This window comes from Diabrotica virgifera, chromosome 10, assembly GCF_917563875.1.
Source record: "Diabrotica virgifera virgifera chromosome 10, PGI_DIABVI_V3a".
Lineage (NCBI taxonomy): Eukaryota > Metazoa > Arthropoda > Insecta > Coleoptera > Chrysomelidae > Diabrotica > Diabrotica virgifera.
In genome coordinates, this window is record NC_065452.1 from 140,502,771 (window position 1) to 140,574,859 (window position 72,089).

The 72,089-nt window shown below is 33.2% G+C and overlaps 2 protein-coding genes across 3 annotated transcripts; one reads left to right on the forward strand and one right to left on the reverse strand.

Moving 5' to 3' along the window:
* Positions 1–346: 346 nt before the first annotated feature.
* On the reverse strand, positions 347–60,314 carry LOC126893225 (probable maltase-glucoamylase 2). 2 transcript variants are annotated; one of them, XM_050663197.1, is made up of 16 exons: positions 60,030–60,314; positions 54,863–54,922; positions 38,953–39,012; positions 38,789–38,848; positions 38,627–38,686; positions 38,429–38,488; positions 38,235–38,324; positions 38,102–38,161; positions 37,941–38,000; positions 37,777–37,836; positions 37,614–37,673; positions 37,420–37,509; positions 37,287–37,346; positions 33,616–33,675; positions 33,457–33,516; positions 347–565 (listed from the first exon to the last, which is right to left on the reverse strand). In XM_050663197.1, exons 1-16 carry the CDS (start codon positions 60,252–60,254, stop codon positions 494–496), a joined length of 1,197 nt encoding a protein of 398 aa, XP_050519154.1. In that variant the 5' UTR covers positions 60,255–60,314; the 3' UTR covers positions 347–493. The 2 variants fall into 2 exon arrangements, with proteins under 2 accessions (XP_050519154.1, XP_050519155.1); XM_050663198.1 differs by lacking the exon at positions 33,616–33,675.
* LOC126893227 (uncharacterized) lies at positions 22,807–43,386 on the forward strand. Its single transcript, XM_050663199.1, has 2 exons — positions 22,807–23,184; positions 43,047–43,386. Exons 1-2 carry the CDS (start codon positions 22,892–22,894, stop codon positions 43,303–43,305), a joined length of 552 nt encoding a protein of 183 aa, XP_050519156.1. The 5' UTR covers positions 22,807–22,891; the 3' UTR covers positions 43,306–43,386.
* Positions 60,315–72,089: the final 11,775 nt, after the last annotated feature.

Here is a 72,089-nt window from a genome sequence, read left to right on the forward strand (position 1 = left end):
TTGTAGAGAATGTTAAGGTCTACAACTTTGGTTTGATGTTTTTTTTTGATAAAACTTAACGTTTTCGAGAAAAATCAAAAAAATCTCAAATTTTGACCTTTGACCCCGAATAACTTGTTGCACACATGGGATCGATGGGGACTTTTAAAACTTTATTTGTTATGGTAAACTCTAGCTCTCCACCAAAATTTGGCTCTCCGGCAATTTTTGTTATTTGCCAACTATTTTGATGTCTAAGTTGACCGGCTTAGTACTCGTAGTCGATTTCCAGTACAACGGGTTTTTAATTGAAATAAATTTAGATTCTCATAAGAGTTTATTTGTTTATGAGATACATTTTAAAATTTATAATGATGGATAACAGTGACATAATAGTATGGAACATTACAAATAAGTTATTAAGTATATCTAGCTCTATTAAAGTTAGCTTCTAGCGAGTAAATACATTTAATTTTTCGTCCGCGTCTTTTGACACGGCGGGGCGTCGCTTCTGTCAAAAAAGGGAACGAGAGTTTCGCGATTTCGCGACGCTTGACGTCAAATAGCTGTCAGATTGAATCCGTGTCTGTAATGTGAAAGAAAATTATTAAAGATCTGTCATCTATATACAGGGTGTAACAAAAAGGCAGGTCATAATTTGAATCACATATTCTGGTAAAAAAGTGTTCGATCTGACCTAACTTACTTACTTACTACGTGCCGTTACAACCCTTCGTGAGTTCTAGCCGACTCGACAACATGCCTCCACTGTTATCTGTTTTGAGCAACCTCCATCCAATTCTCCACACCCATAGTGTTTAGGTCTCCTACAGTGGCGTAGCTGAAGATTGGGGGGCCCCCCGCGACAATTTTTGTGGCCCTCCCGCGACAATTTTTGTGGGCCCTCGTATTATAAGCATAACGACAACTAATAACAGTATAATTACTAAAATATGTGTAAATGACAATATTTGGCATTTCTTTAAAGTCTTCATCAGTAGATTTTTTGGGAACAGACATGAAAACCTATTATACCTACATGTATCTTAATAGGTGAAATTTTTTACTATCTTAAACGGCTAGACCCTATAGTTTTATTTAGTGTACTACTTTAACTACTTATTTATGAGTAGTGTATTAATTACTAAACAAGCAGATTTGGGTCCCAATTTTTTTTATTTATTCTAATCTTCATATTTGGCTCTTTGGCTCGTAAGTTTGTCGACCACTACAAACAGATCGGTGCAGGTGCAGATAAAAAACAGCTTACGGGGCATGAGAGTCAAATCTGTTTATGAAATTAAATTTGTTTATGTTTCCTAGTATCAATTACTAGAGTGTGAATAATCGCTTTCCTGTCAAGAAATGTGTCGCCTGTTTGTTTTGGTTCGATAATATCAGATATTTATTATTAATTTTTATTAGGAGCAAAAATGTTCCCCAGATATTTTTATGCGTTAGTAAATAGAATTGTAATTTTCGTTGTATTTATTATATTTCCAATATCCCGTCAATAAAAAAATTATAAATCGGACAAGTTTCTTCTGACCTTGTCTAGATTTATAAACTTTTGTAATAAAACTTTTATATTTCCTCTCTTTTTTATAGCTTACTGCATTGAATGGTCATTAATCAAGTAGTGAATCAAATTTCATTGTACTGATCTCGAAATAGGACACTGATACATAGCGTTACGAAAATGTGCAGTAATTTCAGTACATTAGTTAAATGGGAATAAGTGTATTACAAGTCATTATTTTTAATTTTATATTTTTGTTTATTGCGATTTACATAAAAAGTTTTATATTTCATCATATTTAGGAGAAATGATTCGGCAGAAACTAATATTTCAACGAATATTGAATAATAAACATGTAACGGCAACTAAAAAACTGAATATCATTTAAACCACATATCTACGACTAATTTTTGGAGCCTTGAGCTTTAGAACGACTCCAATAAAAAGCCTTTAAGTTCTAGCAGGAGAAATACCCACTATACCTCAGGAGACAATACCTATCATTATACTACATTCTAAAAATTCTAAGAGCAAAGAAAAATATTTTTCTTGCAAGTTTAGTATCGAAAGAACCACCAGAACAATACACAAATACCAAGGCAGTACCATTTTACGAACGCATTAAACGAATACCGTATTACATCAATCAAAACACCTTAGCACCCATAAAAAATACAGACACCCCTCTGGACAGTTTCTTTACCAACAGTAGACCTCTTCTTACTTAATCTTAATAAACATTCACACACTTCTGCTGAGATCAGACATCGGCATCATTCAAATTTACTCAAATACTCTACCTACAATTTTACTGATGCCTTCAAAATTTGCAACGGAATAGTTGCTGTGCTGCTACTGTATCAGAAAATGTAATTTTAGATTAACAACTGACGGCTATAGTTTTTACATCGCAGACCTTCAAGCAATATTGGCGCACTAAACCATTGTAAACACACAAAAAAAATCAAATTCCTCCTGATATTATCAGAATTCCCAAGATTTTAGAAGAAGATGACCTCAGTTTTATGATGAGAAAACTGGAACAGGAATATACAAAGAATGGGAAGGGAATACTCCTAAAGAAAACTGAATATCTAAGAACGGAGAATGCAGCAATAAAACAGCTGGAAGTAGACGAAGGTAAACAAATCAGAGGAACAGACAAGTACAATTTAGGTTTCATAATATCAAACAAAAGAACAACTGAAGAAAATATAAAAAATAGACTATAGACGAGGCAACGAAGCAATAAACCTAGGAATTTTGTGCAATAAGATGAATCGTCATGAAACTTTTGGCATTCGATTCGAGAGATTGGTAGGCAATTTTGTGAACTAAATTGATCTCTGGCAAAAAATTTTGTGCATGAGAAAATGTCTCTTTAAAGTGCATCTCGAAGAGATGGAAAATAAAAAATTTAGGACTCAGGAAATATTGACGGAAATGAATTCAATTTTTATACTTGGGGGTTTTGGAGGTCACTGAACACGAATTTCATGACGTCGATGGTCTCCGAGGTACCTGGTGCCCAGGGTGGAACTCGTCGCCTGGGACGACCGAATAATTCGTGGGACGATCGAATAATTCGCGAAATGAAGATTGGATCGAAAAATTGAAAAATACGTGTTCAATATCAAAAATCTACCGAATGACACTAAACACGACACCCCCCCCCCCATTCCACCATCTGGAGATTGGGTGGGGGTAACTTTAAAATTTTAAAGAGAAACCCCATTTGTTATTGCAGATTTGGATTGCTTATGTAAAAGTAAGCAAATCTTATTCAAGACATTTTTTCGAATTGTAGATAGATGGCGCCAGGCCGCCGCTAAGGTGTTGGCCGCCCGTGTGCATCTTAATATTTGCCGCCCTCCTTCCAATTTCAACACTTTAGAAAAATGTACCATACTAGTATTTAAAGAAATGTGCAGAAGTAATGTGTTAAGTAAATGTCTTGTTTCTTTGAAAAGTCGACTTCATTGTCTTGCCAAAGAGACGTTAATTGTATCTGAACGTCTGCTGTCTTTCTGGTGAGTACCGATTCCACAAGGATAGAAACTATTTTCACCTATTATTTTTAATAAATGTAATGTCTCTGTCTGTACCCTTCTCCCTCTTTTTCTCTTCCTGTTCTCTTTCTTTCTTCTTCTCTCTTGGTTTGCTGTTTCTCTCTTCCTTCGCTCTTTTCCCTCTTATCTTCTCTGTCTTTTCCATTGCTTTTGATTGCATTGGTTCTAGATCCGGTTTATTCCTTTTCATCCACTTCTCGCCTCCAGCTTTTCTCCCCTCGAGTTTCGTCCCTTCCTTTTCCCTCCCTCTTTTATTTTATCTTTCGTCCCCGCTGCTCTCTCTTCCGCCTTTATTGTTTTTCTTTTTTCGTCCCATTTTTCTTCCTACGAGTTGGGTCGTGCTGATCGGTTCAGCGGTGCAGTGGGTGTCGTATGATAGTTGGGAGTATTAACTATCACACAGGGACAGGTTAGGAACTTGGCTAGACGAGAGCGGACAGCTGCTCCAATTTGTTGACTTTTACGATGAGCTGGAGAAGCTGTGGAGGTATTCTACTTGAGCGGCCCGCCTCCACACGGGGACGAGAAAAATATCTAAAAGTCCGAAACCCGCCAGCCGCTTTGAATGAAAAAGTATTCCCGGAACTGCTTTATGACTATAATTGCAAAACGGCAGTACATACAATAAATAATATTTTCTGATATTTTTGTTTAGATTAGGATGAAAAAAAAGAACTATAAATGATAAATGAAACGCATTTTAGTATTATCAGGTAATAGTTCACAGAATTATCTGAATCATTACTATCTAATTATTTGAATTTATTTTCGTGTTAAAAAAAGTATTATTATCAGTAGCCTGCTTTTGGCCGCCCCTATTATTGGCCGCACGTGTGCGATGCACACTTAGCACACATGGTAGCGGCGGCCCTGGATGGCCCTATAATCGGAAAGAACGATTTTTTCGTGATACCATAGGTAAATTATAGAAACGGTATATATCTCGAGAAATACACTTCCAAATATAAAACCAAAAAATACGTATTTAATATTTTTCAAGAACCTATCGAATAACATAAAACACGACCCTACACTCCACCCCCTGGAGGTGGGGTGGGTGGTAACTTTAAAATCTTAAATAGGAGCCCCCATCTTTTATTGCAGATTTGGATTCATTACGTAAAAATAAGTAACTTTTATTCAACACATTTTTTCGAATTATGGACAGATGGCGCTATAATCGGAAAAACACTATTTATTAGTGCCATCTATCAACAATTCTAAAAAATGTTTCGAATAAATGTTACTTATTTTTTCATGAGGAATCTAAATCTGCAATAAAACATGGGGATTCTTATTTAATATTTTTAAGTTACCCCCACCCCACCTCCAGGGGGTGGAGTGGAGGATCGTGTTTAATGTTATTCGATAGGTTCTTGAAAAATATTAAATACCCATTTGTTTGGTCTTTCATTTGGAAGTGAATTCCTCGAGATATTAGACCGTTTCTATAATTTACCTATGGTATCACGATAAATAGTTTTTCGATTATAGCGCCATCTATCCACAATTCTAAAAAATGTCTCGATTAAAAGTTGCTTAAAAGAGACTGCATACGAAAATTAAACGGTATTGTGGGATTAGAACATCAGCATAAAAACAAAAAGAAGAATATAATACCATGACCAAGAAGTATCCTCACTTATGGGTGTGAAAATTGGACAATAAATAAGAAAACCTAAAACAAAATAAGAGCAACAGAGATGGAATTTGTAAGGAGAAGCTGCAGAATAACAAGAAGAGATAGAATAAATAATAACATAGAGATTAAGAGAAGAATGAGAGTGATTTTAGACATAATAGACTACAGCGAACAGAAGAGATGGACCTGATACGGACATGTCAGAAGAGCAGAAGAGCAGAGCAGAGCCCGATAGGAATAAGGAAGAGAGGACGACCCCTAAGGTCCTTCAGAGATGAAGTGGGCGAAGCAATGGAGAGAACAAATCTACAGGAAGAGGACTGGCAAGATAGAAAGAGCTGGAGAGAACGGTTGAGTGAAGGAATACAGTGAAAACTGTACCCATATCAATTTGTTTCTAATTAAAAACGCGTTCCATCAGCTCCAATTTTCTGGGAAAACCATCTCATTTCAAACAAGAAATCCTATTAAGAATTACAAGATCAGACCTTGGTCTCAGAATCCGGATGATCAGATGTTACGTTTTTTCTGTCTCGCTTTATGGGTGTGAAAGTTACAATAGGACTTTGAACTAGAAAAAATAACAGATGCCTTTGATATGTATATATTCAGCGCTGAGAAAATGCTGAGAATTCCATGTGGACAAAAAGTTAATAACGATGAGATGTACTTCGGCGCATGGGCGAACAGAAAGAATTACTAAGAATAATCAAAAAGAGGAAAATACATTACTTGGGTTCTTGTGTAGTGTACCGGGTGTCCCAATAAGAATGGCTCTCGGCCATATCTCAGGAACCGTTTATAGTACAGCTTTGGGAAAAAAAAATTATAACAAAAGTTGCCTCGAGAAAAGCCTGGAAATTATTTTCATATTTGTAAGTCCATCGCTAGAGGGCGTAATTGAATATCAAAAATTTTAAAATCAAAATTTACAAAATTTACATAATGAAAGGCCACTGAAAATCCGATCATCGTATTCTGCGCAAAATTCTGCGAATATTTGATTTCACAAGTGTAACTCTACCTTTGCAAATAAGAGGTGGGGGTGAGTGGGAACCTTGTTATGAAAAATGGCTGTAAGTCCGGTTCTGCTTAATCGATTTTTGCAAACTTGGACTCGTTGAAAACAGATCTTTTTCGTTAATGTAAGAGTTATAATTACGAAACAGCCTAATAAGTAATATGCCAGCTAGGGGGCGCTATTTTATGTTTTCAGAAATCTAGTTTTCTTTGGAAAATATTAAATACAAGTATGCACTTTTAACCCTGTATTACAAAATTAGACCAAATTATCAACAGAATATCGAAAACCGCATGTCGATACCTTTTTTCTATCTCGAGATATCTTAAGAAACGTATAAATTGTAAACAAACTTATATTGTCACCGGTAAACGAAGTTAAGGAAATCAAAGTGAAAACAGGTAGTGTGCTATGGAAACAAATTAGAGCGGGACACTTGCGGAGTGCCGACAGAAGTGAATATTTCTCATAGATTCAATTATATTCGGTTCGATTTAATTCGATTCCATTTAATTGGATTTAATTTTATTTATTATAATTAGGCTTATAATTTAATATATTTAAAATATACCCAATTTAATACATAATATATATGGTTTGTCAAACGTAGGAAAGAGTTTGAAAATCTTACAATCGCCGAAATTTTTAAACTTTTTGCTACGTTTTACAAACTGTACTAGTGATTTTACCCATTAATTTTAGAATTAACAAACTTTCAAAAGAAGTTTTACTTCAAATTTGATAGTGAATTTAATTATTATAAAATGAATAGGATGTTTAAAAATACAATTTGAGGATAAGTAGGTTGAAAGGAATAATGTAATCAACAAATTTAAAAAAGTCACTTTTGTTAACGGCCTCCCCTTTAATGAGAGTATCTAAAAATAAATGAACTCTTCCATGCATTAGTTACGATTAAAAGTTACACGACGTATTTACTATACTTCATCAGTAATTAAATTTTTAAATTAAAAAATATCGGTTACATTATTAAGAAAAATAATAATTTAAAGCTTTATGTATCTTTATATCTTATTAATCCTAATTTTAACGGGTAAAATCACTAGTATATAATATTATGTTTTAAATTAGGTATATATTATATATTTATATTAAATTATAGATATAATATATATTAAATAAAATTAAATCTAATCGAATGGAATCTAATTGAATCAAACGCATATAATCGAATCTATAATAAGTATTCACTTCTGTCGGCATTCCGCAAGTGTCACGCTTTAATTTTTTTCCACAGCACACTACTTGTTTCCACTTTGATTTCCGTAACTTCGTTTACAGGAGACATCATCAGTTATGTTTAAAAATTAACACGTTTCCTAAGATATCTCGAGATAGAAAAAAGGTATCGACATGCGGTTTTCGACATTCTGTTGATAATTTGGTCTAATTTTGTAATACAGGATTAAAAGTGCATACTTGTATTTAATATTTTCCAAAGAAAACTAGATTTCTGAAAAACATAAAATAGCGCCCCCTAGCTGGCATATTACTTATTAGGCTGTTTCGTAATTATAACTCTTACATTAACGAAAAAGATCTATTTTCAACGAGACCAAGTTTGCAAAAATCGATTAAGCAGAACCGGACTTACAGCCATTTTTCATAACAAGGTTCCCACTCACCCCCACCTCTTATTTGCAAAGGTAGAGTTACACTTGTGAAATCAAATATTCGCAGAATTCTGCGAAGAATACGATGATTGGATTTTCAGTGCCTTTTCATTATATAAATTTTGTAAAATTTTGATTTTTAAATTTTTGACATTCAATTACGCCCTCTAGCGGTGGACTTACAAATATGAAAATAATTTCCAGGCTTTTCTCGAGGTAACTTTTGTTATAAATTTTTTTTCCCAAAGCTGTACTATAAACGGTTCCTGAGATATGGCCGAGAGCCCTTCTTATTGGGACACCCGGTATAAAAGATCAGTATGAAGATGCCAGAACTCGTGACTGGAGAAACTGGTTTGACCGCCCATCCGCAGAAATTTTTCGTGCAGCAGGCGTCCCGAGAGACTTTTTCGGGACACCGGGACAAATCGTTAAAAAACGGGAAAATATCGTTTTTTCAGGACGTTCGGCTACCCTATTGTAAGTCATTGCTCATATTGTCATAAATATGACAACGCGAAAGTTAATGATACTTGATTATATGAAAGTGTGCCAAAAAACCCATTGAAAGTGTGCGAAAAAGTAAATCCCATTTAAAATACATTGTTACTTCACGCACACTTTAAACCCTTCACGCACTGCTGTTTATAATGACAGTTTTCACAAACTAAAAACTTATACATAATATGACATAAAAAGTAGATAACAATTATTTTGAACCTCCCAAATATAAGTTTTTGTAATTATGTATACATGTATTATATGCATGTAATAGGTATAACAATAAATAATAAACAAACTAAACAGATTATTCTACAATAAAATTAACATCAAAAATAAACAAGTAGGGAACAGAACATATTTTGAAAACTAGTGTTTATATATTTTAAATCTTCTATTTTCAATAATTTCATTTTTTTCTTCAAAATTATATATAAAAAAAATATACAAGGATAATGACTTTTCAAGTAGTTGCTCGATTACGCAGCAACATTCTTCCATGTTCAAATTCAAATGCACGAATAGCTACTAAACTAACGTTACCATATTGTAAAATGGTGACAATACTGATATACACAGCGTGCCCGCGCCGTCTCTGGAGCCGTCATTCCTTCAAAATTTTCAGTCTCGACCGATAGCGAGAATCATCTTTCGTTACCAGAACTAGAAGTGGTAATAACGGAATATAATGACGTGCAACCCTGCAACGGATTCAAATGTATTCACATGTAATCTCGCCAATATTTTCGTGCGTCTAATTGGCTATTTACTGAATTTGGTAAGTACTACGTATTGACAAATATTTCTGTTGGTAAAAAATATAAATGGAATTATTGCATAGTAGTCATAAAATATTTATTTGCAAGATTTTTAACTGTTACCAATGGTAACAGTGGTTACATGGACGCTTCGCCAGTGTTACCCTGGACTAAAACACTTACCTTAACAAAAGCCTCGACTACCAAACTGAAAGTCACACAGAGAAGAATGGAGCGGTCCATGTTATATTAGGAATAACTCTGCGAAACAGAATAAAAAACGGGCATCAGGAGTGATTGACGTAATTGAAAGGATAGCCAGACTAAAATGGAGATGGGCAGGACACATAGCTAAAATGACATATGGGCGATGGACAAAGAGGTTATTGGAATGGAGACCAAGAGAAGACAAGGAAAGCATCGGTCGACTAGCTACAAGATCCCACGGACCCACGACTTAAGAAGGCTAAATAAAAACCAGATGAGAGCGGCGCAAGGTGGATGGTGTTGGAAACAGGAAGGAGAGGCCTATGTTCAGCAGTGGACTTTTGAGACTGGATGATGATGATGATGATGTAAATAAATAAATAAAAAAATATTGTAAATACACTCACCGGCAGAGAAAACGGGCGCCCCAAAAAATGGGTCATTTTTAATGTCTTGTATTTCCTAAACCTGATGTCCGATTTAAGTAATTTTTTTAATATGTTATAGCCTTATCCTTTATCAATATCGCTGTAATAATATTGTTGCTAGACAGGTACATTGTCATTGTATACAGGGTGTACGAATCAAACTGTGTTTTTTTCTCAAACTTTGGAACACCCTGTGGAATGTTCTAGCTTTTATAAAATACTAAAATTAAAACCCAACTATAGCCACAGATTTTCTTAACATTATATTTTTTATTCATTCGCTTATGTTGGATAATAAAAAAGTTAGGCACTTTAACAACTACCCCTGTTTTTCGTCAATACAGGGTGTTTTTCAATAAGTACGGCAAGCTTTAAGGGGTAATTCTGCATGATAAAATAATGACAGTTTGCTTTATAAACTTATGCCCGCAAATACTTCGTTTCTGAGATAGGGGGTGTTGAAATTGTTGTTACAAACTGACGATTTATTTATTGCTCTAAAACGGTTTGTGATATGCAAATGAAATTTGGTAGATTTTAAGACCTAGTTATTGCGCATTTTTTGGCATAAAATTGAGAATTTTATATTCACCATTGGCGTGCATACGGGATATATCTAAATATTTATACCCGTATGCACGCCAATGGTGAATATAAAATTCTTAATTGTATGCCAAAAAATGCGCAATAACTACCTCTTAAAATCTACCAAATTTTATTTGCATATCACGACCGTTTTAGAGAAATAAATAAATCGTCAGTTTGTAAGAAAAATTTCAACACCCCCTATCTCGGAAACGAAGCATTTGCGGGCATACGTTTATAAAGCAAACTGTCATTATTTTATCATGCAGAATTACCCCTTAAAGTTTGCCGTACTTATTTAAAAACACCCTGTATTAACGAAAAACAGAAGTAGTTGTTAAAGTGCTTAACTTTTTTATTATCCAACATAAGCGAATGAATCAAAAAACAGAATGTTAAGAAAACCTGAGGCTATAGTTTGGTTATAATTTCAGTATTTTATAAAAGCTAGAACATTCCACAGGGTGTTCCAAAGTTTGAGAAAAAACACAGTTTGATTCGTACACCCTGTATACAATGACAATGTACCTGTCTAGCAACAATATTATTACAGCGATATTGATAAAGAATAAGGCTATAATATATTCAAAAAATTACTTAAATCTGACATCAGGTTTAGGAAATACAAGACATTAAAGATGACCCATTTTTTGGGGTGCCCGTTTTCTCTGCCGGTGAGTGTATAAACAATATTATTGCAATATTAACTAATAAACAAAATACTATTCAAGATAAAGTAAGATTTAATCACAAAGAGTTTCCTAAAGATTTGAGTTTTATCTAAAGATGTAACACAAAAGTCTATTTAAAAAAATATTCTATATATTAAACATCTAGCTTTCTCATTTATTTCTTAGTAAATTATTAATTAAGTTTTTACCTTATTATACAAAATTACTCCAGCGCCCAAAAACAGAATCAGCAAAGTCGTCAATGCACGGTAACAATATTTCTGATAACGAAGTAACAGAGATGTTTTATAACGAATTTGCAACGTTCTTGTCAATCCAGATTTAACCTACTAAAAATGCTGTCAAATACATCTTGGGGGCTGATACAACAACCTTACTTAATCTATAATATAGATCATTAATACGAAGTAAATTAGACTCCGGCTGTTTACGCTACGATACTACTAACAAAACATCTTAAAAAAAACTTGACTACATTCAAAATACGTGCTTGAGATTAGTTTTAGGTTCCACAAGAACTAGTCCAGTAAGTAGCTTACAAGTTCTGGCTAATGAACTCCCTTTAAGCCAACGAATGCAACTTCTATCACTAAATTACGTTGCCAGAATTTCAGCAAACAAAAGCAACGTAACCTACTCAACAATATTCTACAAAACAAATATATCTTCCGATCATTACGGAAACAGTGCAAGAAACATGCTACCATTTCCTGAGCGAATAAAACGTATTGGTTTTAAATTAGAACAGTTCAGTCTTACTATACCCATTCATGTAAATTTTCCTCCCTGGATGATCAAACCTTCAAAAATAGATACGCCTCTAAAAGATCTCCCTAAACATTCCACACATCTTTTCCTTATCCAGCAAGCTTTTAAAAATTTAATTTCCAAATACCTAACATCCCATCGAATCTTCACTGATGCTTCCCGTACGAATCCCAATAAGTTGTTGTATATATACTGGAGAACTTACAGCAATTCACCAGGCAATGAAAAAATGTGGTTCTATCCATGAAAGCAAATTTGTGATTCTCACCGATTCAATGAGAGCATTACTTGGGATAAAACAGTTATATACAACTCACGCTATACTTCTCAAAATCAAAGAAGAATTATCTTATCTACAGGCTCAACAGAAAGATACCTATTTCCTTCATCTGGGTACCTTCCCATAAGGGAATAAGTGGCAATGAGGAAGTGGACTCTCTAGCAAGCAATGCAACTGCCGACCAAAGTATTGCTATCATAGATCAAATATCTTGGACTGATCACAAAGTATACATAAAAGGCCACATCCACAGAACGTGGCAAACTACTTGGGATCAGACTAACAACAAACTAAAAGAATGCCTAAGTCAAGTAGGAACCAAATTCATATTACCAAGTAACAGAAAAGACCAAGTCATCATCAACCCACTCCGAATAGGACATACATTACTTACACACAATCATATATTCCACAAGGAGGCTGCTCCAATGTGTACCAAGTGCAACACGCAACTGACAGTGAAACATATCGAGTGCCCAGTGTACCAGAAAGAAAGGATCGCGTGTGCTCTTAGTGACAATCTTAAAAGTGTATGACTTCAAACTTAAAATCCTTATTAAGTTATCTCAAAATGACTAAACTATATACCAGATTGTAAAGCATTTTTATGTAATAATAATATGTATCTTACTGTTTGTGTATGTCTCCCCGCTAATAACCCTTAATGGTTGAGTTGATGCGGGTTTATTTGTGTAAATAAAAAAAGAGATGTTTTATAAGTATCTTACCTTCTATAAACATCTTCATCTAATAGGGCTTTTCATTCACAGTAATTTGTTTCGAGCTTCTGTCATATGTCGTATAATCCGTGTATATTAATATTATACAGAGATTATACAACATATGATAGAAGCTAGAAACAAATGACAATCGATGAAAAGCCCTATAACCGACCGATATATTAAGATAACGACTACTTTTCTTGGAATGAAAGCTAATCTTAATATTTTCTTGGATTGTTTTCATAGTTATTAGCACAATGCACTAGCAGTAATAATTGATAGGTACCTCTGTATTCACTGTTACACATTCGACTGAATAATATGAACTCTAAACAAGGAAATAAAAATTAAAACACCTCAAGTAACTCATGTTCTTATCAGACTATTAAACATTATTAGATTTCTAACAACTCTTTTGCGTTGATACGTTTCCATTGTTTAGATTAGTCACCAAAGCTTATGATATAATCCAGTCGTTCATGTCAAAAATGCTACTGAACATATAAAAATCACAACAAGTTAAATTTTACTTCTTCTTCTTCTTTTTTTTAATAGGACTATATCTCCTGTTTCTTCTGTTTTACGCCTCTGATGCGATCCGGAGCTCCAGTTCTCGTACTATCGTTTTTTGGGTCTTCCAATGGGTCGCTTGGTATTGGGCTTCTGTGTCTTCGCCCATTTCGCCATACGTTCATGGTCCATCCGGTCTACATAGTCTCTCCACGTGCGTCATCGTGCTCTGGTCCATCTCACTACGTCTTGAACGCCTAGCTCTCTCAAGGTGCTTTCGTTTCGTATCCTATCTCTTATGGATCTTGGGGTTTTCATCTCTGTTGTTCTCTTTATTTGTTTGTTCTTTGTTGTTTCGGCCCTTGTCTCAGTTGCGTATGTCAGTACGGGTCTAACACATGTCACATGTCTTATAAATGCGGAATTTTGCTTTCATACTCATATATTTATTCCGCCAGATTATATCCCTCAGGAAACCAGATATTCTCGCCGCTTTCGTTGCCTGCTGTTTTTTTTTCATGCCACAGATGCCTGTCGTTAGATATTTTCACACCCAGATATGTACAATCCGTTTCCTGTTCGATTAAATGGTTACCTGTTCGATTAAATGGTAGTCCACTACTAATTTGCACCTAATTGGGTTCTTGGATATTACCATCGATTGGGTTTTCTCTGTTGATAGTCTCAGGTTATACTTTTCGGCGGTTATTTTAAATAATTTTGGTAGTAAGCTTTGTAGGTCATCTTAGTTTTCGGCTACTAAGATATCATATCTGCGTAGCCAAGTATTCTCATGGTTCGGTTACCCATTCTGTATTCTTGATTCATTTTGTTAACACTAGGTATAACTCCATCCATTATCAAATTAAATAGGCATAGGCTGAGGCTGTCACCTTGTCTTATGCTGACAATGATTCTCTGGTTCTTATTCTTGTTTTGTTGGATCGATTGAGCTCTTTGATTATGTTTGTATATTTCTGACTTACGTGTTTTCGTAAGTAAGGACGTCTTTCAATCGTACTCTGTCGAATTCCTGTTTCAGATTCACAAAGCATGTGAACATAGGCTTATCGAATTCTATTGATTTTTCATGTCATTTGTTTTCACATTTTTCATGTCACAGCAAAAATTAGAATGGAGAAAGGAGACCTGAACATCATCGGAGTATACGGCCCAGAAAATAGTAAGTCCCAAACAACAAGGGAAATATTCTATGATCAATTGCAACAAGTATTAGATCAAATTAGAGGAAAGTTGATAATACTGGGCGATTTTAACGCTCGAATAGGCAACCAAGTAATACCTGGAATTAAACAAAAACATAATGAGAATGTCAAAAACGAAAATGGAGAACTGATGATAAACTTCTGCACGAATAACGAACTTCGAATAAACAACACCTTCTTTGACCACAAAGACCAACACAAATATACATTCAATAATACCCGTGGACAAAGATCTATGATAGATTATGTTGTAACTAACAGAGATATACATCCATCAAAAATAATTGACGGAAGTTGCCTCAACTCAGCAGATGTAGGTAGTGACCACAGCCTAGTATTATGTAAAATTAGAATCGCCATGAAATGCTTCAAACCTAAGAGAGTGGCACCAACACAAACAAAAATCAAAGTCGAAGGACTAAGTACGGAATCCACGGAGTACTTATATAGAAAAAGAATATCAGAGAAGATTGCTGATAATGAAATACTAGAAAACGATAACATCGAGGAAAGCTGGGAAAAACTCAAAAGTAACATAATTAACGCAGCAACCGAATCACTTGGAGAGAGGAAAGTAACGAATACCAATATATCAAAAAAGAAAACCCCATGGTTTCGAGAGGAAGTGAAGATAAAATGTGAAGAAAAGAAGAAAGTCTTTTTACAATAGAGAACACAACAAACACAACAGGCATACAACCACTATAAAAGAATTAGAAACGAAACAAACACTCTAGTCAGACAAATAAAAAGAGAACACTGGGAGACTTTCTCAAAACAGATGGAACACGACTTCTACGGAACACAAAAGGAAATATGGAGAATGATCAGAGGATAAAGAAAAGAGATGAGCGAACTAATAAAAACGAAACACATTCAGAAGGAAACTTGGGCAGACTATTTTCGATTTCTGTTTGCTAAAGATAACGATAACGAACCACCAACACCTGAAGTGACAACAAACGAAGAAACAAATATTGAAGAAGCAGAGGTAACGGAAGCATTAAGGAAATTAAAAAATAGAAAATCACCAGGAGAGGACATTATATCAAATGAACTCCTAAAGTATGGAGAACAAGACCTGACCAAACAATTATTAAAACTAATCCAAAAAATAATAGAACAAAACAGAATACCACAAGAATGGAGATCAAGCATCCTAATACCTCTCTTCAAAAAGGGAGAAAAATCGGACCCGGAGAATTACAGAGGAATTCATTTATTAAACACAACACTAAAATTAACGACCAAAGTGATAACAAACAAACTGAATAAAATTATGACATTAGCAGAAGAACAACAAGGTTTTAGGTCGGGAAGATCATGCACCGACGCTATATTTATAATGAGGCAGATTCAAGAAAAATCGTTAGAATACAACAAACCGGCATATTTATGTTTCATGGACCTTAAGAAGGCATTCGACAGGGTCAAATTAAAGGACGTTATCCATTTATTGTACGCAAGAGAGGTACCTCTAGGAATAATTAAAACGATCGAAAATATCTACCAGAACAACACAATAAAAGTAAAAGTAGATGATGAACTAACTGACCCAATTGAAGCTGGCAATGGGATAAGACAGGGAGATTCCCTGAGTCCTCTGTTGTTCAACCTGATCATGGACGAAATAATAAAAAAAGTAAGAACAAAAAAAGGATACCAATTGGGAGAAAAACAACTTAAAATAATCTGCTATGCAGACGACGCAATACTAATCTCTCAAAGTGAAGATGATTTACAACGTATGCTGCACGAATTTAATATAACAACTAGAAAATTTAACATGTTAATTTCCCCAAAAAAGACTAAATGCATGGTTATAAGAGCAGATCTAATAAGGTGTAAATTAGAGCTGGAGGGTCAAATAATAGAACAAGTCATGGAGTTTAAATATCTAGGCATCACACTATGCAGCTACGGAAATCTCGAAACAGAAGTGGAAGATCAGGTGAATAAAGCAAACAGAGCCGCAGGTTGCCTGAATGAAACAATATGGAGAAATAAAAACATCGGAAAAAAAGTGAAAGCCAGAATTTACAAAACAGTCATCAGACCAATAATGACATACGCGGCAGAAACACGACCTGATACAGAAAGGACAAAAAAAATGCTAGAAACAGCATAGATGAAAACATTGCGAAAAATCGATGGTAAGACGATGTGGGATAGAGCTAGAAGTGCAGATATACGAAGGAGATGCAAGGTGGACAACATTAATAACTGGGTGAAAAGCAGAAGAGTAGAATGGAACGACCACATAAGCCGAATGACAACAAATAGAGTAGTAAGGACGGCGAGTGACGGTTCCCCAATAGGAAGACGATCAGTGGGAAGACCACGAAAAAGATGGAATGACAACTTACTAGAGGCACATTGAAAAACAGACAGAGTAATGTCTATATAAAAAGAAGAAGAAGAAGAAGAAGAAGATGTTGTTTTCAATTTTGTGGAATAATGTCATCTCTTCTATTATTTTCTACACCCGTATTTAATTAATTCATTTGGTGTATTGTCCTGACCTGGTAATTTTCTATTTTTTGATCTTTTGATTGCTTCGTGTATTTCTTCTTGGGTTATGTTGTCATTTTTTGTTTCTTCTTAGAGAATGTTTTATAGGTCATATATTTTTACTTCATTACTATCGTTATTTGAGAAATCAACTTTGAGAACCCCAAAAGGATGTAAAAAAGTTTGCGAATCCTGTTTCCAGGCTTCCCCCTAAAACACCCCGTGCAGGAGTAAAAACCGGAAAACATCGTAATTAAAATAATTTTGAACAAAAATGTTTAATAACAATTTTTGTGTCGAATAAACCAACCGTTCTATGAGAAACAACGCTTGAAACGACCGGCGATTGTGAATGTTTATTACGCAATTGAAATCAATGTTTTAAATAAAATTTATATCAACTCGACGGTTTTCTTCTTCTTACGGTGCCTATCCGTTCCGGTCATCATGGTTATCATAACTTTGCTTGCTGGTATTGGGCATAGTCCAGTTGTATACGGGTGAGTCATAAATATAGGGACATATACTAAGGACAGGTTATTTGGACCAAAATATGGCTATTGGGCCAAATATGCCTTAATAAAATGTTGCTGAGAAAAAAGATACAGGGTGTTAAAGTTAATTTTTGTTTTTCATTTTTTGCTAATAGTTTCCCTGTATATTTATAAATTGCTATCAAAATTGGCACAGAGGCATAATCTTAGACAAGAAATAGTATTTTATCTACAATTTTACGTTTTGTCATAGAAGGCGCCACGTGGATCATTCCTGATGATCAAATTGAGTCTAAACTTTTTCTGATGGAACTTTTTAGTAATTTTTATTAGAAAATATGACGTAAACATCATTTTTTCGTAAAATTGGTACTCTTGTATAAACATGATAATTTCAACCGTTTTCGATAAAAACGCAATTGAAGATTTCAGGAACTCAGAAGGGGATATCAAATACCAAACTAATAAACAAAGTTGCAACTGACATGATTGTGACGAGGCATTTCAATCAAGAAAGTAATGATTACTTTTAAAAAATGCAACACTACACTACACTGTCACATCAAAAATAATTTACTCTGAACAAACGACATTTACCAACAACAATTATCTGACAGTCCAAAGCATACTTTTCATAAATGAAATAATATTTGAAATCCTTTTTTAAGACTCTAAGCAGTTCGACTGCGTTTTTATCGAAAACGGTTGAAATTATCATGTTTAAACAAGAGTACCAATTTTACGTAAAAATGATGTTTACGTCATATTTTCTAATAAAAATTACTAAAAAGTTTCATCAAAAAAAGTTTAGACTCAATTTGATCATCAGGAATGATCCACGTGGCGCCCTCTATGACAAAACGTAAAATTGTAGATAAAATACTATTTCTTGTCTAAGATTATGCCTCTGTGCCAATTTTGATAGCAATTTATAAATATACAGGGAAACTATTAGCAAAAAACGAAAAACAAAAATTAATTTTAACACCCTGTATCTTTTTTCTCAGCAACATTTTATTAAGGCATATTTGGCCCAAAAGCCATATTTTGGTCCAAATAACCTCTCCTTAGTCTATGTCCCTATAGTTATGACAGACCCTGTATATAGGGTTAGGCAGATAACTGGCCTATTAGAAATATCTCGAGAACTAAAGGCAACAGAATCATGAAAATTGAAATGAAGGAGTTTTGAAGGATGATCTATTAAATGAAAATATTTTCATCTCTTTCTTATAACTTCGTTTTTTTAAATGGGACACCCTGTATATTTTTGCATTTTTGGATTCTCTTCGATGTCTTCTTTCTTAAAATATGAGGTTTTGTAATATTATACAGGGTATTTTAAAAGATAATTACGTTTTTTTATTAATTTCGTAGCAATATTCACACCCTGTAGAATTGTAGTAGTTTGACATCTAAAGCTCTACTTACGTTCAAATGATTTTTAATATGATCTACTATTGTTAAGAATCATTAGTATAGCTAAATTTTTAATTTTAGTATACAGGGTTGGTCGAAACTCGGAATGAGTATTTTCTGAGTTTTCTTAAATGGAACACCCTGTATTTTTGTATTGTAATGAAATGATATTTTATAGTTCTTTTTTATTTCTTAAGCATTCCCTATACCTAACTGCTTTAATTTGTGAGTTATTGGTGATTCAATCTAAACATTAATTGCAACAAAAAATACGTAAAATTTTATTAGGTTGGCCGTGAAAATACTCAATCCCAAATAATTTTTCAGAAATAAATACATATTAATCCAGACTAGTCCTTAAAATTACCAATAATGGTTTAGCTATCAAAATACCTACATAGTTAAGATTGTTGGTGCGATTAACAATTAAGCACAAATTAAAGCAGTTAGGTATAGGGAATGCTTAAGAAATAAAAAAGTACCATAAAATATCATTTCATTACAATACTAAAATACAGGGTATTCCATATAAGAAAACTCAGAAAATACTCATTCCGAGTTTCGACCAACCCTGTATACTAAAATTAAAAATTTAGCTATACTAATGATTCTTAACAATAGTAGAGTATATTAAAAATCATTTGAAAGTAAGTAGAGTTTTAGATGTCAAACTACTACAATTCTACAGGGTGTTAATTTTGCTACGAAATTAATAAAAAAACGTAATTATCTTTTAAAATACCCTGTATAATATTACAAAACCATATTTTAAGAAAGAAGACATCGAAGAGAATCCAAAAATGTAAAAATATACAGGGCGTCCCATTAAAAAAAACGAAGTTATAAGCAACTTCCGGTATAACCGGAAGTTGCAAAGAGATGAAAATATTTTCATTTAATAGATCATCCTTCAAAACCCCTTTATTCCAATTTTCATAATTCTCTTGCCTTTAGTTCTCGAGATATTTCTAATAGGCCCTTTATTTGCCTCACCCTGTGTATTAAACCCTTTTCTCAGATTTTGAAGCCAAAATATTCTTCTCCCTGGTCCTTTCTTTCCAAACACCTTGCCATGAAGAATGAGTTGAACAAGCCACATTTTTGTTCATTCCTTGTAACATGGCCAAGATATTCTAATTTGCTCTCTTTTATTGAGTTAATAATCTCATAGCTAGCCCATTCTACGTAGGACCTCAACATTAGTCACACGATCCACCCATGCAATTCTTAAAATGCATCTGTAACACCACATCCAGAAGGCCTGGAGTTTTATTAAAGAAGCTTCAGAAAGTGTCCAGGCCTCTCTTCCGTATAATAACGTAGATCCGTATAATAACTTCGTATAATAACATAGCCTCTGATGACAGAGATTTTGGTACCAAGTGGTAAATCGTGACTTCTGAAAGAAGACTTCATCGTTACGAACGCTGATTGTAGACTGCTACTCTAGTGAGTAAAGAATAAATCATATATTACAACAGACGCCAACACTAACCAATAGAGAAGCAACAACAATAAGAGTCCAGATAAGACAAGGAGAAATAAGGATTGCTTCAGTATATGTAAGGCCAACAAAGTCTTTAAACGAGGACAACCTGGATGCAGTCCTGAACATAGAAGATCTGGCCATAATAATAGGAGACCTAACCGCCAGATTGTTTGTGTGTGTTGGGGAAAGAAAAATCCTAGGGAAGATCTTTAGGCCTGTCCTTGATGAAGCAGCAGGACAATATTGGATAAGAACTAACAAAGAGCTTGAATAACTATACCCAGACGCCAACATAATAAAAGAAATAAAGTCCAGGAGACTCCAATGGGAGGACACCTCAGAAGACATTCTGACGAAACACCAGTAAGGCTGGTATGGGAAGAAGTCCCAATTGGAGGAAGACCACGTGGACGCCATCGACTCCAATGGCGAAATAATATAGCAGGAATCCTGAAAGATATGGCGTGGAGAACAGGATGGAGATTTCTCAAGACAGAGAGCAGTGGAATGCTGTTGTCGAATCAGCTAAAACCCACGAGAGGTTGTAACACCACGGAGCAAGTAAATAAGTAACCGCCAGATCTCTGACGGAGAAAAATTGAATAATTGTCTGGTGGTCAGCGAAGACACTATGGCAAAAGGGTCCATCGAACCAACCTTTTTTCCAAGAAATGTTCTCTCAACCCATTTGGATATAGTAGTGGCTAGAAACCTAGGACTCTATCATGATAAGCACTCTTACTGATCAGTAAAGGGTTAAAACACATTTTGATATTTATGGATAGGACACTCTGATCAAAAGATATTGAGTTTTTACCCTCGATTTGATAGAAATTTTATTAAAAAAATTGATTTCGCAAGTGTAAATAACATTTAAAATCTCCGGTTGCTCCAAGCATTGTTTCTGCATTCTACTCAAAGAGTGCTAATAAACATATTTGTTAAAAATTAACTCTAATAACAAACCTCTATTACAATCAACGAGCAATAGTAAGAATTGAAAAAGAAACATCTGAAGAAATGGAAATAAAGTGAGGAGTCAGGCAAGGCTGTATTCTATTACCTCTATTATTTAACGCTTATTCTGAAGAGGTAATTCGAGAAACTCTGGAAGATGAAACAGTCGGCATAAAAGTAAATGGAGTCTTAGTTAACAACATTTAATTAGATATGCAGATGATACAGTATTAATAGCCGATGTGGCAAGAAAATGTGGATATATAAAAAGTGGCAAGAAACCAGATCCGATACAGATCTTTAAAACTATATGTTGGCGAAAAAGGAAGCGAAAGTAGCAGTAGCAAAAGCCAAATCAGAAGCGTATGCAAGCCTATACGATCAACTTGATAACAGGGAAGGCGAAACGAAGATATAAAAAATAGCCAAACAGAGAGCAAAGAAAGCAAAAGATTTTAATCAGATTAGATGTATCCGAGATGAAAATAATAAAATACTAGTTCACGAAAAGGATGTCAAAAAAAGATGGAGAAAGTACTTTGACAGCTTATTAAATGAAGAATTTGACAGAGAGCCTGTACAGTCAACGGAGACAGTAGCAGCAATGGTCACCAAAATAACAAACGAGGAAGTGGCTCAATCGCTTCAAAAAATAAAGAAAGGAAAAGCGGTAGGACCAGATGATATTCCTGGGGAAATATGGAGAGCATCGGAAGAGACAGGAACAAGGTGGCTAGCAGGATTATTTAATAGAATTATGGAAGTTGGACAAATGCCAGACGAATGGAGAAGCAGTATACTAGTATCTGTCTACAAAAACAAGGGAGATATAGAACAACGTACAAACTACAGGGCTATAAAACTGCTTAGCCACACCATGAAAATATGGGAAAGAGTAATTGATAGACGGATACGTGAAGAGACCGAAATATCCGAGAATCAGTTTGGCTTTATGCAGGGCAGATCAACAACAGATGTAATTTTCATTATAAGGCAGTTGATGGAAAAATACAGGAGTAAAGAAACAAACGCTCACGCTCATATGGTATTCATTGATCTTGAGAAAGCATATGATAGAGTTAATCGAGAGATTCTGTGGTGGGCACTCAATCAGAAAGGAGTCCCTGGTGAATATGTAAAGACTTTGAGGGATATGTATGAGGGAGTAACGACTAGTGTTAGAACAGGTGTGGGAGAGACTGATAAATTTCATGTGAAAGTAAGATTGCACCAGGGCTCGGTGCTTAGTCCGTATCTATTCTCATTAGTTTTGGACCCGATAACAGCGAAACTACAGGGTAACATTCCATGGTGCTTAATGTATGCTGATGATGTCGTGTTAGTGGGAAATAGTGAAAGAGACTTAGAACAAAAACTGAAACAGTGGAAACAAGCTCTGGAGGAAAAAGGTTTAAAACTTAGTAGGACAAAGACAGAGTATTTGCAATGTTCATTTAAAGATGGAGTTACTACAAATAACATGGTATCTTTGGATGGTGAACTGATTGTAAAAAGCAATAGTTTTAAGTACCTGGGATCGGTATTACAGAGTAATGGAGAAATAGATGGAGATGCAAGCAGTAGAATTAGGGCTGGATCGATGAAGTGGAAGGAAGCGAGTGGTGTGCTGTGTGACAGGAAAATTCCAATGAAGTTGAAGGGAAAATTCTATAAAACAGCCATAAGACCGGCTATGATGTACGGAACTGAATGTTGGGCAGTGAAAAAGAAAGAGGAACAACGAATGCATGTGGCGGAAATGAGAATGCTTAGGTGGATGAGTGGAGTGACAAAAAAACATAATATTAAAAGTGAGTATATTAGGGGAAGTCTAGGTGTGGCACCAATTGATGCCAAAATGAGAGAGCATAGGTTGAGATGGTTTGGTCATGTTCAATGTCGAGACGCTAATCACCCAAGACGAAGAATTTCTAAAGTGCAGATTCCTGGAAGGAATAGGAGAGGAAGACCAAAGAAGACGTGGGGGAGACGATTAGGCAGGACATGTTGGTAAAGGGGATTAATATTGATATAACTCAAGATAGAATTGTATGGAGAAATGCAATTAGGGAAGCCGACCCCGCATAGGGATAAGGCAAAGAGAATGATGACAGTAATAATAGCCCATAGTTTACAATACCTGGAAAGACTCATGAGTAAAATAGTAAGGTGTAGTAGGAAATACGGACTCTCTCAACATCAAAATGACTAAGTTTATGAAAATTAGTAAAAACAACCATAATACTAACGAAATCTTGATAGTAGAGGGCCAGCAGATCGAAAGAGTAAAAAAGTACACTTACCCGGGAACACTTATAACAGAAAATAATGACTAACACTGCAGAAATCAAAGTCAGAATCGAAAAAGCACGTTCTAATTTTATGAAAATCAAAAAGGTCCTATGTAGCAAAGATTTAACATCATGTCTTAAGGTACGCTTAACAAAATTTTACGTACTTATACACATACAGTGTACCATACTATGGAGTGGAATTGTGGACGTTAAATCTAGAGACAATGAGACGACTTAGCGCCTTGGAAATGTGGACCTATAGAAGAATTATGAGGGTTTCCTGGGTAGATATAGTTACGAATAATGAAGTACTGAGAAGAATAGGTACAGAGAAGTAAGTTGAACTTACAATTAAAGAAAGAAAACTACAGTATCTCGGACATGTGATGCGGGGCGAGAAGTATGGCATTCTGCGACTCATAAGGGTAAGAACATAACAAGTAAGTCAAGGTGGAGGTGGATGTGTAGGTCGCGGTAGATGCCACTAGTTAAGTCGCGGTCGATGTCGACAGCACATAGCAAGGAGGTCACCTGCGCTGTCAGTCGAGCTAGGCTAGAACCACTATCAAGTGAAGTAGTTTAATGAAATTTGAATGACAAAAAGACTGTGCTTTTGCGATGTTGTGTCAGTCAAGTGATGATAGTGATGAAATGTCAGCTGTAAATAATCAGATCAAAAATATCAACTCAGATAGCGCAGTTAATGACAACTTGGCTTCGAACGGACCAATCACAGAAAAGCATCCTTGTAGGCCGCGCAGTAGACATCCATGTAAAACAAACTCATTTTATTTTCAAAAGCATCGATGTAAACCTCCTAGATGGCATCGCGCTAAACCTCCACCGCGACTTACTTGCTCTGTTCTCTTTCATTCAGTACAATGTGTTTGTTTTACATGGATATCGACATCGACCGCGACCTCCACATCCACCTCCACCTCGACTTACTTGTTATGTTCTTACCCTAATGCAAGGAGAGATAGATGGCAGAAGAAGCATCGGAAGAAGACGAATTTCATGGCTGAAGAACCTGAGTAAATGGTTTGGATGCAGCTCAAAACAAATACATACTTAGAGCTACTGTCTCAAAAATTAAAGTAGCTATGTTGATTGCCAACACCGTAGCGGAGATGGAACTTGAAGAAAAAGAAGTTAAAAATTAACTTAGCTACATTTATCTTTTTTTTACATTGTTATACATTTTTTTTCTGCGACGTACATGTTTTTGGTAAATCAATGTTTTCCGTTTTTCCCCTCTGCGAGGGGGTTTTAGGGGGAAGCCCCGGGGTAGGAGTCGAAAGCTTTTATGCATCTTTTTGAGGTGTCAAAATTAATATTCTCAGCTTATTCATATGATTTTTAGAGGAAAACTGCTGACGACTGGACTATTATCGAATGTAGAATAGGTACAAATAGGATCACAACAGAAGTTAACTTAAGGATTTATAGCTCGTAAAATTATTAATATTTTCTAATTCTAGTAATTCTCCTATGACAGTTTTTCAATTGTGTATTATTTTGCTTACGGTGTGACCTATTTAGATTGTAACCACTTCTATAAAATTTGAAGTACATAGTTAACCCATTTGAGCCAATGTTTTTAAAAATTTATGTGGAAGGTCTATTTTCTATTTCGTAATATAATAAAATGTTTATTATACAGGGCATACTACAACTTTTTCTTGGTCCCAAATAGAGAATTTTTATTTCCTATTTTTTATTAAAATAATTACGACGCAATCAGAAACAGATCCACGCATTTCGCTAATTTTTTTATTATTTTAGATTTTTCTTTGGTATTTACACAGTCGGGCAAAGGTTTACTCAAACTTCTTTTTTGAACTTACACCGGGTGGAAGAAAAAACAATGTTTTTCTTATGTTAAGTTTGAGACATCCTGTAGGGAGGACGAGTTATAAGTAGGGGAAGGTGAGGTAAAATGGGATACATGGGTAAAACGGGATAGTGCCTCTAGCGGCCTGCCAATGACATCAGCCGCCGTGAAAAATACTTAAAACATTCGTCTAATGCGCCTTGGCTTGTAGTTCTAACGCGCCGTAGTTCAAACACCCGACCTCGTGCTCAGACCAAAATATGTGTTTTGACAGGTGCCTGATGTAATTTTCGGGTCCCACGTTTTAAGCTGTAACTTTTGTTTTAAACAAGTTTTTGAAATAATTTTTGAACTCGGATGATGTGTAGTGTCCTGCGCATAATGTGAATAGGTTTTTTGAGTGAACCAACTCATATTGAGCATACAAGGTAATTTTTTTTAACAGCATGTGGGGTAAAACGGGAAATAACCGGGTGGGGTAAAATGGGATATCTCGTTTTACCCCATTATATGAAAATTCTATAGTTACGTCAAAATCATAATTTTTAAAAAAATAAAAGACTTTTAAAAGCAAAAAATATTCAAGCTTGTTTAGGGTAATATAAGAATAAACTTAGAAGGATTGTTTTTGTTTCAGATACCTAGAAATTACCAACGAAAGACTGAGCGTCAAAAATGGTCTGAAAAATCTATGGCCAGCGCTCTGGAAGCATTAGAAAAAGGAACTTGTGGATTTCTAAAAGCATCCAAAAAATATGGAGTTCCAAAATCAACATTGGAAAGAAGGTTTAAAGGAAGAAATAAATCCGCAACAGGTCATTCTAAATTACTTGGAAGCCGACTGCCTACATTTCCTCTAGAGTTGGAGCAGCAATTGGTAACATATGCAAAGAATATGGAAACTATGATGTTCGGTCTTACAACTCGTTCCATCCGTAGCTTGACATATCAGATGGCAGAGAAAAACAACATCAAACATCATTTCAAGAAAAACACCAAGTTGGTTGGGTGGAATTGGCTTCGCGCTTTTTTGAAACGGAATAAACTTTCGCTCCGTTTGCCTGAAGCAACATCAGCTGCACGTGCTCGAGGTTTTAACAAGGAAGCAGTTTCATCATTTTTTGACATTTTGGAGCCTCTTCAAGAAAAAATGAACTTTCCACCCTCCCGTATTTTTAACGTTGACGAAACCGGGATTACAACAGTTCAAAGTCGTCCATCAAAAGTGATTGCTGTCAAGGGTAGAAAACAGGTCGGCACCCTAACATCTGCAGAACGAGGGGAGCTTTCTACTGCTGTAATCTGCATGAGTGCCAGTGTAATATTTGTTCCTCCTATGATCATAATTCCCAGAGTTCGTATGAAGCCGCAGTTCTCAGATGGTTCACCGCCAGGAACCTTAGTCGTTACTGATAAATCTGGTTGAATGCAGCTTAACTTGTTTGAACAATGGTTTGACCATTTTCTTCATCACACTCAATCATCAAAAGAAAACCCATCTCTCTTAATCTTGGATGGCGATAAAACCCATTCACAAAATATTGCTATTATTGATAAAGCACGTGAAAATGGAGTGACAATAATTTGCCTGCCTCCTCATACGAGCCATAGGATGCAGCCCTTGGATGTTTCCTTAATGTATCCGTTAAGATCATGAGCCAAATATTGAAGAAAACATATCCAGCCCCGAAAAAAGTCAATCCAAAAATGAACAGCCTGTCGAAGAACAAGTTACTCCAGAAAGACAAAATAATGAATCTTCTAAAGATTTGCTTATGGACATGCCCTCAACAAGCAGTGGTTTTGGTCTATTTTCTCCGGAACAAGTTGTTCCCTATCCAAAAGCACCACAAAACCAAATTAAGCAACACAGTAAAAATAAAGGTAAAACTGTCATATTAACAAGCACCCCTTATAAAGAAGAATTGGAGACATCTCTAACTACCAGAAAACCAAAAGTTAATAATGTTAAAAATGTTAATTCAAAAACCAAGATTAAGTCACTAAAGCAGAAAACCGTAAAAAAAGAAAATACTTCCAAGAAGGTTAAAAACATACAATCCGAAGATGAAAGTGACAGTAGTGAAGATGAGGAATGCTTCTATTGCAACAATAGATATTCTTCAGACAAAAAAGAGAATGCTGGATACAATGCTGCAATTGTAAAAAATGGGGACATGAAGCTTGTGCAGGAGCTGACAGCGATGATGATGTATTTATTTGCGAATATTGCAGATATGAGTAAGTTAAGAAAAATGTTCGGTATTATTATTCCTATTAATATTTAAGAAAAATGTTCTGTATTATTAGTCCTATTAATATTGGGTTTTTTGGGTTTAACCCATCGTTATTTCCATAGGCGCCCATACACACGGGCAGGGCCGTGGCCCCCCCCTAGCTTTTCGGGAAAGAACAAAAATTAAATTTATATTACATAAACGTATTTTGTCAAAAAATGATTGGATAATTTTGAGAGATAAATTGGAAACAACATTATTTATTAATAAAATAATTCACATATTGGGTAATTAATAGTTTAACAGAAAATCTGTGTGTCTGGGACAGCGGTCTATATGGAATGTGCATAATACACATTTCGCACAGTCAGGGTATGCTATTAACGAAAACATTGAAAGAGATTAGAAGCGTGGGAACATAATATATACTGTAACCGACACCCAAAATTACAAATTAAATTAATCATTTATAATACTGCAAAGAAAATCATATCAGCAAGAAATCCGATCTCTGACCGATAATCACTAATGAGCCATTCGTCTTTGAGAACTGGCACTATAAAGATAAAGTGTAAAATCTGTAATTATATTTATTTTCTATAATATTAAGTTTTGTGTACACTGAATAGAATCATCTTTATTAACAGAAATAAATTTATTGAACATAGTTAGTCAAATTTTAGTTTGCAAAAGTATTTTTTAGTAAGTAGATTATTTTTAAAGTGTACATTATGATGAACACAACAATTTAATTTAAATGAAAAACAGGTGATCTTTCATGACGAATGAGTGTTATATACAGGGTGTACCAAAAGTAGCGGAAAGGTCGAATAATTCGCGAAATGAACATCGGATCGAAAAACTGAAAAATATGTGTTAAATATTTCTCAAAAATCTATGCGATGACACTAAACAAGTCCACCACTTCAACCCCTGGGTGTGTAGCGGGGGGTAACTTTAAAATCTTAAATGGAATCCCTAATTTTTGTTGCAGATTTGGATTTTCCTTGTAAAAATAAGCAAATTTTATTCGAGCCATTTTGCGAATTGTGGATAGATAGCGCTATAATCGGAAAAAACGATATATCGTGATACCATAGCAAAATTATAGAAACGGTCTAATATCTCGAGAAATATACTTCCAAATGAAAAACTAAGAAACATGTGTTTAATATTTTTCAAAAATCTATAGAATGACACCAAACAGGATTTTTCATTCCACACTCTGGAGGTGGGGTGAGAGTTAACTTCAAAATCTTAAATAGGAACCCCCGTTTTTTATTACAGATTGAGTTTCCTCCTCAAAAAATAAGTAATATTTATTCGAAACTTTTTTTAGAATTGACGGATGGCGCTATAATCGAAAAATGCGATTTATTTGCGCCATCTATCAACGATTCTAAAAATGTTTGGAATATATGTGACTTATTTTTCATAAGGATTCTATATCTGCAAAAATAAAGGGGGCTCCTTTTTAAGATTTTAAAGTAAAAACTTGGTTCGACACATACTCATGTTTAGTCTACTCGCCAAAGTTGAAGGCATGGCTTTGCAAGCATTGTATTCTTTTCAAACGGGTTTTAAAGAGAGGCGCAACTTTTGTGGTAGCCATGACATTTCCATTTAAAAACTTGGTCTAGTATTTAAAATGTATGAATAATTTCTCACAACAGGGTTCAAACTAGGTTTTTTAGGTGGTTTAAACTACAGTAGACTCCCTCTATAACGAGAACTGAAATGGTGGACTAATTATCTCGTTATAAGCGGATTTCGTTATATCAAACAACAATAATAATGAAATGTTTTGATGCCTCTTACGTAGTTTATTAGATGTCGATGGTCAACCTGAACAGTGAACAATGAGACTTCGCCGTCATAAATTGTAAATTTCCTATAATATTCAATATCGGTCGATAAACAGACAGAAGTTTATTACAGGTGGCCGAGTTTATTACAGCACTGGCCTCGATAATAAGACAGATGTTGGGCATTTCTATGTACAGGCAGTTGGGGCATTTATTTATTTATGACCTTTCTTCTTAAGGTGCCGAGACCGCTATTTATGACCATTACAACGCTAAAAACAGATAAAGACACGTATTCTTCGATTTTAATTTTCCTCGTTGTAACCAAATATGCCTCGTTATAGAGCGTTATAGTTCAATAGGAATTTCATGGGACACCTAATGTACCTCGTTATAAGCGAAACCTCGTTATACCCGTCTTCGTTATAGAGAGAGTCTACTGTATATATTGTCATCCGAAATATACAAAATGTAATGTGCAACATCTTCACGTTTGCCCCCCCCCCTAAAAATTTTTATATGGGCGCCCTTGGTTATTTCTTATTTAGTTAATTGCTCTTTTTCGTTCCTTTTGAATTTTTGAGCTTAAGTTGTTGTATTTTGCATAAAAATAAAAAATAAACTTTAAAAAAAGAGAAAATCAATTAAAATAACATAGACAAATCCTATCCCATTTTAACCCCATGGTGTATCCCGTTTTACCCACACAGTGGGGATAAAATGGGAAATTGTATTGGTGTCAAATTTTTGCATATAACTTTTTTATACTTTTGATACAAAAATAATGAGTTTTCACTGTGCCAAAATATGAGTAGCCTCCAATACATAGTTTCGGTGTTATACAGCCTCAAACGTTAAGTATCCCATTTTACCTCACCTTCCCCTATGGGCATACATTGAAATGGTATTGTAGTATTATGTTTTGTGAACATTTTGTTTTTGGAATATCCCTCATACCTTTAGAAACAAAGAAAGTATACGCTTTTATTCTTTAATATGACGTGTTTTAACTCAAACAAAACTAAATTAACAATAAAAAAACAGTTAACAATTCTTTAAAAGCGGAAAAGCATATAAGGTTAACAATTGTGGTCGACACCTTAAGTGTTATTTGTCGTCCAAGTGAACGGTATGCACAGCGCAACATAATGGAGACGAGATTGTTTAATGGAGGCTCTGTGATATTTTGAGGTGGAACTTCCTTGAGAGTAACTACGGATTTGGTGTCTACGTGGAGGCTCTTTAAATAGCGAGAGGTACATTGCGCAGATTTTCTTTCTTTGAACACTTTGTCCCTTTTGCATTGTGATATACAGGGTGTTTCATTGGGAAAGTAACATACGTTAACTGTAGAAAGAGGACACTTAGGCGGTCTCAAAAATACCATACTTAATGGGTCTTACTCCATTAATAACAAAGATCCTGGGTGTTTTATCTATTTTGCCATTTTCTTAATTGGTTCATAACTTTGTAACCACACTGTATATTTATTTTATATTTGGCACGCAAATATCATATAAGGTGTAAAAGAAATTAATTTATTTACAATTGTAAAAATCCAGGTCCGGATTAAAAAATAATGGAAAAATATTCCAACTCAAAAACAACACCCTGTACATTAAATTTCTTAAAATGGATTTTTCAGTTGAAAAGAGGATTAAAAATTAAATTTAGTGGTATATGTACTTTGAATTTTCGGCAAAATGATTTTTCTGGTCAACAACTTGTCAACCGCACTGTATATTGATTTTATATTTAACACGCGAATATTCTTTTAGGTGTCCAATCAATTAATTTATTTACAATTATAAAAAATCCAGGTCCGGATTAAAAAATATTGTATAAATGTTCCGACCCAAAAAACCCTGTATATTAATTTTTTTTTAAATGGAGTTTGCACTTAAAAAGAGAATGAAAAACTAAATTTAGTGGTATACTTTGAGTTTTCGGCAAAATGATTTTTCTGGTAAACTTTTGAATTTGAATTCTCAAATTATGTGAATTGCGAAGCTCAAAGTAAAATAAATTAAAATATGACTTAATTTTAATTAATATCATTATTTAATCTAAATTGGTAAAATATTTACATTTGCACACATATAACAATAATTTTTGATGGTGGTAATTTTGAATAGGTACTTTAGTTTTAAATAGTTATTATGCTGCAAATTTTCGCTGTTTTGTTATCATTTTTAGATACCTACTTTGTTGATTAAAGTGATGTGTTCTTTATTGACCCTTTATTATTTATTCATTATTTAAAGATGAATATTCGCCATAAACTATTTGTCACACATAATAAAAAAACACTGAAATGTTAACATTTTACTAATTTAGATTAAATAATTGTATTAATTAAAATTAAGCCGCATTTTAATTTTTTCTGCTTAGAGCTCTCGCAACTGACAAATCAGATTTCAAATTCAAAATTTTACCACTAAATATACCACTAAATTTAGTTTTTCATCCTCATTTCAACTGAAAAATCCATTTAAAAAAAATTAATGTACAGGGTGTTGTTTTTGGTTCGGAAAATTTTTCCAATATTTTTAATCCGGACGTGGATTTTTTACAATTGTAAATCCGGTGTAAATAAATTAGTTTATTGTACAACTTAAAGGATATTTGCCTGGCAAATATAAAATAAATTTACAGTGTGGTTAAAAAGTTATGAACCAAATAAGAAAATGGCAAAATAGATAAAACACCCAGTATCTTTGTAATTAATAGAGTAAGACCCATTAAGTATGGTATTTTTGGGACCGCCTAAGTGTCCTCTTTCTACAGCTAACGTATGTTACTTTCTCAATGAAACACCCTGTATGAAATAATTTCATCTTAGTGTATGATAAGACATGGAATCCTCTGGGATCGCATGTCGTCAGTTAAAACACATATTATTATAGACTAAAACCATCTAGTTTCTTTGTTATTAAAGATAACAGAGAAACTAAAAAACAAAATGTTCACAAAATATGAGACCACAACATCATTTCGATGTATACCCACCCACCTTTGTACCATCTCGTTCCTACAGGGTGTCTCAAACTTTTGTTTCAGTTAAAACACATCATGGTAAAGAAAAAACCGTATATTTCTTTTGTTTCTAAAGATATCAGGGACATTCAAAAAACAAAATGTTCGCAAAACATGACTATCATACGATTTCGAAAGTGTACTCACACTTGTACCTTCTCCTCTCTACAGGGTGTCTCAAGCTTAACATATGAAAAACATTCTTTTCTTCCACCCGTAATAATAATTTCGTATAAGTACGAAAAAGAGGTTTGAGTAAACATTTGCCAAAGTGTGTAAATAACAAAGGAAAATCTAAAATAATAAAAAAATAGCAGAATCCGTTAATTTGTTCATGAAAAAATCAAGTATGAAAATGAACATAACTTTAGGTGATGCATAACTTTTGAAACTTGTTTATATTTATTATTAACAGGGTTATGAAAACTTGGTAGATTCTCAAGAATATATATCGGAAAAGGTCGATTTTCATTTTGTAACTTCAAAGGACTGTAACTTTTTTTGTGCATATTTGTACTAAGGTAAGTTAGGTTTAATCGAACTATTTTTGGTCCGAGAATATGTGATTTAATATATGAACTGTATTTTTGTTACACCCTGTAGAATTAATTAGAGAAATAAAATATGAAATAGATATATGAGATAACAAAAAACAAAACAATTAGATACAGAAATAGTAGAAATAGAGGCTATTATACAGTTATAGTGGAAATATAAAATATTTACAAAAAGCCACTTAAATAAATTATTGCTCTAAGCTCTAAACTAAACATTTAGGTTTTGTCAAAAATTGGCATGCTATGCTAAAGTATGTTAAAATTATTAAGAAATTTACTAACCGTAGTTGTTTTGCCTGTAGTATTGTCCTTAGTGATGTTGGTAGCGTTTGTTGAGAATGGCTGTAACGAGAAATTTTTTTATAAGTATATATTTTCATTTATTATTTAGTAAATTATTATCAGTTTTACCTTATTAAAATTATTAAGAAATTTACTAACCATAGAAGTTTTGCCTGTAGTGTTTTCCTTAGTGATGTTGGTAGCGTTTGTTGAGAATGGCTGTAACGAGAATTTTTTTATATAATTAGTAATTAGTAATTTTTATTAATTAGTAAATTATTATAGTAAATTGAAAGCAGCTATGATCTTTCATCAGATCATTCTCCTATAATATTGACGTTACATGCAAAAGTAGTAAGAAAATACCAAGAATCACAATTATGCAACCTAAAGATCAACTGGGAGCTATTCCGACAAAAACTTGATGAGAACATTGAACTAAACGTTCACAAGACACCACAGAACATTGATGAAACCGTCGCAAATCTAACAAAAGGAATTCAAACAGCAGCCTGGCACGCAACTCCCAATGGGCGCGTTCACCAGATGCAAACGTTGGCAATCAGTTTGCGCTTTATGCTTCTGAACGACTTGCTAACGTCAAACATGTTTGGAAAGCGGTCGCCAATTTTGCAAATATAAAATATTTAAGTTGAACTTTGCAAACGTGTTGAATATTGAAAAAATATGGCGGGAATTTAAATTGTATATATTGTAGAATATATTGATAAAGGTTTTATACATAAAATAAAGGCTACTGAAGATATTCTGCTACGTTATTATCTATTAAATAAATTTTCTTTTTTCCTTTAATAAAAAAACTAAATTCAAAAACGTATTTATTGAGAAAATTTATTTTAGGTTACGTTCAAACCAAGCAAACAAAATGTCAAATTTTAACCTAAACAACCAACCGTTCAGCTCGCTGTCAACAAGTTTAGAATCAAAGCGCAAACATTTGTGAACGTGTTTGCATCTGGTGAACGCAGTCAATGTTGCCGATAATAAATCCAAAGGTGATAATCCAATGATTGTAAAAGAAAAAAATCGTAGAGAAACGAAGACTTCGTAAAAAGTGGCAAAACCATAGAACTGAAATCAATAAAAGGAATTATAACAGAGCAGCATCTGAATTAAAAAGACTACTACACACAATAAGGAATCAGGACGTACAAGAGTACCTTACTACGAAAGCAACAGATTATTCTCTATGGCGTTCTACACGGAAAATGAAAAGACCAATAAGTACAACAAATACCTCCGCTTAGAGACTCTGCGGGAACATGGGCTAGAAGTAATAATGAAAAGGCAAAGGCCTTTGCTGAACACCTAAGGAACGTCTTTAAACCTTACAACATGGACCAAAACGACGAAGATAATAATGAAATCTTAAATTTTCTTGATATACCTTTTCAAATGGATCTCCCAATCAAAAAATTTAAACCTAAAGAAATCCGAATGGTAATCATGAATGAAATCAATCCAAAAAAGGCTCCTGAATATGACCTCGTCACTGGAAAAAACCTGCAAAACGTAACTAAGAAAACAATCACGCAATAACACATATATTTAATGCAATACTTACGTATGCACATTTTCCCAATCAGTGGAAAGTAGGAGAGATCATAAAGTTACAAAAATCAGGAAAAGACTCCAAAGAACTGAACTCATATAGACCCATTAGTCTCTTACCTATATTATCTAAGCTATTTGAAAAAATGTTTCTACGTCGATTAGAACCAATAATAGAAGAAACAAGATTAATTCCTAAACACCAATTTGGTTTTCGTAGCAAACATGGAACAATAGAACAAACACATCGCATAGTCAAACAAATCAGCAATGATCTAGAAAGCAAGAGGTACTGTAGTGCAGCTTTTTTAAATATCAGCCAAGCATTCGACAAAGTGTGGCATACAGGACTTCTCCATAAGCTGAAGAAAAATCTTCCGTGTCAATATTATTTAATTATAAAATCGTATCTGACAGATCGCTTTTCATTAGTAAAACAACAAGATGCTCGCTCAGAACTATTTAAAATAAAATCCGGTGTCCCACAAGGTAGTGTACTCGGTCCCTTACTATACCTGTTATTTACTGCTGACCTACCTACAACTAGATTGACAACAGTCGCAACAGTCGCAGATGACACAGGTATTATCGCATCTCATACAGACCCCCAAATAGCTTCGCATAACTTACAAGCCCACTTAAATAAAATAGAAAAATGGTTAAAAAAAAATGGAAACTGAAAGCTAATGAAACAAAATCGACCCAAATGACATTTACCATGAGAAGAGAGAGAGCTGTCCACCAGTATACATAAACAACAAACAAGTACAAGTAGATACAACCAAATACCTGGGCATACATCTAGATAAAAGACTAACATGGAGAAAACACATTCACCAAAAGAAAGCAACTTGGACTCATAACTTCAACAAATGTACTGGATTCTGGGCAGACATTCAAGACTATCAAGTGAAAATAAATCAGTGGTATACAAAGCCATACTTAAGCCCGGATGGACCTATTGCATACAGCTATGGGGCTCAGCCAGCAACTCTAATTTGGAAATCATACAATGTTTTCAAAATAAGGCATTAAGGACCATAGTAAACGCTCCATGGTACGTCCCCAACGCAATAATAGGCAGAGACCTGAAAGTTCCTAGCATCAAAGAAGAAATCAGCAAATGCAGTGAAAAGTATGAAGAAAGACTTGGTGCGCATGCAAATTATTTCGCGAGTGAATTATTAAACAAGGAGGGTGAAGTTGGCAGACTGATGCGTTATAAACCAACTGACTTACCAAATAGATTTTAGATAAATTGGAACTATTTTAAGTGTTACTTTATTTTACTAGTATAACTATACAGTGCTAGTCAAAAGTCCGTACCCCCCCTTTTATCTTTTGAACGGTTATAACAATGATAGTGAAATTTGGAGGGAGGAAATAAACGGATGTAAGCTTCTTAACTAGTCATGACAGGTGACGTAATAGTGACAGATGACGTTACAGAGCCACTGTGACCGATAATTTTAAATGGGACCTTATGGCAAGTGATACCTCGTTTGAAAGGTATTGAAAATACCTATTCAGTCATACTAATTTTGTTTGGGTTTAAGCTAATTTTGACGAATAAATGAAATAAATATAAAATTGTAGTTTCGCATTTAATTAATAAAAATTCAAAATTCCGCGTATGATTACTTGTCAAAAAGTTTGACGTTGACGTAAAAACTATTAGAGAATTGAAAGACGTCAACTTTTTTGACAAAAAAACCATAGGCGGACATTTGAATTTTTATCAATTAAATGCGAAACTACAATATTATATTTATTTAATTTATTCACCAAAATTAAAATCAACTGAAACTCAAAAAAATTAATATGACTGAATAGGTATTTTGAATACCTTTCAAACGAGGTATCACTTGCCATAAGGTCCCATTTAAAATTATCGGTCAGAGTGGCTCTGTAACGTCATCTGTCACTATTACGTCACCTGTCATAATTAGTTAAGAAGCTTATGTCCGTTTATTTCCTCCCTCCAAATTTCACTATTATAGGTATAACCGTTCAAAAGATAAGAGGGGGGGTACGGACTTTTGACTAGCACTGTATATACATTTGTTGATAATTTAGAAAGGAAAAATTTCATTTGAATTCTTACCTACATGTCATAGCCTAAGAAAGTCATAACTTCAACTGATTGCTCCTAACGGAACAGATTGTTAAATAAATTGGAGTAATAAAAATAAAAAAAATATTATTTAGTAAATTATTATCAGTTTTACCTTATTAAAATTATTAAGAAATTTACTAACCATAGATGTTTTGCCTGTAGTGTTTTCCTTAGTGATGTTGGTAGCGTTTATTGAGAATGGCTGTAACGAGAAATTTTTTATATAATTAGTAATTAGTAATTTTTATTAATTGGTAAATTATTATTAGTTTTACCTTATTAAAATTATTAAGAAATTTACTAAGCGTAGTTGTTTCGCCTGCAGTGTGGTCCTTAGTAATGTTTGTAGCGTTTATTGAGAGTGGCTGTAACGAGAATTTTTTTTATATAAACATCTAGCATTTTCATTTAATAATTAGTAAGTTATTATCAGTTTTACCTTATCAAAATTATTAAGAAATTTACTAACCGTAATTGTTTCGCCTGTAGTGTTATCCTTAGTAATGTTTGTAGCGTTTGTTGAGAGTTGCTGTAACGATATTTTTTTTATATAAACATCTAGCATTTTCATTTATTAATTAGTAAATTATTATCAGTTTTACCTTATCAAAATTATTAAGAAATTTACTAACCGTAGTTGTTTTGCCTGTAGTGTTATCCTTAGTAATGTTTGTAGCGTTTGTTAATAGTGGCTGTAACGAGAAATTTTTTTATATAAACATCTAGCATTTTCATTTATCAATTAGTTTATTATTATCAGTTTTACCTTATTAAAATTATTAAGAAATTTACTAACCGTAGTTGTTTCGCCTGTAGTGTTGTAATTAGTAAAGTTTGTAGCGTTTGTTGAGAATGGCTGTAACGAGAAATTTTTTTATATAACATAGCATTTTCATTTATTAATTAGTAAATTATTATCAGTTTTACCTTACTAAAATGATTAAGAAATTTACTAACCGTAGATATTTTGCCTGTAGTGTTTTTCTTAGTGAAGTTAGTACCGTTTGTTGAGAATGGCTGTAACGAAAAATTTTTTATATAATAAGTAATTAGTAAGTTTTATTAATTAGTAAATTATTATCAGTTTTACCTTATTAAAATTATTAAGAAATTTACTAAGCGTAGTTGTTTCGCCTGCAGTGTTGTTATTAGTAATGTTTGTAGCGTTTATTGAGAGTGGCTGTAACGAGAAATTTTTTTATATAAACATCTAGCATTTTCATTTATTAATTAGTAAATTATTATCCGTTTTACCTTATCAAAATTATTAAGAAATTTACTAACCGCAATTGTTTCGCCTGTAGTGTTATCCTTAGTAAGGTTTTTAGCGTTTGTTGAGAGTTGCTGTAACGAGAATTTTTTTTATATAAACATCTAGCATTAACGAGAATTTTTTTTATATAAACATCTAGCATTTTCATTTATTAATTAGTACATTATTATCAGTTTTACTTTATTAAAATTATTAAGAAATTTACTAACCGTAGTTGTTTCGCCTGTAGTGTTGTAATTAGTAATGTTTGTAGCGTTTGCTGAGAAAGGCTGTAACGAGAATTTTTTTTATATAAACAAATCATTTTCATTTATTAATTAGTAAATTGTTATCAGTTTTATCTTACTAAAATTATTAAGAAATTTACTAACTGTAGATATTTTGCCTGTAGTGTTTTTCTTAGTGAAGTTAGTACCGTTTGTTGAGAATGGCTGTAACGAAAAATTTTTTTATATAAACATCTAGCATTTTCATTTATTAATTAGTAAATTATTATAAGTTTTGCCTTATTAAGATTATTAAGAAATATACTAACCGTAATTGTTTCGCTTGTAGCGTTGTCCTCATTAATGTTTGTAGCGTTTATTGAGAATTGCTGTAACGAGAAATTTTTTTAAATAAACATCTAGCACTTTCATTTATTAATTAGTAAATTAAAAAAATAACATACGTAAATTAAAAAACAGAAAAGACCCAGGAAGCGATGGGATACAAAATGTACTCCTAAAATTCGGAGGAGAAACGTTAATCGAAAACACAGAGATTCTCTTTGAAGAAATAATTTGTAGCCAGAGTGCTCTAGACCAGTGGAGAACGAGTATAACAATACCAATACCGAAGAGAGAAAACAGCAAAGACTCTACCAACTACCGTACCATCACCTTGCTGAGCACAACTCTTAAAGTTTTAACAAAAAGACTTGCCAATAAAATAAAAGAAGAAATTTAGTCTGAGAATGCCTGAAGAATGGAGCTTAGGCTTAATATGTCCGTTATACAAAAAGGGAAACCAACTGGAATGAAATAATTTCCGCGGAATAACTCTCCTAAATACATACAGCATACAAAATATTGTCAAATATTTTGCACGAGAGATTGATGCCTTATACTGAAACGTTTATAGGAGAATATCAGGCAGGATTCAGGCGTGGACGTTTAACCATTAAGCAGATCTGGGTAATAACCATCATCTCTGGGCATTTTTGGTGGCGAATTTAGATTTCTCGTCCCAAAAAACCCCTGATCACCAAATTTCATGTTGTTGTCCCATGCCTGTCAGGAAATATTCAAGAATAAATAAACTAGAAGTTCAAATTTGACACCCTGTATTTCGGTTATTATCAACTTTCGTAGTAACGTTAATCGGAATAATTTCGCTAGCGAGGGCGACGATACTGACCGGTCTAAATACTCGGTATCAAATTCAAAGAAATACCTACATAAACAACAAGGGGAAAACGACCCGTATCTGTCAACATCCGAAAAATATTGTTTTCGAATGAACCGAACGCAGACGTAACGTGTCTTATACGCTACGTTACGTGTCTTATACGCACAATATGAATGGTTCAATTTAAAAACCATTAAATTATATTTTTCGCAAACGAAACGCTACGTGACGGAAACGCGACGTGCATTATAATATGAGGCGACCTTTAGTTCAAATCGTCAAATCGACCTATTTTAAGCTGAAGAATCTAAGGTTAATTTATGGCCCATTCGTTACCAAACACCCTGCACGCACTTAGTTTTTCAAACATATGGGCTGAATAACTCAAAAATATTTACCATCGATTGTTAACAGGTACTTAATTTCAGATATTATGTCGCTTAAGAAATCACTGTGTCAAACAGTCCCATAAATCTTTTTAAGAAGATCACTTGAGATAGCTAACTTTCGTCACTAATTAGGTATCTACTTCACCATCTGCGGCACAAGCTGTTATATTTTTTATTGATATTTATATCATTGCCATCTAAATAGTTTGTTTATCTTATAGTAGTAGGTAGAGGTACCTACTTCACTTTCTTATCTTTTACAGAACAACATTTCTTTGGTAGAATGCCCTGTATCAATATACAGGGGGAGTCATGAGAAACTGTACATACTCCTACATCGTATGAAGGCCTCTATGGGGAATAACAAAATGACCATTAAAAAGTGTCTGCTCCCATTGTTTAATAATATACAGGGCGAGTTGTTAATTTTTACAGAAATTTGTATTCGTCATAATTATTGAACGGTAAGATCGATGTGTCTCCTATATTGGTCAATTGTTACACTATTATCACACAATCAACTGATTTATTCAAACTAAAAAAAAATCAGGTCCGGCTTTAAAAAGATAGTTCGTTTTGATCTTGGAAAAAATTTCACCCTGTATAAGGTTTTTGAAAACTCTAATAACAATTTTACAAATTAGACAAATAGGCAATTAAAATGGCGTATTTACTTTTTCCCCACACGATTACTTAATTTTTTATAAAATAATCGAATTTGGTTATTAATTAAAAGTTTGGTAAAGTGAACAATAGATTTAAAAAAATAACTTTTATTACAAAAATTATTTTTTCTTGAACAAATGTTTAATTTATAAGTTACCACCCAATCAACTGATTTATTCAAAGTAGAAAAAAATCAGGCCCGGATCTAAAAAATTAGTTCATTTTGGTCTTGGAAAAAATTTCACCCTGTATGTATATGGTTTTTGAAAACTCTAATAAGAATTTTACAAATTACACAAATATGCAATTAAAATGGCATATTTTTTTTCCCCGCGCGATTACTTAATTTTTAATAAAAAATCAAATTTGACTATGAATTAAAAGTTTGGTGAAGTGAACCATAAATTAAAAAAAAAATAATTTTTTTTGCAAAATCTATTTTTTGGACAAATATTTAATTTATAGATATGTATTAATACTTCCACAGCTTGTGCTTTACGTTGTAAATAATAAAACCCTTTTAGCTAATTTCCAGAATTTCAAAAGGAAGAGGTTGTTTTGAATAATATTAAAACATCGCCCTGTATACTGTATAGTATTTGTTTAGTGATTCATAGGTAGTGTCGTTTTATTGAATTCTCAGAGTTTTATTTCATAAGGCAAAATACTGTAAATTTTTTTATTTTCTAATTTACGAAAAGAAAATACGTATTATGTAGAACATTGAACATAAACGGATTTATTTGCATGTTTAAGTAAATTTAACAATATGTATGTGTGTACAGTTGTATGTATAGATACATAAAAGAACTTAAGAAACAAATAAAACAATAAAACAATTTTTTTTGAGATTTATAGCAGATTTTCGGAATGAAATCCATCTTTGTCGGACCATCAACTGTCTAATAGACCTCCTGAGAGTTAAGGGATCATTTCAAATAATGTTACAAGAATCAATAATTTTATCAATTACTTAATTCTTATTGCGTATTGATATTTTCTCGATAAACCATGTTTTTTAATCGACCCCATAGGGAATAGTTGACAGGGTGAAAATCAGGTGATCTAGGTGGTCATGCATGAGGCCCTCCGCGTCAGATCCACCTATTTCCAAAAGTTACATGAAGATGTTGACGACAGACAGGAATAAGTTGGGAATAAGTAGGGAGAGACAGAAATAAGTTGGCTAGCAGGTCTATTTAACAGAATTATGGAAGTTGGACAAATGCCAGACGAATGGAGAAGCAGTATATTAGTACCTGTCTACAAAAACAAGGGAGACATACAACAATGCACAAACTACAGGGCTATAAAACTACTTAGCCACACCATGAAAATATGGGAGAGAGTAATTCACAGACGGATACGTGAAGAAACCGAAATATCCGATAATCAATTTGGCTTTATGCAGGGCAGATCAACAACAGATGCAATTTTCATTGTAAGGCAACTGATGGAACAATACAGGATCTTGAGAAAGCATATGATAGAGTTCCTCGAGAGATTCTCTGGTGGGCTCTCAATAAGAAAGGAGTCCCTGGCGAATATGTAAAGATTGTGAGAGATATGTATGAGGGAGTAACGACTAGTGTTAGGACAGGTGTGGGAGAGACTGATAAATTTCAGGTGAAAGTAGGATTGCACCAAGGCTCGGTGCTTAGTCCTTATTTATTCTCATTAGTTTTGGACCAGATAACAGCGAAACTACAGGGTAGTATTCCATGGTGCCTAATGTATGCTGATGATGTAGTGTTAATAGGAAATAGTGAAAGAGACTTAGAACAAAAACTGCAACAGTGGAGCAAGCTCTGGAGGAAAAAGGTTTAAAACTTAGTAGGACAAAAACAGAGTATTTGGAATGTTCATTTAAAGATGGAGTTACTACAAATAAAATGGTATCTTTGGATGGTGAAATGATTGTGAAAAGCAATAGTTTTAAGTACCTAGGATCGGTATTACAGAGTAATGGAGAAATAGATGGAGATGCATGCAGTAGAATTAGGGCTGGATGGATGAAGTGGAAAGAAGCGAGTGGTGTGTTGTGTGACAGAAAAATTCCAATGAAGCTGAACGGAAAATTCTATAAAACAGCCATAAGACCGGCTATGATGCACGGAACTGAATGTTGGGCAGTGAAAAAGAAAGAGGAACAACGAATGCATGTGGCGGAAATGAGAATGATTAGATGGATGAGTGGAGTGACAAAGAAGGATAAAATTAGAAACGAGTATATTAGGGGAAGTCTAGGTGTGGCACCAATTGATGCCAAAATGAGAGAGCATAGGTTAAGATGGTTTGGTCATGTTCAACGTCGAGACGTTAATCACCCAATACGAAGAATAGCTGAAGTGCAGATTCCTGGAAGGAGTAGGAGAGGAAGACCAAAGAAGACCTGGGGGGGGGGGGGAGACGATAAGGCAGGACATGTTGGTAAAGGGGATTAACATTGATATGACCCAAGATAGAATTGTGTGGAGAAATGCAATTAGGGAAACCGACCCCGCATAGGGATAAGGCAAAGAGAATGATGACATGAAGATGTTGACGAACAGCAACTGAGAAATGTGGTGATGCCCCATCGTGCATAAAATTACATACCTCGGGCGGCTGCATTGGCAAGTAAATTCGGCAAACTATTTTGTAAAATATGATAATGCAAAAAAGTACAAACAGTGTAAGAAACACAAATAAATAATAACGATAGCGAACGAAAAGTCAAATTATGTACTTAAACAACGAAAATGTCAAATTATCATTTTTATACACATACATAGTATTAATACATGGTGAGAAGGTAGTAATGCAAAAAACGACGGGAAAAATATTTAGTTTTATTTTTGTTTAATTTAGGTTTATTTGTTTATCTCCTTTTTGACAAACAAATATTATACAGGATGGTTTAGTATTATTAAAAACAACTTGTTCCTTTTAAAATTCTGGAAATTAGCTAAAAAGGTTGTGTTATTAAAAACGTATAGCACGAGCAGTGGTAGTATTATTACTTATAAACTAATATTTGTTAAAAAAAATTAATTTTTGTAATAAAAGTTCTTCCTCTTCTTCCATCTTGTATGTAGGCTTTAAAAACCTGTTTCTTCTTCAATATTAGCCTCCTAAATTGTTTAAGTTATCGCACCATCTTTTTCTTGGTCTGCCAATACTTCTTTGTCCATTTGGTGTAATAAAAGTCGTAATAAAAGTTAATTCACCCTTCACCAAACTTTTAATTCATCAGATTTGATTTTTTTATTAAAAATTAAGTAATCTTGCGGGGAAAAAATACATATGCCATTTTAATTACCTATTTGTCTAATCTGTAAAATTCTTATTAGAGTTTTCAAAAACCGTATACAGAGTGAATTTTTTTTCGACCAAAACGAACAAATTTTTTAAAGCCGGATCTGATTTTTTTCTAGTTTGAATAAATCAGTTGATTGGGTGGTAATAGTGTAACGATTGACCAAAATAAGAGACACATCGATCTTACTGTTCAAAAATTATGACGAATACAAATTTCTGTAAAAATTAACAACTCGCCCTGTATATTATTCAACAATGGGAAAAGACACTTTTTAATGGTCATTTGTTATTCCCCATAGAGGCCTGCATAGGAGGTAGGAGTATGTACAGTTCCTCATGACTCACCCTGTATGTTACGTATTTGTAATGCCGAATTGGTATTAAATAAAAACATATGAAAAACAATTTTTTAAGAAACGCTTTTCTTTAATTACGAGTGACTAAAATTAAAAATATTATAAAAAAAATCAACTAAAAAGCAAAAAATAAAAAAACTCGAAGGATTATCCGAAAAACTGTTAGACAGATTAAAAATAGAAAAATCTCACACATTCGTTAAAAAATTGAAAAAATCTAACACATTCGTTAAAGAAACGCGTGGGGCGCGTCTCCATAGAATAAACGGCTTTCGCCCCACGCTTTTTTTTAACGAATGTGTTAGATTTTTTCAATTTTTGAACGAATGTGTGAGATTTTTCTTTATATAATCTGTCAGTTTTTTCGAATAATCCTTCGAGTTTGATTTTTTTTTATTTTTTTCTTTTTAGTTGATTTTTTTTATATTATTTTTAATTTTAGTCACTCGTAACTAAAGAAAAGCGTTTCTTAAAAAAGTTTTTTCATATTTTTTTATTTTTTACTTTTTAGTCTTACACTTTTCAAACATTAAAATTTATCGTCATCGGAATCGGAATCGGCAAAAAATGGAAACTTTATTGTTTATTTATGAAGCATACCGTAAACAATTAACTTAAAAAGTGAAATTATGTATAGTTCATATAATTAACTACAATCTGTAAAAGTTTCGAGTTTCTACATAGTAAAAAACAAGAGAATTTAGCATTTTCCATTAAAATCGTTTTTTTATTTAAACAATTAATAAACATAAAAAATTTTTATTGACTATTCGTGTATTGTTTTCATTGAAGAAAAGGCAGTCAAATTAATGTCTAAAGATTTAACCCAAACGATTGAACTAAAGAAAAGCGTTTAATAAAAAATTACATACATATTTCTTGTTAATTTAATTTAAAAATTAGATATCATTTTGGCCCACCGTATAAATAAAAAGGCGGCAAGGCAAAATGCACTAAGTACAGGGGAATCACGCTATTAAATACAATGTACAAAATATTAACAACTTTGATCAGACAAAGAATAGAAAAAGAAACGAGAACAAAAATAGGTGAATACCAACATGGATTCAGAGAGGGTAAGTCAAAATAGACGCAATACACATTGTAACGCAAATTGTCGAAAAAAGTTACGAGCACGGAGTAGATCTACAGATACTCTTTATTGACTACAAGCAAGTGTTTGACAGTGTAATAACGGAGGAACTAATTAATGATATGAAACAACTAGGCATTCAAGGAAAATTAGTAAGGCTCACGAAAATGACGATGAAGTGATCAGAGATCAAAGGCACGAATGGGAAGGTTCCTCAGATGAAGTACAAATGGAGGTAGGTGTCAGACAGGGAGATTCCATGTCAACAACATTATTTAACATCGCCATAGAGAATATAGTAAGAGCAGTAAAAATTATGGGAACTATTATCAAATCTTAAGCCCAACTCATAGCGTACCCAGACGATATTGCACTGGTTACTCGACACTTAAAAACCATGCAGAAGATAATATTAATACTAGATAAAGAAGCAAAGAAGAGAGGGTAGTAATTAACCAAAGCAAAACGAAGAACCTCAAGTGTTCAAGAGAGAGTACGAACATCGAGAAATGAATTAAACTTGGTGCATATACCTTTGAAAGAGTACATCGTTTTAAGTACCTGGGTGTGATGGTGAATGGCAGAAATGGTAGAACGGGTGAAGTAAAATAACGCTTCCTACTGGATAATAAAAACTACTAGAACTACCAAAACACTCTTAAAAGAAAAACACATTATTAAGAAAACCAAATTAAAAATGTTCAAGACCGCAATCAAGCCAGGTATCAGGTATCACCTATGGTGCAGAGACGATGTGCTTAACACAAAAAGATGAAATGAAGCTAGAGATCTTGACTTCTTCTTCTTTTTCGAAACTCCTTATGCCCCTCAGGGGCGTCGGAGGTTTTATTCATCTTCTATCCATCTCTTCCATTTCTTGCGGTCCTTTGCTAACTCTTTCATTTGTTGATGTGTTTTTCCTTTTTCCTGTCCAATTTCTATAATCTGATCGATTCATCTCTTCCTTGGCATCCCTTTCCTTCTTTTACCATATTTTTTCGATTTAATCACCTGCTTTGGTAGTCTTCCCTGGTCCATTCTGTTAATGTGTCCATACCATTTTAATTTTCATTTTTGTATCTTGGTTATTATCGATTCCTGTTTCAGTCTTTGTCTAATATCTTCATTTCTTATTCTGTCCAATTTCGTTTTTCCTGCTATTTTTCTTAGCTGCTTCATCTCCGCTGCGTTTATTGTACTGTCTATTTTTGCATTGTTTACCCATGTCTCACTTGCATATATTAAAGTTGGCACAGAAATTGCGTTGTATACCTTCAGTTTTATTTCTTTATCTATTTCTTCCTTTCCAAATACTTATTGTTTTATTTAGTGCATAGTAGATCTGATTTGCTTTTTTCGCTCTGTATGAGATTTCTTGATCTATCTTTCCATCCTCTGATATTATTACTCCAAGGTATTCAAAACGTCGAGACTGTTTCTATTATTTCGTTTTTGCACCTAAACATCGTTTGGTTTATTTCTTCCCTTTTCTTTTGGGTTACTATCATGGTCTTCGTTTTCTTTACATTTATCTCCATTTTCAAATTTTCTATTTCCACCCTTATATTGATTAATTTTTGCATTTTCTCTTTATTGTCTGCTATTATTACTAAGTCATCTGCATATAGTAATCCCTCCATTCTCACTGGTACTAAATTCCTGTACCCTATTATTGACTGTAATTGCCTTGACCTTCTTTTAGCGCTCTTCATTACTCTATCCATTACTAATATAAACAAAACTGGGCTGAGACTGTCCCCTTGTTTTATTCCTCTCCTTAGGTTGATTATTGGCGATCTGTTTCCGTTTATTTGTACTTTAGCAAGTACGTTTCTATACGTAGTTTTTACCACGCTTACTATCTTTTGCGAGATTTGCAGATCTTCCATTACTGACCATATTACTTCTCTATTTATAGAATCAAAAGCAGCTTTAATATCTATAAACGTAATATATAAGTCTTCTCCTATTTCGTTTTTCCTTTCAATTATATTTTACAGTATGTATATATTATCTCTTATTCCTCTTTCCTTCCTAAAAGCCGCTTGTTCTTCTAGTTTTCCTTCCAGTTCTTTCCTGAGCTTCCTATTACGTTGTATATAGTTCATCATTTAATCAACCTCAACCAATTTTCAACCTTACCTCATAGATAACCAGTTCATTTTTAATTAAATATTTTTAACACATTTGGGTAGGTTGTTCTGTGACGCCGTGAATATCTATTGGCTTCTGACATCATTTAATATTGCACTATTTGCATCTGGATTTTTGTTTACATTATAAGAGTACCTAATACCTTATGTACAAGTACTAGGTAGGTACCTATTCAACTATTCCATTTTGACTTCGCGTCTATCAAAGGGCGCCAGGGCAACGACTGCACACGGGCGCTACATGGGCTAGAGCCGCCTCTGGTATCACCTATGGTGCAGCGACGATGTGCTTAACGCAAAAAGATGAAATGAAGCTAGAGATCTTGACAAGAAAGATAATTAAACGAATAATGGGACCGGGTAGGATACGTGTACTCGAATTCAGAAGGTTAACCAAAGAATAAATTAAAGAAGTCATCCAGGGTGAAGACATAATCAAATTCTCGAATGCACAAAGGTTCAGGTGGCTGGGACACACAGAAATAACTAAGTCAGATTCTACGCTAAAGCGAATAACTTGGCTGGAGACCAACAACAAAGAGACCAAAAGGAAGACCCAAAACAAGATGGAGAGATCAAGTCTTAGGGGACATAAAGAAGCTAAGAATCTACAACTGAAAGGAGCGGTGTAAGGACCGGAAAGAATGAAGGGAAATTGTAGACATATATAATTAATTTTAGCAGCGGACTGATTCACTGCAACAAATACTCCGCCAGGACTGAGTATAATGATGTATAGTGAGATAATGATGTATAAATAATTAATTTAATGTTTATGTGTTTATCACTGAAGGAAGAGTTGAATAACAATTCAAATAGCTAACAAAAAATTTATATTAAAATTTAAGAAAATCACCGATTATGTCATCAAGCCCATACGGATAATGTCTCTTGTATGATATGTATGCCAAAATTCATAATTTGAAAATAAAATCGACTTGTTTCGGGATTTATATCCTATTCTCAAAAAAATGAATTTATTCCATAATGTTGCCACTCGCTATATGTATGTGTACATGTATCAGTGGAAGACAAGGTACGAGCACTTTTGTTCTAAAAGTGCGTAAGGCACCTGGAATGTGTATCAACGTACTCTGATTCACTAGTGATTTAATGTAAACTGCATTTTATTGGGCGCTCAACGCAAATGTTCCGATTATCGCTGATTATTTTAATAATTTTAAATGAATTTTCCAGTCAAAATATTTATTGTTTTTTTTAAGAAGCCCGTACCCTGAAACGACAAGAAATAATATTGACCTGTTACTATAATAGTTATAAAAACATGTATTCATTCTCATGAAAAGTAACAACTAATAGGTTTTTAATTAGATTTCAGGCAAATTAAAACAGATAGTCGACGAATGCCAAAAATATAAATTCGAAATAGTAGATAGCACTACAAGAAACTAAATAACTAAAAAAAATTCAATGAAAATATCTGACTAAACTTCTCCAAGAAATTAACGCATCGTCTTAAAAATTGATTATTTTTTTATATCTCGAATTTCCTAAACCTGTTGTCCGATTTAAGTGTTTTTTTAACATGTGATAGCCTTATTCTTTAACAATATCGCTGTAATAAGATTATTTTTGCTATTATAGATAGGTAAATTGTCATTGTATACCAGGTGTACCGATCAAACTGTGATTTTTTCTAAAACTTCGCGTCACCCTTTGGAATATTCTATCATTTATAAAATACTGAAATTAAAATCCAACAATAGCCTCATGTTTTCTTAACATTCTGTTTTTTTATTCATTCGCTTATGTTGGATAGTAAAAAGTTAGGTAAATACTTTAACAAGTAGCTTTGTTTTTCATCAATTCAGGGTGTTTTTAAATAAGTATGGCAAACTTTAAGGGGTAATTCTGCATGAAAAAAAAAAATGACAGTTAGCTGTATAAACGTATGTCCGCCAATGCTTCGTTTTCGAGATAGGCAGTGGCGGCTGGTTTGTAAGTGAAGGGGGAGGTCATATCCGGTGGTTCAAGATTTTTTTGGAAAAACAAGACCTACAAATCCCATTTTAAATAATTTCTTATTCCATCATCTGTATTGGTTTCTTATAACTTATTTTGCAATATGTTGTTTAAATTTAAGCGGATCTTTATTTGACAAGTAAATATGAAATAAGTAAAAGGAACAAGTCGTCATTACTAATTGTCAAATAAATCAGATAAATAGTATGATATAATATGTAATTATAACAGCCAGAATATCAACAAACTACTTAAACTCAAAACCTAAAATAAATAAAAACTTACATCTTTATGCGGATTTAAAAAGTAAATCGATTCTTCTGGCCTTAGATTTTGCGAAATGATCACTTGCTCGTTGAAATTTGTGATCGTTCGAATTAAAGATTTCTCCATAGTTAACATAGCTAAAGCACACAACCTGTCCTCTCCCATAGTATTTCTTAAAAACGTCTTGATGCGTTTTAAAGTGATACAGTAGCGATCAACAGGTAGCAAAAACGAGTTCCAAGATTGCGGCTGTAATTTTGAATATTTTTTCGAGATATTTGGCAAACGTATTCGTAATATAATAAAGAATGGCGGTACAGAGCCCAATTTGAAAAATATATTAATATGTGGAAATAACTCTGTAATTAAATACAATATTAAAAAAACGAGCTTGTACCGCCATTAAGAAGAACAAAAAAAATACATTTTCTTCAAATAAACTTTTTTATCCGAGCCTAGACTTTGTGTCATTTGGAACTACTAAAATTTTTTATTTTATTAGTAGTTCAAAAATGACGCAAAATCTAGGCATCGGATAAACAAGTTTATTTGAAGAAAGTGTATTTTTTGTCCTTCTTAATGGAGGTACAGGCTCGTTTTTTTAATATTGTATTTAATTACAGAGTAATTTTCACATATTAATATATTTTTCAAATTGGGCTCTGTACCGCCATTCTTTATTATATTACGAATACGTGTGCCCAATATCTCGAAAAAATATTCCAAATTTCAGCCGCAATCTTAGAACGCGTTTTCGCTACCTGTTGATCGCTACTGTTTCCTCTTAACGTAGAAAAGCAACGTTCACTTTCGACTGTAGACATCGGCAAAGTACATAAACGAACCATACCTACCGCCTACGGTCAATGACCACGAGTTGGTACCAACTTGCATATAAATGCGTTTCGTGAACGTTCGGATTCGCAGTGCTGTATTCTCACAGTGAGGTCAAATAAATTTCTTGACCATCGTGAATGTTCGTATTTAGCTGTTCCAGTCAAAGGTAAATTTGGCTTTTCGGTACCGTCAAACAGCTCGTATTTCATGTTTATTTATCGGTAATCTTCTGGCGGCACCTTTGTCGCTATATTTTACAACAACAAAATGACTGAAAAGTCAATACAATAAAAGCAAAATTTAACTTTGAACGATACTATTTCCGAACATTTTTAATACAGAAAACTTTCTTTTTTTTATGGAAATAATTAAATTTTATTCGTTTGATTGTACAATTATTACAGGGAGGTTATTGACCAATTGACCTAAAGGGATAACCGCCACTGGAGATAGGGTTGAATAGTGTTCGAGATAGTGTTGAATTTTTTTTACAAACGGACGATTTATTTCTTGCTCTAAAATCGGTTGAGATATGCAAATGAAATTTGGTGGGTTTTAAGAGATAGTTATTGTGCAGTTTTTGACATACAATTAAGAATTTTATGTTTACCGTTGGTGCACATAAGGGTCATTTTACCCGTATGAGCCTATGGTGTATATTAAATTCCTAATTATATATCAAAAAATGCGCAAAATATGTAAAAAATAACTACCTCTTAAAACCCACCAAATTTCGTTTGCATATCTTAAACGGTTTTATATAAATTGTCGGTTTGTAAGAACAATTTTAACACCCCCTATCTCGGAATCGAAGCATTTGCAGACATACGTTTACAAAGCAAACTGTCATTATTTTTTTAATGCAGAATTATCCGTTTAAGGTTGCCATACTTATTTAAAAACACACTGTATTGACGAAACACGAGGCTAGTTGTTTAAAGTACCTACCTAACTTTTTTATTATCCAACATAGCGAATGAATCAAAAAACACAATGTTAAGAAAACATGAGGCTATAGTTGGGTTTTATTTCAGTATTTTATAAATGCTAGAATATTCCACATGGTCACGCGAACTTTGAAACAAAAATCACAGTTTGATTGGTACACCCGACATACAATAACAATTTACCTGTCTGACAACAATATTATTACAGCGATATTGTTAAAGAATAAGGCTATAACGTATTAAAAAAATCACTTTTATCGGACAACAGATTTAGGAAATTCGAGACATCAAAAATAACCCATTTTTAAAGTGGTGCGTTAATTTCTTGGAGACGTGTATTTAATTTTCGATATTATAGGAGAAAATAGAATGTTAGACACAGGCTTATTGGTAAACAAAAAGCTGAAACATTTAATCGTTGACTTTAAAGTAGTTTCAGAGCGAATATACATACTAAGAATCAGGAAAAATACAAAAAAATCACCGTTATAAAGATACACGCACCGACTGAAAAGAAAAACAGAAAATAAAGGAAGATATCAATAGATGCAGTGGATACGGTATTTTAAAATATTCCCTCGTTAAGCCCACTACTCTGTAATTATAATAATGGACGAAATAATAGAAGCAGTATGTAAAGGTCTTGGTTACAGAATGAGGAACAAAGAAATCCAAATATTATGTTATGCAGAGGACGCCGCATTAATCGCCGAGACATAAGACGATCTCCAAAGATTAACACACATCTTCAATACAACAGCCAAGAAATACAATGTGATAATTTCAGCAGAAAAAACCAAATGTATGACAACATTCAAATACCCACTACGATGTAAAATCGAAATTGATGGGAGAATAATAAAGCAGGAAGCACGGTCTAGATATCTGGGAATAGATATAACTATACTAAATTTACAATCAAGATGCAGTGGAAATAAACAAACCAAAACACCCAGTATATTTTTTGTAGCTTGAAAAAACGGTCATTTACCTATCCAGCGATATCAAATTTTTTAAAATCGGTTGTCAAATGACTGAGAAAATAATTTTTAAAATGAAAGATGCAATGTGGAAATCACATAACATAATATAATTTTGCTTAGTTATGTTATTTAGGTCTGCGATATCCACGTTGCACCGCTCATTTTAAAAATTAGTTACTCAGTGATTTGACAACCGATTTTGAAAAACTTTATATCGCTGGATAGGTGAATAACCTTTCTTTCAACTTACAAAAAAATATACTGGGTGTTCCTTTAAAAAAAATTAACAACATTTTTTTCAAAAATCCGCCATTTTTCTTTTCGTATTTGAAAGCTATATAAAAAATTCAATCCATTCAGACCAGTGTTGCCAATCGGCGGATAATTATCCGATTTGCGTACCTTTTTGAGAGTTGTCGTATCTTCTTCGTATCTTTAAATAAATCGGATATTTGCGGATATTTTTCAGTGTATCTACCATCGACTAAAACTTTCTCATCTATATGTTCCCAACACCAACAACACATTAATTTTGTTTGGTTCCGGCCAAATTTTTATAAATAGTCTATACTGGATGAATGTTAGTGACATCTGATACTTTTCATCTTTTGACAAAAGGGACATGTGCCGATTCTTTTGTTTAGAATTTAAATGCACAAGTGCATCCACTTAAGGCATACTAATACAATTCAAATTTCAAAAACCGTCTGCCGTCCGATGTTATTATTTTGATGAGTATTAGTTCGATGAGTATGAGTTTATTGCCGTCCGATGAGTTTTTAGTTTTTAGTCTTTAAACTTATGAAAGCTAATTCACGCACGATTTAGTTTTATTTTCATTTTATGTAGTGCAGTGCTTAAGTAACTCAGGACTCGATAAAAATAATGCGTTTTAAAAGCATTGACCAGAAATTTTGCGCCTATGCTATTAATGTAGCTGTAGTTTATTTTGTCTTGATTTATTTATTATTTATTTTTCCAGTACCTAGTTTTAGGTAGTTATTACGTTTTAAAAAAAATATTTAAAAGTGTTTTTTTTTACTTAAATAATTATAATAAATTAATATAACGATCCAAATAATGAGATATTTAGATTTATTTATTTATTTAGAATTTAACACTTATTTTAACGAAAATTTTTAAACCGTGAATAAATAGAGAATCCAGTAGATTAAAGGGACGGTTGTTCGAACGCTAATCAGAAATGGAATCAACTGATCATTATCAAATATTTAATTACTGTCAATGTCAACTTTGATTGGGTTGCTGAAAACATAATTGATTACAATTATGAGATTAATTTATCAGTTAATCAATTATGTTAATAAGGGAGCGTTCAAGTATTACGTAACGCAGGTTGGGGGGGGGGGGGCAAAAATCTTCAAAAATCGCGTTACGTAATACTTGAACGCTCCCTAATTGTTACGTTAATGGATAATTGATTACAATCAACTGATTGGCGTACGAACAACAAACAGATTTTGTTATTTGATGGTTGTTAAGGGGACTAAAAGAATAACATTGGCAACATTGATTTTAATAACAGAATAATTTTTGACCTAGCGTACCCTTTTCGTGACAAATCGGATATTTTTCGAGCGATCATCGGATAATCTAGAGAAATGCGATTGGCAACACTGATTCAGACAAAACTTTTACTAAAATAAAACATTTCAGCGAAAACCGCATATTTCTATCTTGAGCCGTTTAGAAGTTATAGGCAGTTAAAATGGGGGAAAATATAAGTGGACACCCGGTATTTTAATAAAAAAAGATTTTAATCATTAAAAAATATAGCAAAGAGTTATTTTAATTTAATTTAAGAAAATTTTAGTGAGAAAAATTTAATAAATAAACCTAAAACAATTTAGTAATTACTTAAAAAAATACTCTTAAAATGAATTAGAAGCTATGAAATAAAGAATTTAAAAAATATTGTGAATATTAAAAGCAACATAATATTTTTACAAAAAAGCCACAATACTCTATACATATATTGCTCTAAAAATTTAGATTCTGTCTTAAGATGCATAAAAAAAATTGTTACTATCTACTGTTAAAATTATTAAGAAATTTACTAACCTTATTTGTATTTTCGGTTACGTTGTCCTCAATAATGTTTGCAGTATTGGTTGGGAACCGCTGTAAATAGAATTTTTTTTATATATAAACATCTAGCATTTTCCTTTATTAGTTAGAAAATTATCATCAGTTTTACCTTATTTGAAACATCGATTTCAAATAAAAATCAAAATCGGAGAATCAGAATAAGGGCTAAAGAAGCCAAAGGGTTCAAAAAGACCTTAATAATATCCAAAGATGGCTTAAAAAATGGAAGACAAAGGCGAATGAGAGTAAATATACCCATGTAACAATCACCATGAAAAAAAAAAACATGTTCATCTGTAACTCTGAATGAAACACAACTCCCACAAACCGATACTGTCAAGTACCTAGGAATCCACTTTGATAGGAGAGTAGCTTGGCAAGAGTACATATTCACCAAAAAAAAAAAACAACGACACTCCCATCGAACAAAGTTGTAACTTAAATTACATCTTTTTTCAGATTTCAACACAGGCGAATTCAGCAAAAAATTGCGCACACGTCAATATAAACGACATAGTTTAATTCTCAATAGTTTGGCTTATATATCTTATATCCCATTGAAAAAAGTTGTATTTTAACTTACGTGTGCCATTCTAGCATGAAAAGGCAGTAACACTGGATACTCCCTATGTTAAATATTTACTTTCTTTATAGTTGACGATTAACAAGGTTTTTAAATGAGTTACAACTTTTTGCACGTATGTTTAATTTATAAAGTGTTCAAACACATGGCGCATCTACGGACGTAAAAAAGGATCTACGGACTTTTTTTTCCTTTTTGATAGTTGCGGTGGACAAAATAAGGATAGAACAGTGTTTGCTACGTACTTCTATGTACTGAAAAAGTTTAATATTAACATTACACATATATTTTTTGAAATAGCACATTCACAAAACGAGGGTGATCCAATGTATGCCCTTGTAGAAAAACCGAAAAATATTAAGTCGTATATGCTCCACACCTATGATACGATATGCCAAAGCATCAGGCAAGTCTAAATCCGTAACTAAAATAAGTCAGAAGCAGATTCTAAATTTTAACCCATTTAAGGACACACATGTTAATTTTGAAGTAGATATTAATAGTAAAAGAGTAAAGTAATAAAGTAAAATGGTAAAGTAAAATGGTGATAAAGTAATAAAGTAAAATAAATATTTACAGATACGCAATAGGAATGTGAAAAATTTGAGATATTTTATACCATTTTTTTTTTCATAGCGATAGAATATTAATGTTATTGTAAAATTTATAATTTCCAATTAAAATTGTGTAAACTCTGAGTTGATATTTTGTTTAAATATACCATAAAAACTAATTTTCTCCTAGATATATTGCAAATAACTCAAAACATACAACATTTTAACCCTTTCACTATTTGTGTACATTACCATGTACATTGAATTGTATTGCCTTATATGAAATTCAATATTATTTACCTCCTAATCTACATTTGCACATCAGAAAGCACAACCTATTTTAAAGTTTTTAGGTTGGTAGTAAATGCGATAAAGTTTGACAATAGACGTCAGGCAACATTTTAAAATGTGAGTGGCGTGTTGTGCAAACAGGTGCATTTTAGGTTATGTCATATATTTTACGTTTTCTTGTAAATCTATTAAAATTAGAAGTTTTATGATTTGCTATTGGTAAGTACATGTTTCAACGTTGGAGTTCCATAATAATTTATAATGCTTTATATAATACAAAGTCCAGAGATGTAGTTTGAATTAGTATGTACATTAGCATGGACAAACGCAGTTTGTGGACAATATATTAGACCGTGGACGTGGTAAATTCATGGCTTGAGTATCGCACTCAAGCTGTTCTTTTAGGAGTAAACAAGAAAGAAATCCTTGATTTGTGCTCTTGAATTTGTGCTCTGTCCTCTTGACGTGCTCCTAAAAGAGGCAGGCCTTCAAAAAGCTTCGAGGACCCAGGTCCCTCCAAAAAGAAAAAAACTGAAATAAGGCTTATAAAAAAACCTTAGATTTGATGGATACCATCATCTTCCACAGTATGATGACAAAAAGGAATCCTCAAGATGCAAAAATGAGGGGTGTAAGAGCAGGACACATATATTTTGTCAAACATGCAAAGTTCATTTATGTATTTTAAAGGAAAGGAATTGTTTTTCCACATTTCATTCAAAGTAAATTTTAATATTTATACCTATTACTTTTGACAATAATCTGATTTATAAGAGTTTCTAATAAAAATTAACACTCAATGGTCTTTTTTACTTCCATGAACTTTTTTTGTCCATTGTGATGGACATCCTGTACTGGAAGGGTGGGGGTAGTTAAATTTTTTTTATGTAAAAAAAAATAATCTACAGGGTGATTGATTAGTACGGTAAAGCTCAATAGCTCCGCTATAGTAATAGATAGCAATAAAAGTTATTAACAAAAATTTTAGCCACCTTTGAGCTTCACATTACAAAATTAGTTAGAATGTTACAGGGTGTTCGATAACACAGTGGTAGACCTAACTTATGTTTTTTTTTAAATGGAAGAACCTATATTTTATTTTATATTCGAAATCCTGTTAACTTCTCCATCACATAAAAATATAAAGGTTTGTAATGTTATACAGGGTATTTACAAAGTTATAACCGATTTTGTATGAAAATCGTAACAAGTTCAACTCCCTGTATAAATACAAATAAGCACAACAGCAATGGTTTGTTAATGCCATATTTTTTTATTTATTGTTAAAATTTTTATGAATTATTGATATTGCTAATTTTCTTTATATCAAATTCAGGGTGAGTCAAAACGCAAGTACATTATTTTCTCAGTAATGTTAAATGGAACACCCTATATTTTATATCATTATTGAAAAGTAACATTAACGTACTTTAATTTTTATATAACATTCCCTATGCCCAAATTTATTAGTTTTCGAGATATTTTCATTTCTCAGAGCAAATTATTTTAGGTGTTTAAATTTATCTAAATTTTAAGTAAGCCATGACTGAATTGACAATGGAAGATTACCGATTGTCAATCCGGTAATCAATGTAACACTGTAGTAAATAAAGAAATAAAAATAATTTATTAGTAATACATTTTACAAACAAAAACACAACCACTACATGCAACATTTTTGAAACAATTAAAAACTATCTTTTTATGCAAATGCAACAAATAAACAAAGAAAATTAGTAATAAATTTTACAAAAAAACACACAAACACAAAATACAATATTTTGTAAAGACAATTAAACACTACTTTTGTATGTAAATGTAACAATGTAACAAATAAAGAACGAAACATAATTAATCAGTAATACATTTTGCAAAAAAACATGTTTGAATAAATTAGAAGCTATTCTTAATAAAATATTTTTAATGTTTAATTACATAAGGTGTTCAAAATTATCTCCTAACACATTTATGTACGCCTAAAAACGATCATTGAATGAGCTACTTACTCTACGGAGCATTTGTAAATTAGCACATCGAAATACACTTTGTATTCTATTTTTTATCTCATCCCTTGTTGTTGGAGGTATTTTATAAACTTCATTATTAACGTAACCCCAAAAAAATAAGTCCAGTTTATTAAATTCTGGTGATTTGGGTAGCCACGCTACTAGGCCATTGAAAAATGAAAATATCTCGAAAACTAATAAATTTAGACATAGGGAATGTTATCTAAAAATTAAAGTACGGTAATAGTACTTTTCAATAGTGATATTAAATACAATGTACATTTAAAATTACTGAGAAAATAATGTACTTGCGTTTTGACTCACCCTGTATTTGATATAAAGAAAATTAGCAATATCGACCATTCTTGAAAATTTTGACAATACGCTAAAAAATATGGCAATAATAAACCATTGTTGTTTTGCTTATTTTTATTTATACAGGGAGTTGAACTTGTTACGATTTTCATATAAAATTGGTTATAACTTTGTAAATACCCTATATAACATAACAAACCTTTATATTTTTGTGATGGAGAAGTTAATAGGATTTCGAATTTAAAATAAAATATAGGGTGTGCCATTTAAAAAAACATAAGTTTGGTGTGCCACTGTGTTATCGAACACCCTGTAACATTCTAACTAATTTTGTAATGTGAAGTTCAAAGGTGGCTAAAATTTTTGTTACTAACTTTTATTGCTATCTATTACTATAGCGGAGCTATTGAGCTTTACCCTACTAATCAATCACCCTGTATAGTAAAACAATACTTTGTATACCAAAAATTAGAATTTTTTAATCACTCTAAAGGGAAGTGATAGTGAAAGGGTTCATAGTTAAACGGGAAAATAATTAACACGGAGAGTGTAAAATGGTTGTTAGGCGAGTTACAACCTTTTTCTGTGGATACTCATGTTTAATCTCAAGGTTGCATCTCAATCAAACTTAAGATTTTCAAAAGCTAATAAAATTAAAAAGCATACATCTTACAGTAATCCCTTATTATGTTATAAATATCATATCACATTAGTGTAAAAGAGTCTAATCATTTCGCTACAAATTTTTAAAAATTCATGTTTTCTTTTTTTGCCTCTCCTATAAAATCGCTAAAAATGAGTTACAACCTGGTTTGATGGGGGTGTCGAACTAGGAATAAAATTATAAATAATAAAAATAAAAAGAATAAAAATTCAACTATCTCTTGAAAACAAACTGGTGATATATAAAGCTATATTAAAACCAGTGTGGACCTATGGTGTCCAACTTTGGGGGACAGTCAGTCAAACAAACCTAGAAATACTGCAGAGATTCCAAAACAAAGTCCCTAGAACAATGGTGAATGTCCCTTGGTACGTGCCAAACTATGTGATAGAGCAAGATTTCAATGTGACATCCATAAAAACAGTAATAACAGATTATTAAAAAAATATTCCAAGAGACTAGAAGCTCATCCAAACGAGTTAGCCTGCAACCTCACTGATGACCATAATAATGTACGACGCCTGAAGAGAATCACAATAGTGGACCTAGCAAGACGATTCGAATTAGCTGTGATAACTAAACTTATTTTAACTTGTTTTAATTTAATTTATGTAAAGAGGGTGATCACTGGATCTACCAGGTCAAATTTTCAATTTTTGTCAAATAATTTACCTATTGTTCTAAGTTAAGGACAGATTGTAAATATTACATTAAAAAAAAGTTTTACCTCTTTTGAAACATCTATTTTGTTGAAATACCAGTAACAAATCCCGGTAATTGCTACCAAAATCATTCCCAAGACCAACAAAGCATATAAATATTTAGCGTATGGTTTTTTTGACGTTTGCCGATCTACTGCTGGCTGGTTTGATTCCCCTACTGTGTTTCGTCTAGCTACTACCATTTCTATATTTTCTTCTTCGTGCACACTATTTCGTATTTCTTCACTCATTTTGATTTTGTTCAATACTTTGTAGTACTTTGGATCAAGTATATTCAAATGGGAAATAAGCCACAATTTTACCTAAAAATGATTTTATTAACGTTTCGACGCCCAAGTCGGGTGTCGTTGTCAAAATACAAAAATGTATTTTGACAACGACACCCGACACACTTGGGCGTCGAAACGTTAATAAAATCATTTTTAGGTAAAATTGTGGCTTATTTCCCATTTGAATATACTTGATTATAAAAATGCCACAAGAAAATAGCTTCAGAACAACAGTACTTTGGATGTTATTCACTAGTCAAACACTAAACTGAACTAAAGATTTGACGCAGGAACAGCATATTTATAGAAAAAAGCCTAATGATTCATGCTCTAATCGTACTATGGCACATTTTTAATTGATTAATAGTCACCGAGTTTGTTGCGATTCAAATTAGTCCTAGCTGTATCGCCATCCCTGTTAGGTAAATTATTCCGAATCGGAAACTACCGGAAAAGGGAAATCAACGTGCAATGATGAAAGTGTTTCTAAAAAAACTCAATTTAAAGCAGAACTCTTTAGCATAGTTGATAATATTTCAGAAGAAATGGAAAAGAGATTCTCAGAAAATTCAAGTCTTCTAGTTTGCATATCATCATGTAATCCAAACTCACAAAATTTTCTGGATCCAAAAGAATTGTGTTCCTTTGCTAAATTTTGGGGAAAAGATGAAGAGTTTTGCATTCAACTAAAAGCACAGTGTGACTTAGGCAAATCTATGTTTTCCAAATGTAAAAGTACAGAAGATCTGTATAAAGAGCTTTTTTCCTTCGGTTCATTCAATGAGTTGAGATATATAGTGTCCGTTGTTCTAGTGATGCCTGTAAGTTCGGCGACAGCTGAAAGAAGTTTCTCATCGATGAGACGAATTAAAAACTGCTTAAGATCTACAATGATGGGGCAAAGACTTCTCAGTTTGGAAGTGATTTCAATAGAACGAGAACTTAGCTACAATCTCCTATGTCACCCTGAAATTGTTGTAGACGAATTCGCCGCTCAAAAAGGGAGAAGACTAAAGTTCCTTTTAAAATGAACTCCATCAGTTACATTTTTCTGTTCAATAGAAGGTTCAATTAAACAATTCATTAAACATTTTAAAATAATATGTACAACTCTTTTTCGAACACTGTAAGAATAACTAACTTGTGTAGTACATTTTGTGTGATTTGCCTCGTCAATTTGATTTTGTCGTTTTTATTTCCCAATACTAATTAGGCTAAATACATTATATATACATAGTGCACTTACCCTAACAGAGTTCTGTATCAGGTACCGGTAAGTTTATTAAATTTATAACATAAGACTAGACTATAGAGGTAGGCCTACATTAAGTTTCTTGGAAAATATATATTAGTATAATTGTTACCTCCAGCTAAGCATTAACTCACTTAACAAGTTGTTTGGAAAATTAAGTCAGAGAGAGCCTAAAAACTCACAATTTCGTTTGTCATTTCCAAAAAATTTTACCCCAGACCCCCCGGTAGCTTGCCTACCCAAAAATAAAATCCTGGAGCCGCCCCTGATTCCGATTTGATTTGTTTGCACTAACTTACCCTAAAGGGGTCCTTGTAACAAATCCACAGGGTGCCAGGCGGTACCGTGGTCAAAAAATTGTTTAAACAATTTTTTTAAACAAATTCACAAAAATAATTTTTTAGTTCGGATTTTTTTTTTAAATAATATGGATCATTCTGAGCAAAAAAGGTCTCTTGTGATTTTTCCCTAAAATTAATTATTGTTATCGAGTTTTACACGATTTAAAATTTGAGCGATATACGCGATTTAAAATTTGAGAAATGCGAAAATGGCCATTTTCAAGGCTTAACGTCTGGATTAAAAATAATTATTGTGAAAGTCAAAAGCGACTAAAACAAAGTTTAAAGCCCCTCTCTACAAGATCCTGAAAAAATTGTTGTCATTATTTTATTACTAACCTGTTACTTTTAATTATTAACAATGAGCGCTAAGAGGCTAAGAGCGCTAAGAAGCTACTAACAATGAGGCGGCCGTCAATGTGATTGCGAGTGAGATGCACCATTGGAAGACCTGAATGGTGCATTTCTTTCGCACTCACCATTAACGGACGTCTAATACGCGCTTAGCGCTCTTTTTTAACAATTAAAAATAACATCTTAGTAACGAAATAATTTGTTCGGCTTGAAAGTGCTGGACCAGAGATGCATGGACAAGAATCAGGATATGTACTTATGTTTTGTAGACTTTGAAAAGGCATTTGATATAGTTCAACCTAAAAAGCTTGGAGATATATTAAAAAGCAAAAATATTGACAGTCGTGATATGAAAATTATATCTAATATATATTGGAATCAAACTGCCAAGGTAAGAGGTGACAACCAAGACACCCAAGATATCAAAATACAAAGAGGAGTCCGTCAGGGTTGCGTGCTGTCTCCACTACTTTTCAATGTCTACAGTGAAGCGGTATTTCAAGAAGCGCTCTCAGATTCAATAGAAGGTATATCTATCAATGGAGATGTTTTGAACAACCTACGTTTTGCAGACGATACAGTAATATTAACGGATATCAACAATGATTTACAGAACATAATGCAACGCCTTAATGAACGTCATGAGTACGGACTAAAGATGAATTTAAAGAAAACTAAATGCATGATAATAACTAAATCAGCGCACGCAAACATCCAATTAACTATTAAAGATACTGTAATTGTACAAATTACAAGTACAAATAATAAGTACAAATAATAAGTACAAATACTTAGGAACATGGATAACATCAAATGTAGACCAAACCAAAGAAATTAAACACGTATTAAAATAGCACGTGCATCATTCATTAAACTTAAAAAGTTTCTATGTTGTCGGGATATAAGGTTAGAACTACGCCTATGGGTGTGCTTACTACGAGAGCAATGGATTGTATCCTCGGAATGGTTCGAATGCAGTAGTGCAGAGCTATTTAGAGCGGCAGTCAACAGGGTCCGCATTGCCATGATGATTTCCAACCTTCGATAGAAGATGGAACTTAAAGAAGAAGAATGAAATAATGACAATAATTTTTTCACTTCGAACAATTTTTTTTATATTCTTTGAGTCATTATGAGCAAAAAAGTTCTCTTGTGATTTTTCTCTAAAATTTATTGTTGTTGAGTTATATGCGATTTAAAATTTGAAAAACTCGAAAATAACCATTTTCAAGACTTAATAACTCGATTAAAAATAATATTAATATGAAAGTCAGAAACTGACCAAATCAAATATTAAAGCCCCCTCTATAAAATCAAATTTTTGTCATTTTTTCATTACTAAGAATTTAATTATCAACAATGAGCGCTAAGCGTGTACTAAGACGTCCGTCAATGGAGTGCGAGTGAGATGCACTATTGGACGGCCGGAATGGTGCATCTCTTTCGCACTCACCATTTACGCCCGCCTAATACGCACTTAGCGCCCATTGTTCATTATTAAAAACAACAGGTTAGTAATAAAATAATGGCAACAATTTCTTCAGGATCTTGTAGAGGGGGCTTTAAACTTTGATTTGGTCACTTTTGACTTAAAGAATAACTATTTTTAACCCAGTTATTAAGCTCCACAAGGAAGAATTTTCTGTAGCTTGCTGTATACCATTACCATTATGTAATTACAAAAATTTGAAGAAAAATCTTGTGCGTAAAATGTATATTTATTTAAAAAAAACCAAAAAAGGGCTACAAATCGCTGCCTGGGTATTACAAGGGTGTATGTAACAAAATTAAAAAATCAGCAATTTCAAGATAACAAGGTTCTATGTATCATAAGGCACCCATAGAACTTTGTAAATCTAAAATATATGCATGCAATGCTCTAAAATTAATAAAAAATCATTGGTGTATGTTGTGAAAATATCTAAAGAGCGCAACATGGTCCTATGTTAAACATACGACTTTGTTTTTCGCAAAATTTTAGTGAACTTTCCAAACTCAGCATAACATCGTCCTATGTACGAGGATTTCATAAAGGAAAAAGACTCCAGTAAAAATTAATGTTTATCGCAAAATATTTTCCACTGAATTCAATTATTCATAAACCTTCAAAAGATCTATGTTACCTATATGCAGAAATAGACTGCATGAATAAAGAAAACACCCTTAATGAAGGAAAGAATAAGGAATATGGAAAACACTTGCAAGAAAATATTTTAATGAGAGAAAAGAAAAAGACGGACATTGAAAATGGTAAGGCAGACATGTCCAAAAGGAAATGTCAAAAATTTCGTTCAAAAATTTCAAAGTAAGCTAAATGTGTATAACATGACAGCCCACCTTTCCATAAACTAGACTGTTTATTGCGCGATATGGTCAGAGGCAATGCATGTTCGGGCTGGGAATGATATTGCCAGTGCTGTATACAGAATCACGAAAAGGATTGTAGACGACTATCCGTTATTGGAGGATTTGACTTTGTCAAATGAAGTTTTCAGTACCTGGATATTCTTGCATACAAGAGGTCGATTCAGTTAACAGTGCAATTGATCGCAGTTTGAGAAAATCTGAATACTAAGAGTCCTTTTGATCGTAACACAAGAAAGCCTTACACCATACTTCAAATGAAAGAGCAAGATTTTCTGGATTTTTCAACCTATTTATCAATCAAAACTGAATTATACCTACTGCAGCTCCATTTTCAAGGTGTGAATACAAAAGCATCAATTTAAGACAACGAACTTCAAGGAGACATACTGCTGAAAATGGCGAAATACCCATATCAATAAAAAAAATGATATTAAAGTCACCTTGGCACAAAACAAGGTGGGAGCTCTGAAATCTATGTACAGGTGGATACCAGAAGTAGACAGAAACTTTTATCTTCACATGTTTTCTAACAATTTTAAACATAAACAGTAAAACTGAGATTGCTGATCAGAAGATAATGTTACAAAGACTTATGTTCCATGCTTTAGCATTTTTCGATTTTTGTTAGAGTTGCAAAGTTCTATGTTATTTTATTTTTTCAATAAAAATATGGGAAAAATTAAATATTTTTTCTTCGTTTTTTTTTTAATGTAGTTGACTTTTAACTATTACCTTTAAGACAAAAGCAAATATACTTTGTCGTATACGAAATCTAAGGGTCAAAATATTCAAAGTTATTTTTCTCAGTTTCATCATTTTGTATCATACAACCTTGTAATTCTTACGCAGCGAAATACAATACAGAACGTTTTGGCTCTAAAGAGAGCATCATCAGTGTTCTTGCAAGCTCTACATGCTACAGCCACCAAAAATACATCGGTTAAAACCGTTTAAATGTCGACTAAATGTCTTACATTAGAGTGTTAAATGTTAAATCCAGATGATGGATGAAATCACTCTGAAGGCATTATATGACCTTCCACGAAGCACGCGAGTTGTTGAGTGCAACCCATGTACACAGCCACCAAAAATACATCTGTGATGTAAATCCATCAACAGATGTATTTTTTGTGGCTTAGCATGTAGAGCTTAGAGAGCTCTACTGTGGCTTAGCATGTAGACCATGTAGATCAGAAACCAAATAGATTACATAATGGTGACAAAAAGATACCGTAATGCCGTGAAATCTACTAAAACTTACCCTGGAACTGATATCGGTTCGGATCATAATCAAGTAGTATCTGTGTTAGAAGCTAGACCAAAGAAAATGAGAAAAATCATCATCCCAGCGTTAGACTTAAGCCAGCTTAAAAGTGAACACCGACGACAAACAGTGCGAGAAGAAATCAACACCAGCCTCAGTGTAGCAGAAAACCAAATCCGCAGAACAGACAACATAGATGAAAAACTGAAGTAGATAAACACTATAATAAGAACTACGGGAAATAAACACCTAACCAAATCTACAAAGAAACATAAGGTGTGGATGACACCAGACATACTAGAACTAATAATGGATGAAAGACGCAAATTGAAGAATAATTCAGAAAAATACAGACAGGTAGATAAGAACATAAAGCAAATAATAAAGAAGGCCAAAGAATCATGGATTAAAGAACAATGTGTAGAAATGGAAGACTATGAAAGAAAGTATGACACATTCAATATACATAAAAAAGTAAAAGAACTTACAGGAACCCAAAGAAGACATCAAATAAGTTTGCTTAAGGACAAAGACGGAAATATTATTATAGACTTAACAGAAAAAATTAATAGATGGAGTGAATGCATAAGAGAATTGTTTGAGGACAACAGAAATAACATTGTCCAGGTAAATGGTGAAACGGGACCTGAAATCCTAAAAGGTGAAGTAGAAATGGCACTTAGAAATTCCAAAACTGGAAAGGCAAATGGACCCGATGAGGTTCCTACTGAATTACTAAAGCTCTTGAATGATGAATCAATAGGTATAATATTGCACTTATTTAACACAGTATACAATACTGGTATTATACCTCAAGAGTGGCTGCTGTCTACATTCGTTACACTGCCAAAGAAATCCAATGCAAAAGAATGTTCAGAACATCGAACAATATCTTTAATGAGCCATCTACTAAAGATATTTCTAAAAATCATTCACAACCGAGTTTATCAAAAGTTGGAGTCAGATATTAGTAATACGCAGATGGGGTTCAGAAAAGGACTAGGTACTCGAGAAGCTCTCTTCGGTTTGAATATTCTTACACAAATATGCCTAGACGTTAATCAAGAAGTACATGCATGTTTTATCGATTTTGAAAAAGCGTTTGACAGAGTACGCCACGATAGGCTAAGAGACATTCTTGAAAGAAAAGACATAGATAATAAAGATCTGCGAATAATTCTCAACTTATATTGGAATCAGAAAGCTAACATCAAAATAGAAAATGAGATATCAAAAGCAATAGAAATACGTAAAGGAGTAAGACAGGAATGCATTTTGTCACCACTGCTATTTAATGTATATAGTGAAAACATCTGTCAGGAAGCCCTTTCGCAAGCAAATGAAGGAATCGTAATCAATGGAGAGGTTGTAAATAATATTCGATACGCAGACAACACTGTACTAGTTGCAAGAAGAGTAGAAGAATTACAACGATTACTTACAAACATAAATATTACTTGCAACAATTATGGCATAAACATTAATATCAAAAAAACCAAGTATATGGTCTTCAGTAAAATCATGACACAACCAGCACATATTAGTAAAAACGGCATTCAAATTGAAAAAGTATCAAGTTACAAATACTTGGCAACTTTAATAAACGAAACTGGAGACCAAAACAATGAAATAAAAGGACGTATCGAAATTGCCAGGGCCACCTTCATAAAGATGAGAAAATTCTTCTGCAACAGAGATATAAACATCCCTCTACGATTAAGAATGCTAAGAGGATATGTATTTAACACGCTATTATACGGTGTAAAGGCCTGGACTCTCAAACAGAACAACATAAAAAATATTGAAAGTTTCGAGATGTGGTGCTACCGTCGAATGCTGAAGATAAGTTGGGTTGAAAGAATCACAAATCTTGAAGTAATACGAAGGATAGGAAGAGACCCAGAAATTTTGTTAACGATAAAACGAAGAAAACTCTAGTATTTGGGTCACCTGATGAGAGGTCATAAATACGCATTACTTCCAGTGGTGTCATGGTGTGGGAACGCGTGGGAACGCCGTTCCCGCACTGGTTAAGAAAAGAAAAAAAATAATAGAGAATTTAGGTTTTGTAAACAAAAATTAGCAGTGCGTTCCGGCACTGCGTTCCCACACTGCTAATTTTGCCATGACACCACTGATTACTTCAAAATATAATGCACGGAAAAATAGAAGGAAAACGGAATCCAGGCCGTAGAAGATTGTCATGGTTGCGGAATTTGAGAGAGTGGTTTGGCTGCACCACTAATGAACTTTTTAGGTCAGCTGTAAACAAAGTTAGGGTAGCCTTGATGATTTCCAATCTCCGATAGGAGTGGCACAAGAAGAAGAAGAAGAAGAAGATGTAGAGCTTGCAAGCTGGAAGAACACAGATGATGCTCTCTTTAGAGCTAAAACGTTTTGTATTGTATTTGTAGCCCTTTTTGGGGTTTTTTAAAAATAAATATACTTTTTACGCAGAAGAATTTTCTTCAAATTTTTTAGTTATTGAGTACCTTGTAGTAGCCTTAAAAATGGCCATTTTCGCATTTTTCGAATTTTAAATCGCCAATAAACTCGACAACAATCAATTTTAGAGAAAAATCACAAAAGAGATTTTTTTTGCTTAGAATGACCCAAATGATCTAAAAAAAAATTCTTCGAAGTGAAAAAATTATTTTTATGAATTTGTTTAAAAAAATTGTTTAAACAATTTTTCGACCACGATACCGCCTGGCACCCTGTGGATTTGTTATCTGCTTCTTTAAGTGCGTCTTCTAATCGGACGTTGGATATCATCATCACTATCTTTACTCTATCTACCGCTGCTCTGAAGAGTTCTATAGAACTGCATTTAAACCATTCCCTTAAATTCTTCAACCATGACACTCTCCTTCTTCCTATACTCCTTCCGCCTCTTATCTTTCCCCGTATGATCAATCTTAGCATTTCATATCGCTGTCCCCTCAGTATGTGTCCCAGATATTGTAATTTTCTTATTTTTATTGTGTTTATTATTTCGCATTCTTTACCCATTTCTCGCAATACTTCCGTGTTCGTTTTCTTCTGTGTCCATGCTATTCTAAGCATCCTTCTGTAACACCAGATTTCAAATGACTGTAGCTTATTTATGTGTTCTAGCAACTCAAAGCTCTTACTCTCAGTTCTAAGCTAAGGTTTTTGTTGCAGAGAATTGTTTTCATTTTTACAAACGCATTTCTTGCTATTTCTATCCTGGCCCTTATTTCTGTTGTTTGATCATTTTTCTCTGAAATCCAGGTTCCTAGGTATGTATTTGTATTTATCAACCCTTTTTATCGGTACATTTCCCAAATGTATGCTTGTTTGTATGTTTGTTTTCTTAGTGATTATCATGTATTTGGTCTTTTTTATATTCATCTTTAGTTCATATTCTTCACAGAAACTGTTTGTTTTGTTTAGTAAATTGGAGTTGTTCAGCAGAGCTTGCCATAATCACGGTGTCATCTGCATATCTTATGTTGTTAATATATCTTCCATTAATTATTATTCCTTCACTTTGAGATAGTAATGCTTCTTCAAAAATGGCTTCACTATATGCATTAAAGAGTAATGGAAACGTAATACATCCCTGCCTAACTCCTCTCCTAATTTCAATTTCTGGACTGATTTCGTTATCTATAACAATTTGTGTTCTTTACAATCTTTGATTCCAGTAAAGGTTTGTTATTATTCGTAAGTCCCTTTTGTCTTTAGAATGTGTACTAATTTGTCATGTCTGATTTTGTCAAATGCTTTCTCAAAATCAACGCAACAAACATGCATATCCACATTCATGTCCATGCATCTTTGAGCTAACACATTAAAAGCAAATAATATTTTGCTATTTTGGATTTGTTATAAAGATCTCTTTTTGAGTAAGTTTGTGCAAAAAAATCAAATCAGAATAATTTACCTGACGGGGGCGACGATACAGCCTGGACTAAATATTTGTCGCAAAAATATGTGCCTTGCCTTCCTCATAAACACAAAAGCTCAAACAATGATTTTGTTAATAGGAATCTGAATATTGCTCATAAAATATTTCTAGTTTCAGCCATCATACATTTATGTTTAAATTATAATTTTGCTCTTGAGTACATACATGATAATATACAGGATGTCCAGAACCGACAAATGAAGACAGGAGATTCCTCAGATAATTTTAAGACAATTTAACCCAATTCACCTAGTCCGAAAATGCTTCCTAAGGGAGCTAGAGCTCTTTGAAGATGGCGTCTTTTACTTAGTTTTTCCTAAATACCCCCAGAACTCTTCTAGTTAGAAAAACGAAAATTGGTACACATATTTATCTTCCAGAAATAAATCGATTCCATCCATTGTGAATTTTTAGTACCGGTCATAGGCGTCCGCTTTGGGTGGGAAAACGGTTAATTTATTGCATAACATTTTTGTCTTTAACTTTTAAGTATTTTTGATACTGGATTATAAAATTGTGAGGTATTCTAGTATTAAAAGATACTCTTGTTTTAAGTCGGTAGGACACACCGTTTTCTAGAAAAATCAATTTGAAAAGTTTTCGTTTCCTGAATTTGAAAAAAAAATTGAAAAAACTTTTCAAAAAAAAAACTGTGTATTTTACCAACTTAAAGCAAAAGTAACTTTTAATACTGGAATACCTCATAATTTAATAATCTAGTGTCAAAAATTCTTAAAAATTAAAGACAAAAAAGTTATGCGATAAAATAGCCGTTGACCTACCCAAAATGGACGCATATGACCGGTACTAGAAATTAGCAATTAATGAAATCGATTCATCTCTGGGCTTCGAAACGTTATTAAAATATTTTTTCAATTTAATTGTGGCTTATTTCCCATCTAAATAGTTAATTATAAAAATGCCACAAGGAAATAGCTTCAGAACAACATTATTTTTGGTACCACCTACCTGAAATACCTAATTAACTATAAGCTAGGTCAGAGGTTCTCAATCTGTGGTACACGTACCACTGGTGGTACATATCATTATTGGCGGTGGTACACAAAACACAGAAAAAATTAAAATAGTAGTAGGTACTTAGTAAGTATTGATAATAGAATTTAAAAATATAGGTGGTACCAAAAATAATAAAAATAACTGTAGGTGGTACATCACTCAAAAAGGTTGAGAACCGCTGAGCTAGGTGATCTAATTAACTCTAATAGTGGTGTTGATTTTAGCTCTTTTTGCGTTTTGTGTACCACTTCAAATAATGATATGTACCACCAGTGGTCCATGTACCAAAGATTGAGAACCGCTGGATTAAACGTTTCAATTCCATGCATCCGATATTTGGCATGAGACATTTTTACACTTTGGCTGCCATATAATGATAATAAAATGAGTCCCTACGGCCACGAGGATCCCGTTTCAATGCTATTGAGACAACTACGGTGTGTCACGCGGATATCGAAAACAACATGAGACACAACATTTTTTGTGTGTCACGCCAGCGAACGTGTTTGTTGGAGAACGTTTACAACGGTGTAACCAGGATGATCCTAAGGGGGGGGGGGGTTACAACTACTAGATTGTTTCTGGGGGGTATGGAATAGTAATGGTGTTAAGCGAATAGAGCTCAAAGTACATCCAAATGAAGGGGTTATAACCTCCGTAACCCCCCTGGTTACGCATATGAACGTTTAACATGCGTACTGAAAACTAAACAACAAGAAAACAAACACAGAAAATCACACCACTTCGTTAGAAGCAGTAAAAATATTCTTTAAGTACATTTTGAAGTCATTAAAATGTCTGAAGGTCACAAGTGTTTAGGATTTCTAAACATATTCATAAATTGAGGAAAGAGTAATATCAATTTCACTCCCAGCCCTTTACAAAAGTAATAAATACTGTGTCGAATAATTATAAGGACATAATTTAGTGTATAATAAATCTGTATTTTATAATTTAAAACCAAGTCCGAACAAAAAAATTTAGTCCAATATCAGTCAGTTTAATAATTTTTAATTATGTATTGGTTTAGGTCTTATAGTCCAGGGAATTAGGTAAACAATTTTACAATGTTTGTGACACTGACCCGGTCAGGCAAATGATAGTTGTTTTCAGTAGTATGATGGATCTCTATAAAAAGAACCTACGTGTTTATTGCCGCCGATATTTTGCACTTACGTACTAACAAATTAGTTATTCCGATGTGTGAGTTGCCGGAATTTAATTGAAATTAATGTAATAAAAAAAACGATAAATATTTTATTTATTG

What these genes read in the sequence shown, in the direction of transcription:
- LOC126893227 (XM_050663199.1), top strand. Translation starts at nt 22,892, where the DNA reads ATGGTATCTTTGGATGGTGAACTGATTGTAAAAAGCAATAGTTTTAAG. An exon ending in GCGGAAATGAGAATGCTTAG is followed by an intron (nt 23,185 to 43,046) that starts GTGGATGAGTGG and finishes GAGAATGATTAG; the next exon opens with ATGGATGAGTGGAGTGACAA.
- LOC126893225 (XM_050663197.1), bottom strand. Translation starts at nt 60,254, where the DNA reads ATGAGTGAAGAAATACGAAATAGTGTGCACGAAGAAGAAAATATAGAA. An exon ending in CTACAGGCAAAACAACTACG is followed by an intron (nt 37,674 to 37,776) that starts GTTAGTAAATTT and finishes ATATCGTTACAG; the next exon opens with CAACTCTCAACAAACGCTAC. An exon ending in CTACAGGCAAAACATCTATG is followed by an intron (nt 33,676 to 37,286) that starts GTTAGTAAATTT and finishes TTCTCGTTACAG; the next exon opens with CCATTCTCAACAAACGCTAC.